We start from the raw sequence: 72,089 nt of genomic DNA on the forward strand, positions 1-72,089 counted from the left end.
TCTGCGACTGAAGCTGAGGGTATATGGGTGTATACAGTGTACACAGGGGTCTGCGACCGAAGCTGGGTGTATACAGCGTACACAGAGGAATTTGTGACCGAAGCTGGGGGTATACGGGTGTATACAGCATACACAGGGGTCTGTGCCCGAAGATGGGGGTATACGGGTATATACAGCGTACACTGAGGGGTCTGCGACCGAAGCTGGGGGTATACGGGTGCATACAGAGGGGTCTGCGACCGAAGCTGGGGGTATACGGGTGTATACAGTGTACACAGAGGGGTCTGTGACAGAAGCTAGGGGTATACGGGTGTATACAGCTTACACACAGGGGTCTGAGACTGAAGCTGTGGGCATACGGGTCTATACAGCGAACACAGAGTGATCTGCGACCGAAGCTGGGGGTATACGGGTGTATACAGTGTACACAGAGGGGTCTGTGACCGAAGCTGTGTGTATACGGGTGTATACAGCATACACACAGGGGTCTGAGACTGAAGCTGGGGATATACAGTGGTATACAGTGTGAGAGATGCGGGGTCTGTGACTGAAGCTGGGGGTATACGGGTGTATACAGTATACACCACAGGGGTCTGCGACTGAAGCTGGGGATGTATGGGTGTATACAGTGTACATAGGGGTCTGCACCCGAAGATTGGGGTATACGGGTGTATACAGCGTACACTTGTAGGAGGAAGAGTTCCCGCTGTGTGTCCGGGCCAGAACCAAGAGGGCCGTCACCAAGGTTCCTAGGGAGACTTTCAGGGGGACACAATTAGGAGACGGACCGCAGAGACTTCTAGAAAGGCTGGGGGAGGAGTTACTATAAAAGGGGCTGAGGACGCCAGCAGGAGTCAGTTGACGCAGCAGGGGAAGAGACGCGAGGAAGCTAGAGGGTGCCAGAGAGCCAGAGCAATAGTCTATACCAGAGACCAGAGGGAAGAGCAGCGACAGGTGAGACAGAAGTGGGACTTACTGTGCACAGAAAGGAGGTGGCACCGAGCCGTCCAGCCGAGGAACACCGACCGCCAGCCCGCAGCTGCGGCCTGTCCGCTGCAGCCTGCGGCCGTCGCCACTTCACTCCTGCCAGCAGCTGCGGCCTACCCGCTGCTGTCCGCAGCCTGTCCGCTGCCGCCCGCAGCTGTCGCCGCTTCACTCCAGCCCGTGGCTGCGGCCTGTCCGCTGCCGCCCGTGGCAGCCGCCGCCTCACTCCGGCCCGCAGCTGCGACCGGCCTGCAGTCACTTGAGGCAGCCACTGCACATTCCCATCTCGAGGCTGTGGCCTCCACTTTCCGGCCCCAGACAACGCCATACTGCCTCCGCCGGGGGGCATAACGCCGGAGAACCCTCCCGGGGCCTGTTGTGCCCCCCCCGTGCCGGGGCGTAGGAATGCCCGAAGTCTATGCCAGATTTACGTCGGCTGGGCCCAGCGGCTGAAACGCCGAAGCATCATCGACCATCGCTCTGCCGGACGACAGAGAGGATAAGTGACACCTTGTAGTCAAGGACCCGTAGTCGGCAATACGGCGGCCCTATAGTCACTGGTCTTTGCCAGATTAGTCGTGTTCGCATTATCAGTGTATTCTTGTGTTGATCCCTGCGAGGATAATTACTGTTAGCTAGTTTGGTTGCTCTAGATAGCCCCTATAGGCATCTTCACATATAAAAGTTACATCTTAAAGTCCAAGCCGTCTCACGCCTCGTCACTGCATCCCGCGTGCCTGCGAGTGCTACACACTGAGGGGTCTGCGACTGAAGCTGGGGGTATACAGCTTACACAGAGGGGTCTGTGACTGAAGATGTGGGTATACAGAGTACACAGAGGGGTCCAAACAAACGCGGCTCCGCTCTGTACACACACGGCTCTGCTCTGTACACCTCGTACACACACGGCTCTGCACCATACACCTCGTAAACACGCGGCTCTGCTCCGTGCACATGCGGCTCTGCTCCGTACACCTCGCACACATGTGGCTCCGCTCCATACACCTCGTACACACACGGCTCCTCTCCGTACACCTCGTACACAGGCGACTCCGCTCCGTACACCTCGTACACATGTGGCTCCGCTCCGTACACCTCGTACACACGCGGCTCCACTCTGTACACCTCGTACACACGCGGATCCTCTCCGTACACCTCGTACACACGTGGCTCCTCTCCGTACACCTCGTACACACGTGGCTCCTCTCCGTACACCTCGTACACACGCGGCTCCACTCTGTACACCTCGTACACACATGTGGGTCCGCTCCGTACACCTCGTACACACGTGGCTCCTCTCCGTACACCTCGCACACATGCGGCTCCACTCCGTACACCTCGTACACACGCGGCTCTACTCCGTACACCTCGTACACACACAGCTCCACGCCGTACACCTTGTACACACATGCGGCTCCGCACTGTACACCTCGTACACACGCGGCTCCGCACCGTACACCTTGTACACACACGCGGCTCCGCACCGTACACCTCGTACACACGCGGCTCCGCACCGTACACCTCGTACACACGCGGCTCCGCTCCGTACACCTTGTACACACACGCGGCTCCGCACCGTACACCTCGTACACACGCGGCTCCGCACCGTACACCTCGTACACACGCGGCTCCGCACCGTACACCTCGTACACACGCGGCTCTGCTCCGTACACCTCGTACACACATGTGGCTCCGCTCCGTACACCTCGTACACACGCGGCTCCACTCTGTACACCTCGTACACACGCGGATCCTCTCCGTACACCTCGTACACACGTGGCTCCTCTCCGTACACCTCGTACACACGTGGCTCCTCTCCGTACACCTCGTACACACGCGGCTCCTCTCCGTACACCTCGTACACACGTGGCTCCTCTCCGTACACCTCGTACACACGTGGCTCCTCTCCGTACACCTCGTACACACGCGGCTCCTCTCCGTACACCTCGTACACACGCGGCTCCACTCTGTACACCTCGTACACACATGTGGCTCCGCTCCGTACACCTCGTACACACGTGGCTCCTCTCCGTACACCTCGCACACACGCGGCTCCACTCCGTACACCTCGTACACACGCGGCTCTACTCCGTACACCTCGTACACACACAGCTCCACGCCGTACACCTTGTACACACATGCGGCTCCGCACCGTACACCTCGTACACACGCGGCTCCGCACCGTACACCTCGTACACACGCGGCTCCGCACCGTACACCTCGTACACACGCGGCTCCGCACCGTACACCTCGTACACACAGGGCTCTGCTCCGTACACCTCGCACACGCGGCCCCGTCCGTACACCTCGTACACACGCGGCTCCGCTCCGTACACCTCGTACACACGCGGCTCCGCTCCGTACACCTCGTACACGCGGCTCCGCTCCGTACACCTCGTACACACATGGCTCCGCTCCAAACACCTCGTATACAAGCGGCTCCGCTCCGTACACCTTGTACACACGCAGCTCCGGTCCGTACACCTCGTACACACACAGCTCTGCTACATCCACCCTGTAACTCCTCCTGACCCCACCCATAAACTTCCCCTCATCCAGCACCATGACAATCAGCACAGCAGAGTCCTGCACACACTGAGGCGCCTGATCATGTGACCCCTGACTCCTCCCCTTCTGTGACCTCATCACAGGTCCTGTGCGCACAGAGCAGCTGTAGAAATCTCCGGCCTCGGGGGTCTCACCAGACTTCGCTCTTTTCTTGCAGGGGCCGCAGTGGATTTCATCCTGGATCCATAGAGCTGAATAGAGGAGCGATGTTCCTTCACTCTGATGGTAATTGATGGTGACGTTTGTCCAACGTCCACGTTACCGAGTAAATCCCCCCAGGACTGCAGCCGGTAAAGACCCCGATATCCACAGGTGTCCCCTCTAATTGGGGGAAAGGGATAGAAAAGCCTCTTATCCAGAGGGAAACCCTGTACATGGAGACATCGGCCTCAGATCTCTCCTGTCCTGTTCTTCCAGAAAAGCCTCAAACTTCTGTGTGTGACTCAGAGCTGAGATCTAACGGGATAGAAGATTCCAGTGCGGGGAAGACGGGAAACCTTCATATAGACGGCCGGTGGGGATGGAGGCAGTGACCGACTCTGGCCACATCTGTCTCTAGAGCCGCAGTAGAAGATGAAGATGTCGTCCTCATCATGAAGGAGTTATTTCTCATGTCGCGTGTAATGAATATCTCCTGCAGTATTGCTAATGCCGATTCCAGTGTCGGTAATGAGACGAGAATTAGCGTTATGGAAGATGAGTCTATGAGGAACGTGTTCAGCTGCCGACTCCGAGGAGGAAACTGCTTGTTGTCTGTGGCCTAAATATATAGGTTTTATTAGTAGATGTAAGAGGAGAAAACTAAACCCTGTAAGATAATAAATCTCCTCATATGTTTCCCGTATTATCTCCAGTAAGTGTATTATTACACAGGATTCTTATGATGTTACATCGGATCATCTTCTTCTCATTCAGGTCTCTACAATATCGGATCCTCTCAGTGAAGATCTTCTACAGAAGAGAATTTTCCTGATTTACCCATCAAGGATGGATATGGACAGAGACAAGATGGCGGAGAGGATGTTACACCTCACCCTAGAGATCCTCTTCCGTCTCACTGGAGAGGTGAGAGATTCTGATGACGTCACATTACATCATTCTTATCTATGGGAATAACAGATGGACAGAACTGGAGAGGTGAGGACTCTGGAAATGTCTGTAGTGAGATTCATTAATGCGTCTCTCCATAACCAGGATTACACAGTGGTGAAGAAGACCTCTAGTGATCGCTGTCAGGACCCTGTGTCTGAGGGATGTGGAAGACCCCTGAGCCCAATCACGGGGCCTCCACCTCACCCCCTGATCCATGAGGACATCAATGACCAGAAGATCCTAGAACTCACCTACAAGATGATTGAGCTGCTGACTGGAGAGGTGACACTGCTGGGAATGCTGGGACATTATACAGTAACACTATGAAGGGATCGGGGGGATGACGGTATCATTGTATGTGTCAGGTTCCTATAAGGTGTCAGGATGTCGCTGTTTATTTCTCCATGGAGGAGTGGGAGTATTTAGAAGGACACAGAGATCTGTACAAGAACATCATAATGGAGGTTCCCCAGCCCCTCACATCTCCAGGTAATAGACAGGACTAAATACACACGGCCTAAAATTATCTGTATGTAGAGAATGAATTCAGTCCCTGTATGTGTTTCCTCCAGATCTATCCAGTAAGAGGACAACACCAGAGAGATGTCCCCGTCCTCTTCTTCCACAGGACTGTAACCAAGAAGATCCCAGTGCTCCTCAGGATCATCAGGTAGATGGAGAGAAGGTGTCAGGAGATCTCCCCTATGATGTGTAGACGGCTGTGAAGGTCTTGTGCTCAGTCTTGTTTTATCCACCAGTATTATATGTTTTATACTTGTGTAATGAGAACGGTGGAGATGGCAGGATTAGAGCTGATTATAGATGGGACTTCTCCATCTGTCGGTGACTTTTAGAATATTTGTTTCAGGGTGAAGATCTGACCCATATTAATACTACAGAGACAGATGTGAGAGATGATGAGCGGTGTAAAGAGGAGATTCCCACATATGACTACCCAGGTGAGTAGTAACCATTAAATACAGAGAAGTCACAGATTCCTCTCAGTCACCGGCTGTGGCTCCTTTATCGGTGGTGTAGTCCGGCCGTATTACCATGTTCACCATTTTGCCTCTAGACCACAACATTCTCCTCCACCCAAAACTGTGCAAATGACTTTGGGCATTGAAAGCCCTTTTCTATAGAACTTACAACCTGGAGGATCCACCTACCCCCTGGGATTAGTGTGAGGGTGATCCCTTAAAGCGAGATCTATATAATTACTTGTACCTGACCAAATATAGGCCGAGTGCGCGCTTAAAGGGTCACACTGGACGCAAAGTTAGGCCAGGATCACACTACTGTGTGTGATGCAAGAAAGTTGCACGAGTCTCTCGCATCAACACCCGTCGCTTCCGCCGCTATTCGGGATTGGAGCTGCGGCTGCTTAGAAATCCTAAAGTTTATTCTCAAGACAAAGAGACAGGACTTAGACAGGTAATGACCAGAGTCTTCTAAACTATAAAGCCAAATGACAGCGTACGTAGAATGTGCTGACAAGTTAGAAAATCACTTGAAGAAAAATCTTATGCTGGGCCTGTAAGAGAAAGCGGAGGGTAATGATGCTGTTGGCTTCCTAGATCCCAGAGATCTTATCGGATGAATCTTCTCTCCCTTCTGTGCTGCTGAATGTCTCATAGTCACTAGGGATGAGCAAGTATACTCGTTAGGATTTGGTACTCGCGGTACTCGAATCCTGGCGAGTATTTCACAACTCACCTCTCTAAGCTGTGCGTAGCTGAGGGCTGTAATATACATTTATTCCCGCCTGCAGGAGATGTGTTGGCTCCAGTCCTGGTGTCATGGATTCACTCCACATCATAAATTAGATTGTTTTTGATCCTAAGGAATTCAGATTACTGCACAATCTCCCCTGAAATGGGGAGCAATATTATTTTCTCTAATCTTCTGCTCAGGATCCATAGTAGCTCCAATGGTCCACCATAAATGAGGGCAACTCTGGTTTACTGTTGTGTAATCTGTATTTGTAGTTTTCAGTTAATGACATTCCCGTGCTCTGAGGCGGGGCTGTGGGTGGGGCTCTGGGGCAGGCTGTGGGCGGGGCTATATGTGGTGCGCTGATTACATATTCATCTGTATTGGCTTATGACAGGTCGCTGACCCCTCACTGACCTGCCCCCATTATTACATAATGCATATAATAGCATTGATATTATTGTTGATAATGCCTATAATATTGTGGCTATTGTGAGGCTCAGAAAAAAATTACATCCAGCAAAATGACACCACCGGCGCCTGTCCAGTAGCCTCTATCTCTTACTTATAGGTGCTACTGCGCAGGCGCCGCCATCACCGGTGACATTTTGCTGGTTGACTCTATCTTCTCTGCTTTCCATATCCCAAGGATTGCCTTGCTCATCGCCCTTTAACACCCTTACATGGATCTGGACTTACACTGGGACCCCTAGGCTTGGACCATGGTGTCACCTGCTATTCTGTAGTATTAGATGGCAAGAAGAATAGTCAGGTAGCTGGGTCAGAACCAGAAGGACAAAATACAGAATCAGAAGATACAAGAGTAGTCAGTAAATGGGCCACGGTCACAGCAGGAAACAAATACACAAGCCGCAAGCTGAGCACAGAGGACTGAACCAGAGGAGAACAGCGCTGTATCTGGCAGATTCCGGCCATGTGCTTTGCGTTTTAGTAGGGTGTGGTACTTTCAAATTGGCTGAAGTAGGGAGCAGATTACTCCAGCTGGACAGCAGGAACAGATCCCAGATGAGATTGGACACACCATATGCAGAAGCCCTAATATAACTAAATGACAGAAAACCAGAATAGTCGAAATCCCCATAAAGTGATTTCATGTTATAAATTAATTCACTGAGGGTTATAATCTATACACACGTGGTCAAAATTGTTGGTACCCCTCGTTTAATGAGAGAAAAACCCACAATGGTCACAGAAATAACTTGAATCTGACAAAAGTAATAATCTATCAAAAATCTATGAAAATGAACAAATGAAAGTCAGACATTGCTTTTCCACCATGCTTCCACAGAATTAAAAAAAAAAATAAAACTCATGAAATAGGCCTGGACAGAAATGATGGTACCCCTGAAAATAATGTGACAAAAGGAACATGATAAATCGCGGAGTGTCCACTAATTAGCATCACAGGAGTCTACAATCCTGGAATCAGTGAGTGGCCTGTATAGAGGCTGCAGATACTCACTGTGCTGTGTGGTGACATGGTGTGTATCACACTCAACATGGACCAGAGGAAGCGAAGGAAAGAGTTGTCTCAGGAGATTAGAAAGAAAGTTATAGACAAACATGTTACAGGTAAAAGTTATAAGACATCTCCAAGCAGCTTGATGTTCCTGTGACTACAGCTGCACACATTATTCAGAAATTTAAGCTCCATGGGACTGTAGCCAACCTCCCTGGACGTGGCCGCAGGAGGAAAATTCATTGCAAATCAAAGAGATGGATAATACGAATGGTAACAAAAGAGTCCAGAAAAACTTCTAAACAAAAGGTGAACTTCAAGCTCAAGGAACATCAGTGTCAGATCCCACCATCACAACAATTTTCCTTTAAACCTCATTTTTTTTTACTTTCGCAAGGGTAATAGGAGAAAATGGACTATAAATTTTGTGTTGCAATTTCTCCTGAGCATGCCGATACCCCATATGTGGGGGAAATCTACTGTTTGGGCACACAGCAGGGCTCGGAAGGGAAGGAGCGCCATTTGATTTTTTGAATGTAAAATATGCTGTAATAATTAGCGGTTGCCATGTCGCGTTTGGAGAGCCCCTGATCTGCCTAAACAGTGGAAACCCCCAATAAGAGACACCATTTTGGAGACTAGACCCCTTTAGGGAACTTATCCAGATGTGTATTGAGCACCTTGATCCCACAGGTGCTTCACAGAAGTTTATAACGTAGAGTTGTCGAAATAAAAAAATAACATTTTTCACAAATAATTCAATTTTAGCTGCATATTTTGCATTTTCATAAGGGTAACAGGAGAAATTGCTCCATACAATTTGTTGTGCAATTTCTCCTGAGCTCGCCGATACCCCACATGTGGGAGAATACTACTGTTTGGGCGCATGGTAGAGCTTGGAAGGGAAGAAGCGCCATATTGGAGAGCAGATTTTGCTGGAATTGTTTGTAGGTGACATGTCAAATTGTCAGAGCCCCTGACATGTCTAAACAGTGAAAACCCCCAACACGTGACCCCATTTTTGAAACTAGACTCCAAGGCGCTTATCTAGATGTGTGGTGGGCTCTTTGAACCCCCAAGTGCGTCACAGAAGTTAATTACGTAGAAACGTAAAAATAAAAAATCTTTTTTTTTTTTTAAAAAAAAAAAAGTTCTTTTCGCCCTCCAATTTTTATCCAAAGGGTAACAGGAGAAATTGGACCGCAAAAGTTGTTGTGCAATTTGTCCTGAGTATTCTGACACCCCTTATGTGGGGGTAAACCACTGTTTGGGCGCATGGCAGAGCTTGGAAGGGAAGGAGCGTCATATTGGAAAGGAGATTTTGCTGGAATTGTTTGTGGGTGACATGTTACATTATCAGAGCCCCTGAGGTGCCAGATAAGCATAAGGCCCCAAAAGTGACTGCATTTTACCAAAAACTTCCCTAAATGAATTCTTCTTGTGGTGCAGTGAGCATACTGACACCACAGCTGTTCCATAGAAAATTATACCATTGGCCAGTGAAGAAAAAATAATTACATTTTTACCACTAAAATGTTGTTTTAACCCCAGATTTTACATTGGAAAATATATAGATAGGTAAATGGTCACTACACCCATAGATGAATTCACAGGGTGGTGTCATTTCCAATTCCCAGAGGGGTGTCATTTCTAAAATGTGGTCACTTCAGGGGGGGTTCTGCTGTTATGACACTTTGGAGAGCCTCTAAGTGCCAGAACAACAGAATCCCCCCTGAAGCGACCCCATTTTGGAAATGACACCCCTCTGATAATTCATCTATGGATATAGTGACCATTTTCACTACATGGATGATTTCCAGAAACACGTAGTGGAAGTTTCAGAGCAAAAATTGCAAAAATGTCATTGTAGTGCCCAATATATTGTGCCCAGCTTGTGTCTCTGGAGACCTCCCCCCACCTACCCCCGGAAATTGTTACGTCAGCTCTACTCAAATGTGTCTGTCACTAAATAAACCAAATGCTTGAATGTCAAAACAGTTCAAAAACGTGGTTCTGTGTGGAAGATTGTAAAGCCGTCATGGAGGCATAAGGCTGGCAGAGATGGGCATTGTGGGTAATAATAGCGGGGATCATGCCTCATTCCTCTCTAGGAACATACACGACATCTTCTCTGGGGGTTCTTTCTTGTTTCAGTTACTGGGATGAGTGTAATAAAATGTCGCTCAGTGAGTCTTCTGACATCTTCAGATTCTAAAGGATTGGCGGGGACAAAATTTTCAAAAACAAGATTTTCAGTGACCTTTTCCTGATAATCAAGGAAAGTATCTGCATTTCCGGCTTTTTTGTATAACACAAAAGAATTCTATGTGGCCACCTGAAACAAATACATGACTAACTTTTTATACCAGATATATGATTTTCTTGATACCTGGTATGGCTGTAGAACCTGATCTGCAAGGTCCACACCCCATATATTTGTTGTAGTCAGTGACAGACCCAGGTTTTGGAGTAGTGGATCCCTGTTGGTCTGCAGTGGCCCTTGTGGCATCTGTGTGGATCGAGCTCAGGATAAAAATATCTAATTCATCCTTATACTTAAGGGCAAGCAGCTTTCCATTGTGTAAAGACCCTGACTGCCACTTTCGGAACTTTTTGCTGACCAATGATTGTGTACTGTAAACCGCTGACTGTTTTTGTGAATGGTCCCACAAGCCCCTATGTTATGTTCAACCAGACTTATAAATAGGGGTATGCTGGTGTAGTAGTTGTCAACATATTGATTGCAGCCTTTTTGTAAAAATGGAGTTATCAGCTCCCAAACGACTTTTCCAGATGTCCCCAGATAAGTAGGGCCTCCTGGTGGGTTTAGTTTGTTGTCTTTCCCCTCATAAATGTGAAAAGCTGATGTGTATCCGGTTGAACTCTCGCACATTTTATAGAGCTTTATTCCGAACCTTGCCCTCTTAGAAGGAATAAATTGCTTGAGGTGCAGTCTTCCTCTGAATTTTACAAGGGACTCATCAATGGAAATGTTTTCTGTTGGGGTGTAAAGCTTTATGAACTTTTCTGTCAAGTCTTCGATGATGTGTCTGATTTTGAATAGTCTGTCATGTTCAGGGACATTTCTGGGCAGGCATTGACTATTGTCGTTAAAATGCCAAAATCTCATGAGCATTTCATAACGGGTCCTAGGAAGAACGGCAGAAAACATAGGGGTGGCTTGAACAGGGCAGTTGGACCAATGGCACCGAATGCTCGTTTCTTTATCAAGCCCCATAGCGAATGTAAGTCCTAAAAATGTTTTCGTTTCTAGGACATTAGTTTGTCCATAAATTTGACCTAGCATAATAGGATGGTGGATTCTGGCTGATGAATTGGGACACATATAAATTTGTAGGACAATATGCTCTAGCAAGCTATCTGTCAGAAACAAATTTAAAAAAATAATTGGTCCAAAATTTTCCACCTCCACATTTATACCAGGAATGGCATTAAAATTAGGGATGAATGGAGAAGCCGAATCCGAAGCCTCCCATCTGGGAAATGCTACATCAAGAGGCAAAGCCCCTTGGACATTGGTGTGCGCCAATTCCCGAGCACTAGGGACAGCGCTAGTACTGGGCATTGTTCCCTGAGTTGGAGACATTTCTCCAGAAGCGCTATTTGTCCTTCTTCTTGTACTGGTCCTTGTGTGTGAGGATGGACCAGAATCACTGCTCATTTCTGAGCTATCACTGTCGCTGCTACTAAAGCCCTCGATATCCACATCGCCATCTGACACTGCACTTTCTTCACTGTCAGAACATAAAAGTGTATAAGCCTCCTCTGTACTATAATACTGACCGGCCATTTTATTCGTTTTTTATTTCTTTTTCCGGAAATAGAAAACTCTGACATTACTGACGTGACCAAATTATTGGGGAGACAATTGAGAAAAGCCTTATTCTTTACCCTACCCCTAACTTTAGAATAAACCCTATCTTTAGCCTAATAATAATAATAATAATAATAAATTTTATTTTTATAGCGCCGACATATTCCGCAGCACTTTACATTTCAGAGAGGATTTGTACAGACAATAGACATTACAGCATAACAATAATCACATACAGTAGATTATAACAAATAACAAGAGGAGTGAGGGCCCTGCTCGCAAGCTTACAGTCTATGAGGAAAGAGGGAGACACGAAAGGTGGGTGGTAACAGTTGCCCTGATTGTATGGACCAGCCATAATGTTAAGTGTGTAACAGTACAGACACAGAGGGCTAATGGATGCATAAAGCATGTGGGAACATGATGCTGGGAACCTGGTTATGGTAAAACTTTTGGCTCTGCCACACAGGGATAGGTTAGGTTAATGTGTTGAGGCGATAGGCCAGTCTGAATAAATGCGTTTTCAGGACACGCTTAAAATTGTGGGGATTGGGGACTAATCGTATTGACCTGGGAAGTGCATTCCAAAGAATTGGCGCGGCACGTGTAAAGTCTTGGAGACGGGAGTGGGAGGTTCTGACTATTGAGGATACTAACCTCAGGTCATCAGCAGAACGGAGGGCGCGGGTAGGGTGGTATACTGAAACAAGGGAGGAGATGTAGGGTGGTGCTGAGCCATGGAGGGCTTTGTGGGTGAGGGTAATAAGTTTATACTGAATTCTGGAGTGGATGGGTAGCCAGTGTAATGACTGGCACAAGGTAGAGGCATCGGTGTAACGATTGGTGAGGAATATGATCCTGGCTGCAGCATTCAAGACAGATTGGAGAGGGGAGAGTTTGGTAAGAGGGAGACCGATTAGAAGAGAGTTACAATAGTCGAGACGAGAATGAATAAGAGAAACAGTAAGAGTTTTTGCAGAGTCAAAAGTAAGAAAAGGTCGAATTCTAGAAATGTTTTTGAGGTGCAGATGACAAGAGCGAGCCAGTGATCGAATGTGGGGGGCAAAGGAAAGCTCGGAATCAAGTATGACCCCAAGACAGCGGGCATGTTGCTGGGGAGTAATAGTGGAACCACACACAGAAATAGCAATGTCGGGTATAGGTACATTAGTAGCGGGAGGAAACACCAGGAGTTCAGTCTTTGACAGGTTCAGTTTCAGATATAGTGAGGACATGATATTAGACACAGCGTTTAGACAATCGCCAGTGTTTTCTAGAAAGGCTGGCGTGATGTCAGGAGAAGAAGCGTATAATTGGGTGTCATCAGCATAGAGATGGTACTGGAAACCAAATCTACTGATTGTTTGACCAATAGGGGCAGTGTACAAGGAGAAGAGGAGGGGGCCTAGAACCGATCCTTGAGGAACCCCAACAGTAAGGGGAAGGTGAGAGGAGGAGGAACCGGCAAAAGAAACAGTAAAGGAGCGGTCAGAGAGATAGGAGGAGAACCAGGAGAGAACGGTGTCCTTGAGGCCAATGGAATGGAGCATAGTGAGGAGGAGCTGATGATCCACAGTGTCGAATGCTGCAGAGAGATCCAAGAGAATTAGCATGGAGTAATGACCATTTGATTTAGCTGTTAGCAGATCATTAGAGACTTTAGTGAGGGCACTTTCGGTGGAGTGTAAAGAGCGGAAACCGGATTGGAGAGGGTCGAGAACAGAGTTTTCTGAGAGATAGCGGATAAGACGGGAGTGGACCAGGCGTTCCAGGAGTTTAGAGATGAAGGGAAGATTAGAGACAGGTCTATAGTTAGCGGCACAGTTTTGGTCGAGGGATGGTTTTTTAAGTAGTGGATGTATGATGGCATGCTTAAATGAGGAGGGAAAAATACCAGAAGAGAGAGAGAGGTTAAATATTTTAGTTAGGTGAGGGGTGACAGCAGGGGAAAGGGACTGGAGGAGATGTGACGGAAATGGGTCACTGGTGCAAGTAGTTGGGCGAGAAGATGCAAGGAGCCTGCTTACTTCTTCTTCTGTGACTGGTTCAAAATCAGAGAGTGAGTTAGATGCAGTGGGGGAGGGAGGACAGTGCATGGTATGAGGGGATTTGGAGATAATTTCCTGTCGGATCTGGTCAATTTTTTCTTTGAAGTAATTGGCCAGATCGTCAGCTCGGAGCTCCGTGGTTGGGGCCTGTACTCTTGGATTGAGTAGAGAATGAAAAGTGTCAAAGAGACGTTTCGGGTTGTTGGACAGTGAGGTGATGAGGGTGTTGAAATAGGTTTGTTTGGAGAGGTGAAGGGCAGTGTTGTATGTTCTAAGCATAAACTTAAAATGGATGAAATCTTCGTGTAGATTGGATTTTCTCCACAGACGTTCGGCGCACCTGGAGCACCGCTGCAGGAAACGTGTTTGCACCGTGTGCCAGGGTTGTCGCCGTCTGTGTTGTGGTGTTCTATTTATAGGGGGTGCAAATTCATCCAGGGCACTTTGAAGTGTTTCATTGTAATGCTTCAATGCAGAATCAAGACATGAGAGGGAGGAGATAGGGGCCAATGAAGACTGCAAGTTCTTCAGAAGTTTCTGGGTGTTAATGGCCTGTATGTTTCTATAAGTCTGGACAGTGGGGGTGACCTGAGCAGCCTGGCAGTTCTTTATAGAGAATGAAAGAAGATTGTGGTCAGAGAGCCTAACACTAACCCTAACTATAGCACTAACTGTAACCTGCCTTATCTGTTTTTCCATTGACAGATGATGGACCTGAGTGGGGACTTGTTTTTTGTGAGATGAGAATTGGTATAATTTTTGCTTACATAAGGCTGGTTTCACACTAGCTTATTTTCCACGCAGCGCTCGGTGCCGCTAAGCCCCGCCCCCTGCCGACTCCCTGCCCGTCCCATCCGGTCATCGCCGCCTACTATCACACATGGCCGCATGCGATCTGCGCACCCTATCTTTAGCATAGGGTGCGCAGGCCGTGCTCTAGTAGGATTTTAACGTGCGCTGCGCACTTTTGAAGGTGCGCCAAGCGCACCAAAATGCAACATGGTGCGTTCGGCGCACACCAGCACATTTTTAAAAGTGCGGAGCGCACGCTAAAATCCTACTAGCACACGGTCTGCGCACCCTATGCTAAAGATAGGGTGCGCAGATCGCATGCAGCCGTTTGTGATAGTAGGCGGCGATGACCGGATGGGGCGGGCAGGGAGTCGGCAGGGGGTGGGGCTTAGCGGCTCCGAGCGCTGTGTGGAAAATAAGCTAGTGTGAAACTATCCTAACATTGATTGGTTTCTTTTTATTGGATATTTGGGAGGCAGAATGAACAAACAGTTGAACACCGCACACTACTGGTTCATCCTACAAGGTTTTCTATTAGACTGTGAACTGTCATTGTCTTGGTAAATAATTAAAGTTTTTTTACATAGCTTGCCATTTTTATTGACAGTTTAAGTAGAAATGTTGAAAAATCTAGAACTCAAGAATATTTTATTAACCCCTTAACGACCACCGATACGCCTTTTAACGGCTTTAATTAAGGGTACTCATACCTCCCAACTTTTGAAGAAGGCAAAGAGGAATAAAGGTGGTGGCGCTAAATTTTAGGCCACGCCCCTAGCCACACCCATTTTAAGCCACACCCATTTACACACACCTTTTCCTCACTCCTCTGTCCACCCCAGACTCTTGTGTCCCCTCTGTACTCCTCTGTCCACCCCAAACTCCTCTGTTCTCCTCTGTCCACCCGACTCCTGTGTCCCCTCTGTACTCCTGTGTCTACCCCAGACTCCTCTGTTTTCCTCTGTCCACCCCAGACTTCTGTGTCCCCTCTGTACTCCTCTGTCCACCCCAGACTCCTGTGTCCCCTCTGTACTCCTCTGTCCACCCCAAACTCCTCTGTTCTCCTCTGTCCACCCCAGACTCCTGTGTCTACCCCAGACTCCTCTGTACTCCTCTGTCCACCCCAGACTACTGTGTCCCCTCTGTACTCCTCTTTCCACCCCAGACGCCTCTCCCTTCTGTCCACCCCAGACTCCTCTGTCCCCTCTAGTTTCCTTTCTCTCCCTCAGACTCCTCAGTCCCCTCTGGACTCATCTGACCCCTCTAGTCCTCTGTCCCTTCTGTTCCCTCTGGACTTCTCTCTTTCCCCCAGACTCCACTTTCCCCTCCGGACTCCTATCTCCCTCAGACTCCACACTGTCCCCTCCGGACTCCTCTCTGTCCCCTCCGGACTCCTCTCTGTCCCCTCCGGACTCCTCTTTGTCCCCTCCAGACCTCTCTGTCCCCGAGACTCCACTGTCCCCCCCAGACTCAGCGTGTTCCGTGTACCTGAGCGCCTGACCGCGTCCTCACAGCACCACAAGCTCTCTGGGCACTTGCTGCAGGATGGGGCGCCTCTCCTTGGTGATATATGGTAGCTGTAGTTCCGGGTTCTTGCTTCCTGGGGCTGGGCTGGAGGTGAGCTCTGTGCACCCTGTGGATGTGACGCGGCGATCCCCACACTGTGTGCGGCCTCTGCTGTATTTTGCGGTCATACACCGCGATCGCGGGATAGAAAGCTTCCCGGCCGAGACGGCAGGATAAGGACCAGAAATCGGGTCTGTCCCGCGGGAATCGGGAGGGTTGGGACCTATGGGTACTGAAACCACAGCGCCGTGAATTCACTGCGCTGTGGAGTAAGTAAATAGCACCCCCAGTGTCGTATTTTCTCTGAGGTCTTGGCTGCAGGGGGTAGCCGAGACCCCAGAGAACATGAATCGGGTTTGTTTTTGCCGACCCCGCTTTTGCAATCGCCGTTATTAACCCTATAACGGCGACTGCAAAAAAAAGCCGCGATTTTGCATTTAATTTCTCTTTCCTCTGATGTGATCGCATATCTGAGGCAAGAGAAATAGGGTCCCCTATCCCCCCCCGGTAACTCTCCGTGGTCCAGGGTCCCCTTCCGGTGGTCTTGCGTCCCGCCGGCGTCCTCCAGTGGGCGCCGCCATCTTGGATCCGGAGAAAATGGGCGCAGGCACAGTGCGCCCGCCGTGAATCTGCAGGCTCCGGCTGGCAGATTCCATTCATTCATTTTGATCACTATGATAAACTATCATAGTGATCAAAATAAAAAAAATAGTAAATAACCCCCTTAGTTAGGCAAACATAATGAAATAAAGAATATTGTTTTTTTTTTTCATTTTTCCGCTAGGGCTAGGGTTAGAACTAGGGTTAGGGCGAATTATAATTAGGGTTGGGGTTAGGGTTGGAGCAAGAATTGAGGGGTTTCCACTATTTACTATTTTGGGGGTCTAAAAATTGGGGGTTAAAAAAATCACTTTTGTGGAAATAAAAAAAACTTTTTATTTTCACGGCTCTGCGTTATAAACTTCTGTGAAGCACTTGGGGGTTCAAAGTGCTCAACACACACCTAGATAAGCTCCTTGTGGGGTCTAGTTTCCAAGATGGGGTCACTTGTGGTGGTTTTCCACTGTTTAGGTACATCAGGGGCTCTGCAAATGCAACATGACGCCCGCAGACCATTCCATCAAAGTCTGCATTCCAAAATGGCACTCCTTCCCTTCCAAGCTCTCCCACATATGGGGTATCCGCGTACTCAGGACAAATTGCACAAAAACTTTTCTGTTCCAATTTCTCCTGTTACCCTTAGGAAAATAAAACATAGAAGGCTAAAAAATCATTTTAGAGGAAAAATGATTTTTAATTTTCTCGGCTCTACGTTATAAACTTCTGTGAAGCACTTGAAGGTTCAAAGTCTAGATAAGTTCCTTAAGGGGTCTAGTTTCCAAAATGGGGTCACTTGTGGGGGTTTCCACTGTTTAGGCACATCAGGGGCTCTCCAAACGCAACATGGCATCCGATCTCAATTCCAGCCAATTCTGCGTTGAAAAAGTCAAGCAGTGCTCCTTCCCTTGCGAGCTCTGCCGTGCGCTGAAAAAGTGGTTTACCCCCACATATGGGGTATCGGCGTATTCAGGAGAAATTGCACAACAAGTTTTGTGGTTCATTTTCTCTTTTAACACTTTTAAAAATAAAAATAATTGGTTCTGAATTAAATTTTTTGCAAAAAAGTTAAATGTTAATTTTTTCCTTCCATATTGCTTTAGTTCCTGTGAAACACGTAAAGGGTTAATAAAGTTCTTGATTGTGGTTTTGAGCAGCGCCTTGAGGGGTCTAGTTTTTAGAACGGTGTCACTTTTGGGTATTTTCTGTCATGTACACCCCTCAAAATGACTTTAAATATGATGTGGTCCCTAAAAAAATGGTTTTGTAAATTTTGTTGTAAAAATGAGAAATCGCTGGTCAACTTTTAACCCTTATAACTTCCTAACAAAAAAAAAAAAATTTGGTTCCAAAATTGTGCTGATGTAAAGTAGACATGTGGGAAATGTTATTTATTAAGATATTTGTCTGACACATATCTCTGATTTAAGGGCATAAAAATTTAAAGTTTTAAAATTGCAAAATTTTTTGCCATATTTCTGTTATTTTCATAAATAAACACAAGACATATTGAAGAAATGTTACCACTAACATGAAGTACAATATGTCATGAAAAAACATTCTCAGGATCAGTGGGATCCATTAAAGCGTTCCAGAGTTATAACCTCATAAAATGACAGTGGTCAGAATTGTAAAAATTGGCCTGGTCATTAAGCTGCAAACTAGCTCTGTCACTAAGGGGTTAAAAAAATTGTTTTTTATCTTAGCAGATGACTGTACCAGGAGATCAGAGGGACAGCTGACATCTTCAATGTTTAAATCTGATGATCTTGAGATCCTACAAGATACAACTGAAGTGATTGCTATTACTCCAGATATACCATCATCCATTCACAGCAAAGATCTGTCATCTGATCCTATGAAACAGGTCCCATCTTCTGATTCATTACTGACTACTAAGGAAAATCAAAGTCACAAAAGAGGCAATAAAAAACAAACTGCTCCTAAAGCAAAGAAGTCATTTTCATGTTCAGAATGTGGGAAATGTTCTAAAAAGAAATCTCATTTTGTTACCCACCAGAGAACTCACACAGGGGAGAAGCCTTTTTCATGTTCAGAATGTGGGAAATGTTTTACACGTAAATCACTGCTTGTTACTCACCATAGAACTCACACAGGGTTCGAGAAGCCTTTTTCATGTTCAGAATGTGGGAAATGTTTTAACCTGAAAGGAAATCTTGTTAGACACCAAAGAACTCACAGAAGAGAGAAGCCATATTCATGTTCAGAATGTGAGAAATATTTTACCAAGAAACAGAATCTTGATGAACACCAAAGAACTCACTCAGGAGAGAAGCCTTTTTGATGTTCAGAATGTGGGAAATGTTTTACTCAGAATTCAAATCTTGTTACATATGAGAGAATTCACACAGCAGAGAAGCCATATTCATGTTCAGAATGTGGGAAATGTTTTAAATGGGAAAATAAACCTTGATTGCCATCAAAGAACCCACACAGGGGAGAAGCCTTTTTCCTGTTCATAATGTGGGAAATATTTTAACCGGAAAGCGCTTCTTGTTAGACATCAGAGCAGTCACAAAGAGGAGAAGATTTTTTCATTTTCTTAATGTGGGAAATATTTTACTTGGAAATCAGCTGTTAATAAACATCAGAGACGTCACATAGGGGAGAAGCCTTTTTTATGTTCATAGTGTTGGAATAGTTTTAACCAAAATTGAATCTTCTTAAATGGGTTGTCTCTTGTCATTCCTCATGTTTGCGGACAAAAGGATAAAACTAAACCTTATTCATTCCAAATGTAAAACTATACCCATAATTCACCCCCTGAAGGTTAGTCAGTAGGTGACTAATAGAAAAACATGTACCCCACATCTCAGTATATAGAGTGAGGTGACGTATACACACTCACTCTCCAAGCCTCTCATTTCTCCGGGCTTCATCATCCTCACCAAAGGCGACTCATCAGGAGACTCTTTAATATTGAACTATATTCAAGCGAGGCTAGACAAAAAAAAACTAAAATCATATTATCCGAAACAGTCAGAAAACTAGCCCCATATTGGCAGATCCCAGACCTCAGACTATATACTGTGTAAGTTTATAAGCCCCTCCAGTATCAGGAATAGATAGTATGTGACAATACAGTATAATTCTTGTGTTTTTCTCCTATAGGGACTGCCCTAGTTTGGTAATGTAACTGCTGTTAATTAGTAGTGCAGACAAATTGTCCTAGACTAAACTCAGTCTTCAGACGGCCCAATATGTACCACTCAGGGAAAACTCACCTGCTCCAAAGATCATTAGCAGCTTCTAACTAATGGCCATGCTGCGGTCTGTCAGGGAATGAGTGCAATATCGTTATAAAGACTAGGGATATGTGCAGTCATAATGTCTGGGAGATCTGTGCCATTATTTAGTATGAATATGGAAATTATCTCTGAAAGGTAAGTGTTCCCTGAGTGGTATATACGGGATTATCACATACTATCTATTCCTGACACTGGAGGGGCTTATAAACTTACACAGTATATAGTTTAGATATATATATTGGGGGTGCTAGTACTACAAGAGGAATATCCGCTGCACGACAAACAACACACCTCCAAGTTGTTGATTAAAGTGCAAATAAAATTAAAAATGTCTGTGCTGAATAATCCTCACAAATCCAGAAAATACCCTAATTTTAGGGCTATAGAATGACAAAATATAACAATAGCTTGCAAATAAGTGAGAAAATAATCAATAAATGAGATAAGAAGCAAAAAAAAAAAAAAAAAAACCCCTCTTTGAAAAAAAATTTTTTGAAAAAATTTTTTTTTAAAGAGGGTTTTTTTTTTTGTGTTTCTTATCTCATTTATTATTTTCTCACTTATTTGCAAGCTATTGTTATATTTTGTCACTTTATAGCCCTAAAATAAGGCCAGGGTTACACTAACCAATGCAAAATACGGTCCGTAGTTTACAGGCGTAATACGGATGAATGACACCTAAATAGTGCTCCGTAGGTCATCCGTAAGCAAGGTGTGGTCGCGTATTTTGCGCATGTCAGCATCCGTATGGAATCCGTATGCTGAGATTTTCTCGCAGCCTTGCAAAATGGACATTTAACGGTTTTGAGGCCTGCTAATTATTTAAATCATTAGCCTGCACTCTATTTATTGGCTCAGGAACAGGTGGCAGCCTTCATTCTGTCCATTTGTCACCTTGCCTTCACTAGGTGTGTTGGTGTTGTATGTGCAACATGGCAGACAGTCTGACTTTCAACACAACTGAGCAGGTTCTCTTCAACTGGCCTTTGTCACGCCGCTTTGGCCAACCATACCCAGTGATAGTGGATCCGCGGAGGAGACGCATGTGGATACATCCACTTTTGAGGCAACGACTCACAAGAGTTAATTTTCACCGCCTCTATTCTCTGCGGGAGCATCCTGTCAAATTCTACCAATACTGTCGCATGAGCCTTGCAACATTTGATCGACTCTTGGAGACAGTGCGCCCTGGGAAAACCTTTCAGGACACAAGGATGCGCAAAGCTATATCTGCAGAGGAGCGACTTGTACTCACAATACGGTATGTACTACAGAACCACATTCTCTAGGTTCATAATGTGTTGGGCAAAGTTTGAATTTTTGCATTCTTGTAGTAAGTTTTAGGCCCTCATCTTAGTCCACATATGTTTCAACTTACAGACCAGAATGTTATGTGGAATATGTACTGAATATCACTTACTCATTGTGCAAAGCAAGATGTGTGTTATTTGCTCTGAAATCTTACCAAGTTTGGTATGTATGGACCTGTTTGTTTTGTAAATATGTGCATTCGACAATCATCCTTTTCTGTTGTTCTTCAGCTTCCTGGCCACTGGCCTGTCTTATGCTGTCCTCCACCATGAGTTTATGATTGGAAGATCAACCATATCTGGCATAGTCAGGTCAACATGTAGTGAAATATGGACAAGACTATATCAAGTCGTCATGCCCGAGCCCAGGATGGAAGACTGGTTGAGGATATCAAGGTACTTTGAGGAGGAATGCCAGTTTCCAAATTGTATTGGGGCCCTTGATGGCAAACATATCCGGGTGCGTAAGCCGCCGAACTCTGGCTCCCAATTCTTCAATTCTAAACAATACTTTTCTGTTGTATTGTTGGCTGTGACCGATCCTCAATACAAGTTTATAATTGTTGACATTGGGGCCTATGGAAGGACGGGAGACTCTAGAGTCTTCAATACTTCCATTATGGCTCGGCGGCTACGCAACAACCAGTTGGATCTGACAGCTACCAGGCTCCACTCAAGAATGTGTCCCTTATGTCCTTGTGGCAGATGAGGCCTTTCAGTTAACACGCAATGTCATGAGGCCATATCCCTGGCGCAACCTTCACCACAGGCGCAGGATATTTAACTTGCGCCTATCACGTGCTCGGCAACTGGTGGAGTGTTCTTTTGGCATTCTTTGTGCCAAATGGCGGGTACTCCAGTCTGCCATTCAGCTGAGAGAACAAAATGTTAATGAAGTAGTGAAAGCCTGTGTGGTTCTTCATAACTTCACCAGGATACATGATTGTTCCTCCTCTGCTGGTGTGCGTAGGCCGGACAATGTGCGTAGGGTGAGACTACCTATGAACCATCAACGTAGACCGATCTCTGGCCTCAAAGTGCATGATATTTTCACTAATTACTTTATGGCACCTCAGGGGGAACCTTCTTGGCAAGAGCATGCTGTATCTATGTTGGCAATGTTGGTTTGATGTGTGTCAAAATAAATATATTTCTACCCCTTCTGAATCTATGACTGTTGATTTGATTTGGTAAGCGTATTTTGATAGGGGGTTTGGACAATTAAGACAGAGACGTAAAGTGTAGTTGCCAAATTTTTACTTTTGCTTTTTTTTTTTTTTTAGTTTGTAAGGCAAACATATTCTTGCCCTATGAAAAACTTGGGCAATGGCCCAAATTGGGCTTTTGGCATATTTCAACATTGTTGTTAAAACAAAATTACAAACATATCCAACAACATACAAAGTGCAATAACAACATTGCAACTGTACACATTTTTTAATCCAAAGTAAAAAAAGAGGAGTTTATCCATCATCAAAATGAGCTACAAAAGATAATACTAACATTTATTATGAAGGTTTTAAAATCATTTTAATAAGCCACCATGATAGGCAAGGCTACCTTACGCGTATCTGACACATATTACATGTCTGTAATAAACACAATATTTCACCGCACTATACTGGGAAAGTCAAAGGATCAAATTAGAAGACTGACTTGATAATACATAGAGAGAGCGTGATGGGCTTGAGGCTGTTTGCCTTGATTTTGGAATATAGTTAGCTGGCCTAAATTTTGCTAAGTGAATATGGACAGCACGCCTTTTCTAGGCATTATCAAGTGAGTAGTCTATTTTGATCCTTTGACTTTGCCAGTATAGCGCTGTGAAATATTGTCTTTTTTACAGACATGTAATATGTCTCAGAAACGCATAAGGTAGCTTTGCCTGTCATGGTGTCTTAATCATATGATTTGAAAACCGTCATAAGAAATGTTAGTATTACCTATTTTAGCTCATTTTGCTGCTGGAGAAAACCTCTTTTTTACTTTGCCTTGGGATTTTAACCACCAGTTCAAACACACTGGACATCTCCTGCCATCAGACCGCTTAAGAACACTCATGTACAGTATGGGTTTACAATTTCCATGTTTTTAGCCACTTATAAATTGTGGAATGTTGGGGAAGGAGAAGGCAGAGGAGCAGCCTGTGGTTGCTGCTGACTACTTTGAGCAACATCGCCCTGTGTGGGTGCATACTGTTGCCCATGGTGTTGGTACTGACTTTCCTCCTGTGCTTGTTGGGGGTAGTGGCCATAGTAATACTGCTGAGGGGCATCTTGTTGGGGCGGGTAGGCCCGTGTCTCATACCCACCAATATAGCCATGTCGTTCCCAACCAGGTTGGGACCAGCCTCCAACACTGGGTGGGAAAAAGTGGCCATATTGGTGGGGTTGGCTAGAGCCAGAAATCTGTTGCTGCTGTTGGGAAGGTTGGGTAGGGGGAGGAAGGGGGTGAGGTGTAGGCCCACGTATTTGAGGATGTTCAGACCCTGCTTGACCAAGCATCTGTGTGGGTGGTCTCATGCGCATTAGATTTCTGTGGGAAAGCTTGCCACCTCTCCAGATATTCAAAAAGCTCATATGGGGTATTGGGGGGGGGGTGCTTGCATCAAGCAGGATCTGAAAACATCCCCGAATACGGAGCCTGACCTCACGGGAAAGGGCACGGAGATAAAGGGCCAGGCTACATGAGTAGGTCTCCTCCCCATCATCTGTAGTGACTCGAGATAAATAATTTAGGACCCCTGTGTCCACATTGGTCCTGCTCTCTTGAACAGCGACCTGGCGCCTTCTTCGGCATAGCCGGGATGTAACAGCAGCCTGTGGGGAGCCCCGGATCAGGCCATTCTGGCTGCTGCTCAAGTTGCCCTGTTCCTCCAGGATGGGTGATGGGGCAGCAGCAGACGGTCCTGGTGGTGTGGTTTGTTGGGCAGCCAATGGGTTCTCCTGTGATGACTCATCTTCACCCATGCTTCTTGTAGGGGGAGAAGATGGGCCAGCCACCTCATCCCCTACAGGATCAATTATGGGCTCTGTCTCTGAGCCCGTTCCTCAATCCGTAAGGTTGGATTGAGTTCTGTTAGGCTCCTTTCACACATCAGGTTTTCGGCGTCAGGCGCGTTCCGGCGTCGTGCCGGAGCGCCGGATCCGGCAAATGTTTAGTAAAACCGGATGTGACGGATCTGGTTTTCTGCCGGATCCGTCTTGCTCTTGACAGCCAAAACCGGATCCGTTTTTCGACGGATTACGCCGAATCCGGTTTTTAATATCGCCCCTTGTGGCCTTCCGAAAGGGATTGGCTACTGAAAAACTATATATAGCGTGTTCCTACAGCCCTTCTTTGACAGGTTGTAAAGGAGAAAGTGCAGGTTGGAGAGAAGAGCAAGTTACTGGCGAAGATGGATGTTGTGATTGGAAATATTTTGAAGAATTTGGCGGATTTTACAGCGGAGGCAAATCGTTTGAGGGTGATTGTTCTGGAGAAGGAGAGAGTGAGACAGCAGCGCATCAGGCATCGTAGACGACGTTTGTGGATCCACCCCATCACAGCCAAGAGAATGACGCGTGGGGTCTATTCTACACTCTGCATGGACCTTATATGAAACCCGGATAAATTTTTTGGATATGTTCGGATGAAAATGGAGAATTTTGATAACTTGGTGGAGCGCATTGCACACCTCATAAGAAAATCGGACACCTATTGCCGCTTCTCTGTTTCACCCGCAGAGCGTCTGATGGTGACTTTAAGGTAAGCCACATTTATTGTATATGCCTCGCATCAGAGCACACTTTCACTGCAATCTTGTTGGTGGTAGTTTGTATCTCCAAATGTTATAGCTGACTTTTGGTATGTAATGCTGTGATTTTAAACTAATTGATTGTTTTTTAATTCCCCACAGATTTCTTGCAACTGGAGAATCCCTTTCGTCACTGCATTTCCAGTACAGACTCGGGATTTCCACCATATCTGGAATAGTGAAGTACACATGCCGTGCACTGTGGGACTCCTTAGCTGAAGAGTTTTTACCAGAGCCCACAACAGAGAGGTGGATTGAAATTTCAGAAAAGTTTCAACAGATATGTCAGTTTCCGAACTGCTTGGGCGCTGTGGACGGGAAACATATCCTCATTGTAAAGCCAGCCGGATCGGGATCGGAATATTTCAATTACAAGAAATATTTTTCAATTGTCCTCATGGCCATCGCTGACGCGGAATACAAATTTATTGCTGTTGATATTGGGGCCTATGGCCGCTCCAATGACTCTCAAGTTTTCAAACTGTCTGCCATGGGGCGTAAACTGTATGGAAACACCTTCCAGTTCCCACCACCTAGACCGCTGCCGCAAACATCTGGTCCACCTATGCCATTTGTCTGTGTAGGGGATGAAGCCTTCCAGCTGTCAGAACACCTTTTGAAACCGTACGGTAGCAGAGGATTGTCAAGAACAAAACGCATTTTTAATTACCGCCTCACAAGAGCAAGAAGAATGGTTGAATGTACCTTTGGTATTCTGACAGCCAAATGGTGGGTCCTATTGACTGCGATCAACCTCAAGACAGAAACTGTGGACGAGGTGATCAAAGCTTGCGTGGTACTCCACAATTTTGTTATCTGCAAGGAACCCATTTCCATTGAGGACACCTCTGAAGAAACCACCTTGCAAGATTACCATGACATTACCACTAGAAGTTCTGTGACAGTTTCAGTAATGAGGGACAATTTTGCACTATACTTTGTCACCTCAAGGCAGAGTACACTGGCAGGATGACAGAGTGTGAAAGATTTGTGCCCTTAACCAAACTTGTGTACCTTCTGTACCAACAGTATATACCTTTGCCAACCAAAGTTGGCTATCTTGTCCTGGTCTTACTATTTTTACCTTTAGGCCACAGGTGTGTACCTGGTTGTGTTTTATGCAAAGTATTTCACCTTTTAACAAAAGTCGTGTACATTGTTAGGAAATCACCAACAATAAACACAACTTTTTAGGTGAAATACTTTGCTTCAAACACAACCAGGAACACAACTGTGGCAAAAAGCTAAAATTTACCCACAGTTATATACCTGGTTTTGAATACCTTTTTACCTTTGAAATACCCTGTATTTAACCTTTTTTTTAAACATATTTCGCCGCAGAAAGAAATGACAGACAACCATTGTGAAACGATAATTTAACTTTTATTTAAAATATTTTTTTTTTGTAAAATGTTTTTAAAGTGCAAAAAACTTTTTTAATAAAGGTTTTAAACCAAATGACCATTTTTATTAAAAAACACATTATAAATCTGTGTAGTGTGGGGTGGAAATACTGCTGGAGGGGCTGCGGGACACTTCGACACTGGGAGTGTGGAGAGAGGACTGGGATCGTGGTGGGGAAGGAACAGTTAGAGGTGAAGGTGTGGAAAAAGCTACAGAATGGGTGGACATGTGGGAGGCAGAAGAGGTGGTGGGCGGTGGAGTGGAGGGTTGGGCAGGGACTGTAGGAGCAGATGATGTTGATGGAAAGTTGTATGGGGAAGGAGTATGGTACGGGGAAGGAGTTTGGTACGGGGCAGGTTGCTGGAAATGGGGAGATGTCTGGTACTGGGGAGGTTGCTGGTACTGGGGAGGTTGCTGGTACTGGGGAGGTTGCTGGTACTGGGGAGGTGGCTGGTATGTAATAGGAGGGGGAGGATGGAAAGTGGCTGGAGGGGGTGCAGGTGGAGGAACTACTTGGGTGGGAGGAGGAGGTTGGGAGGTAACGTGCTGGAGAGCACCATGGCATGAATGCATTACATGCATCTGCTGGGTAGGAGAGAGCGTTTCCATGCGCTCCACAACAGACCTGAAAAAGGTGTGGTTTGACGAAGATCTTGCTTCTGAATGCATGGTTTGCAGAAGTGTCTTCACCTCCAGAATGCTGGAGTTGATCTGCTGAAAGCCTGCGGAGATTTGCTCTGACAAGACTTTTAGACAGTTCTGGAAAGATGCATTCAGATGCAAGAACTCTGGCGCATAAGTCTTTTCCTGACCCCTCTGCCGCTGCCGCCCAGTACCCGCAGGTGTACTAGAGGTGGCAGGGGCAGAAGGGTGGGGTAAAGGGAAAGCGATCTCCTCACCAGCAGCTTCATGTAATGTAGGCGGCCACGATGCTCCTGTGCTGGTGGATGGGACAGATGGGTCGAATGTGTGGGAAGGCTGGGAAGGTGCAGATGTACCGGGGCGGTCGAAGTGTCCCTCGGTGCCGGTCTCCTCAGGGATCGCCTCAGAAGGGTCCAATCGTGCAGGCTCCCGAGTGCTGCTCACCGTGCTGTGGAATAAAGAGAAAAAAAAAACAATTAATATAGTGACATGGCATGGCCCTGGCTGAAAAAAAATTGTTACATCTAAACATTTTTTTTTCACATGTGGTGTGTAATATTTACCTTCTGGTGACCATTGTATCCCGGAGGAACGACAGGGCTTGTGCGTACTTGTACTTGCTCCTGCGTCCTCCAGATCCACTCGGGGCCCGCATCTCTTTATTGAACTCCTTCTTGAAACGATCCCTCACAGACCGCCACCGCTTCACAATTCTGTCCCCTGAAACGAGAAAGGACAAAGTGGTTAGTATACAACATCAGTGTTTCCCAAACTCCAGTCCTCATGGTCCCCAGGGGTCATGTTTTCAGGATTTCCATAGTAAATAGAAATCCTGAACACATGATCCGTGGGGACCACGAGGACTGGAGTTCGGGAAACACTGGTTTACATCAAGCAACCGGTACTGTATATACTTCCGCTCTTTAATCTGGACCCGAGCATCGAGGTCCTCCCAGCGGCCCACAAGGAGCGAACAGATTTCCTCCCAGAGTCGTCGGGTAACGATCAGGTCAGCATGGCGGCGGTCAGCCATATTCCATAGCGGCTTCCTTTCTCTGACGAGATCGATGAGGTTGTCAACATCAATTTCTCCATCCTCACCGTCTGAGTCGGGAGCACCCTGTGAAGGCTGTTAAAGTAAAAGAGAAAAATAGCAAAATTAGTCACCACACTTAAGACATGAAATAAAAAGTGTACCAAAATTTCACTTAAATATTATACTTACACGCTGATGACCGCCGCGTTGCTGTCGCCGACGACCCTGGGAGGCACTGTGAGGACCTCTTGGCCGAGCACCAGATTGGGAAGACTAGAGAAGAAAAGAAAAAAATTTATGTGTTTGGATGTTGGCATTTGTTTACTGTGTGTCGTCTGCAGAACATTGTTTTCTATGTGTTGTGTGTAGTGTGATGTTGTGTTTCTGCGTTTGATGCAAAAAACTTACCAATTGTGAGCCCACTACAGGTGTCTGTCCACCCCTTCCTTCTTCTTCTGAGAGCTCCTCTTCAGCTTGTGATTCCTGTTTTGAAATAAAAGGCAATGAATAGACATATATTACAGAGATGATTGATTTTGGAAATAAAAACACCGTCAAACGCTGACGATGCGAGGGAGGGCTCCCAGAAGAAGATGTGCTGTCCTCTTGCTGGCCAGACTCCATGGCTGTGGGTGGTGCTGTTGCTGCTGCCAGTGCTGCCACTGCTGCTGCTGCATCTCTTGGGCGGCTGTTGAATAAAGAAAAACAAAGGGCCAATGAATATCTTGATATTCCATGGCCCTAGTTTTGAGGAATGGGGGATTTGATAATTACCGTCTCTCATCTGCTGCTGGACTCCCCTCCCGCTGTTCAGCATGTTCCCTTTGCTGCTCCATTTGGGGTGGTGGTGGTGCTGATGGTGCTGCAGTGGTCTCCTGCCATCTCCTGCGCCTGGTTGCTGTCTTGGGTGGCATGTTGGGTGTGGCTGAGGGTCCCACTGTCATGCTTTTATATATGTGTCTTGTGGGCAGAGCTACTGAGCATGCTCAGACCCAAAAAACCGGATCCGGCTATCGCCGGATCCGGCGCATTGCGGCGCTCATAGGCTTTCATTGTGTGAAAAAGACAAAAAACGTTACAGTAGCCGTTTTTTACAGACGCCGGATTGCGACACATTGCCGGATCCAGCGAAAACCGGATGAAACGCATGGCCATCCGGCCCGATCCGGCGCTAATGCAAGTCAATGGGGGGAAAACCGGACCCGGCATTGCAGTCAGAAGTAAAATTCCACAGTGCACTTATAATATCTGAGTGCTTACTTTATGATTCATAGCTGTTCATCTGTTCCCCCAACAAATGATTTCAGTGATAAAAACTGACATCCTGCCAAGTTTGAACAAGGTCTACTACTTCCCGGATGCCTCTTCTGCACAGTACAAACATAAGAAAACTTTATAAATGCCTGCCATCACAAGAAAGATTTTGGAGTGGAAGCTGAATTGCCCTTTTTTGCCACAGGTCATGACAAATGTGTATGTGATGATTTAGGATGCCCCGTGAAACGTTTTGTAGCTCGGGCTAGCCACCAGACGTCATATTCAGACCAAATCTTATCTCCCTTGCAGCTTATCAACTGGAGGGAGAAAATTATTCCTAACATCCAGATCATGTAGTGTACAAACCAGGACTATGAAGAAGAGGAGAGTTTGTTAAAAGATTGATTTCTGTAAGCAGAGCCCATCAGAGAGACCCAGCAATACTGGACTGTCATCCCAGGTAAGTGAAAAAGAAAAAATAACAATGAATTTATCATTCAACAGTGACGTCCATGAAGGGATTGAAGGTGGCTGTCACGGCCCCGGGTTCCACTTACCTTGTTGCACGCGCTTCCTGACATGTCCCCACGCCCGGCCTCCGGCTCCCTCGGCGTCGGGCGCCTGCGCACTGCCTCCCTCCTGGTGCGCAGCCCCCTGGGTAGTATGACACGCTGGCCCCGCCTCCAACATGGTGGCACCCAGTGCTACTTATGCCCGGCGTCTGGACAGGTAAGACGCCTGTTCTACTAATGCGGTGACGCTGTCTCATAGCAGCGTTCTCTGTGTTACAGGCCCCTTCTACCCTGCCTCTGTCTGTGCAGTGTCCCTGGTCTTAAGTACCTCTATTCTTGCCTCTGCCTTCGCTGTGTGCTGTATCTTCAGTTCCCTCTCCCTTTGCCTCCACCTGCGCTGCCTCCGACAGCTCTCCCTCTGCACTCTTGCTATACGGTACCCTCTGTTGGTCCTTACTCCTTCCCTGTCCTGCTCCTTCCATCCTCCCGTTTTGTGTTTTATCAGTACTTCTGCTTTTGCAGCCTCCAGCTATTGCCACCCGCTGTGCTCCGGTCCTGCGCTCTGCCTGTTCTCCACGGCCTCTGTGTTCCCCTGGGCTCCCTGTACGGATTTGCCTGTGCCTCCTCTCCTGTCTAAGCCCAGTCGTCCCTTTGGTTCCGGCTGTCGCGGTTCTATCCCCTGGGGGTCTACCCCTAACACTCCCTGTATAGGGGGTGGTTCTCACCTGGACGCTCGCCCTTAGGGGCTCTGTAGCCGTGACCCAGAGGGTCCACTTCCGGGTTGTCTCTGCATTCCTCTTGCTACAGCAACCGTAACAGGTTGCTGATCCCGCTGGAGCCACGGCTGCCCAAAAAGATTTGGTTTTCCTTCAGGAAAACCAGATGCGTTGATGTCCTTTATGAAAACTATGGACTCGCGTCTTTCCGCTCTCCAATCCTCTGACCATGGTAACGCTGCCCAGTTGGCTGGCTTACAGCAAGAATTGGCGCAGCAGCGTGATACCCAGTCACATATCCTCAGCTATATGGCTTCAGTAGATGGTCGGTTGCTTGCCTTGCAGTCGGCCGCCTCTGCTCCTCCTGCTGCGGGTTCCCATCCTCCTCCGCAGTTGGCCAAACCACCCCGGTATAGCGGTGACGCCAAATTATGCCGGGGTTTTCTAAATCAGTGCAGTCTTCATTTTGAATTACTGCCCCAGCAGTACCCCACAGACCGAGCCAAAGTGGCCTTCATCATCTCTCACCTAGAGGGGGACGCTCTGGCTTGGGTCAATCCCCTCTGGGAGCGTGATGACCCTGTGGTTTCCCAGTTATCTGTATTTATGGACACTTTCCGTCGGGTTTTTGACGAATTGGGTCGATTAGCCTCCACCACTGAGGCTTTGTTTAGCCTCTGCCAAGGTTCCCTAACCGTGGGCCAGTACGCCATACAGTTCAGGACCCTGTCCGCCGACTTAGGTTGGAATAGCGAGGCGTTGGTGGACGCTTTCTGGCGAGGTCTCTCGAGTCATATTAAAGATGAGCTCGCTGGTCGTGATACCCCTACAGCTCTGGAGGATTTGATTTCCCTGGCCACACGGATAGATCTCCAGTTTCAGGAACGGGCCAGGGAGAGAAGGGTTTCTTGTCCTTTATCTTCTCTTTGCAGACCACCCAGTTCCCGACCCAGGATCCTCTTCTCTGCCTCTGCTCCCTAACCTATGCAGGTGGACTGCCTGAAGCTCTCTGACCAGCGTTGTAGGGAGAGAACCCTCCAGGGTCTTTGTTTCTACTGCGGTAGCGGCTCCCATTTGCTCCAAACTTGTCCTGACCGTCCAGAAAACTCCTCCGCCTAGGCCAGGTGAGAGAGGCCTTCCTGGGTGTTTGTGATACCTCTCTACCCCTCACTTTGTCTGTCCTCTTGCATGTTGATGGGAAGCGGGCTTCTCTGGTGGCCTATGTGGACTCGGGTGCCGCCGGAAATTTTATTAGGCTTGAGGAGGTCAACAAATTTTCTGTTCCTGTGAGGCCCTTAGAGAACCCTCAAAGTCTCACTTCCGTAGATGGTCGACCCCTGCTAGAGACAGTTACCCCTGTCACTCATGAGGTAGAGTTGCAGGTAGGAGCCCTGCACAAGGAGAAAATTATGTTTTATGTCTTGGCAGGTCTTTCCCATCCAATCCTACTCGGTCTCCCTTGGCTGGGCTCCACGAGCCCACCTTAGATTGGCATAGCGGCAACGTCTTGCGCTGGGGGGGTCTTTTCAGGCTCAGTGCCTGCTGCCGCTGCATCCCGTGGGTACCCCTCTTCCTTCTCCTGTTCTCTTCGGATTACCGTCGGCTTATAGTGCCTTTGTGGATGTTTTTGATAAGAAACATCTAGTCAGTATAGTCTAGATTATAGTCTAGAGATTATACAGTCTAGTGTGCATGGGGAGTGTGTCATCACAGACACTTGGATGAGTAAGCATGGCCAAGGGGGTTACATCTCGCTGACTGGGCACTGGGTGACTCTACTGGCTGTGGGGACAGGTACTGCTCCACAAGTCTTGGAATCCCCAAAGCTTGCAGGACAAACCTCTACATTTAACACTTCCTCCACTGCTTTTGCCTCCTCTATCACTTTTAGGGCCTCCACCTGTGCCCTCAACCTCTGCCTTAATGAGACACGCGTTCCAAGTGCGGAGCAGATCCCCACCACCTCCGTACTGCACAGCCAGGGCTCTCTGCAATCAGGCAGTCTTAAAATTGATATGTCTTGGAGATTGCAGTCATACAGCTGAAGAGTTGTGGACAGTTCTCCAGGCTCAGTTTGATCAATGGCTGTCTCCGCTGAACCTGCATGCAGGGAAGGTGATAAGGGTGCAAACTTGGTGGCGGCCCTACGGCAAGGCAAGCCCACACACGTGCCTTGCATGGCTCATGTCCTCAACTTGGTGGTATAGCGTATTCTCCACCACTATTCTGGCCTGGGTGAACTGCTCAAGAAGGCACGTAAGCTGTGTTCTCATTTCTGCCATTCACACCCCTCTCCTCATCGACTTGCAGTGGAATTCCACTCTGCACGATGGAGCGACTGTGGCAGCAGCAACAAGTCCTGACGCAGTATGTCATGTCATATAGCCTGGGCCAACGCCGTATGGACCTGGCGCATGTCACATTTACAGAGTGCGCACAGATTAAGTACTTCTGCACCCTTCTGCACAGTTTAAAAATGGCTACTGAGATAGTTATCACTGATGCCTCCATCATCAGCATCACTATTCTGGTCATCTATATGCTGGAGAAGACATTGAATAGCCTGCGGGAAGAGATGGTGGTCCCAGAAGAAGAGGAGGAAGCAGAGGAGGATGCAGAAGGGATAATACTGTCTCTAAGTTCAAGACTGTCGCAACACAAGTGGGTGCCAAGGGAGGGTGGATTACTGTGATCGAGGGGGGGGTGATAACAGACAAGCTGTTATGGAAGGTGCAAGATCCGAGGAACAAATGGAGGAGAAAGAGGTGATGGGCGAGTAACTGTCAGATGAAGAGGATAATACTCCCCTCTCTGTTATTCGTATTTGGTGGGATGGGACGGAGGAAACGAGCCTCATTGTTACCCAGTCACCAACACAGCATGGGCTTGGACCTCATGGTAGAGCCCTACATATGAGAGCCTTCTTGCTGCACTATATGCAACATGATGCCTGTATAGTTATGATTAGGAATAATGCTGACTACTGGGTTGCCACTTTATTAGATCCACGTTATAAAACCAAATTTTGCCACATGATCCCTGCCCTAGAAAGGGAACAGCGAATGCTGGAGTATTGAAACACGCTTTTACACAACCTTAAGAGAGCTTTTCCCTAAGACAGGAGTGAAGCACACAGTTCGAATCGCGGTTGTTGACTTCCAACCTCCGGACCATCAATTCTTCAACGCCAAAATATTAGCAGCAGCAGCGGTGGAAGTAGAAGAAGCAATTTTTGTGAGTCCTTTGACACTTTTTTAGGCCAACGCATGACGTGGGTTACTTGCTTACATATTTTGGCCAAAATATTAACTAATACCTCTCATATTTTTTATATGTGTTTTTTGCACTTTATTTTTCAGGGTGCAGTTGGGCCCATTCAGTCTTGTAAACTGTGGTGTCTGTTCACATGGGATGCATTTGGATGGCGCTAGGCAGCCCGCCTGATCTAATAGTATGGGTGTAACTAATAGGCTGTTAGCCTGGATGATGTGCATTCCCATTGTGTGAACAGCGGAGCATACAAGTCTTCATTGTGCATTAATATACCAAGCAACCGCCCCTCCATACATTGGTAGGTTGTGAGCGGTTGTCTCATCGGTATTCTTGCACCTGTGTTGCCGCCATCTTAACTATATGGGCTCACTCACCCTGATAGTGCATTTGTTTGGAGGTCTGGGCAGGTCGGCATCTCTGCTTTTTGCTGTTTTTGAACATTTGACATTTGCCTGAATTTTTATATCTACACATGATTTACACAAATTATATTTTCTTGTGGTAACTCTATACTATTTAACATTAGAATCTGTGTATTTCTGTAATTATTTGTATGTATACATGATTGATTACCACTTCTGTCTCTGTAAAAACAATCCCCTTTAACCCCTTTCTGACATCGGGTGTAACTGTATGCTGATGTCGGACTCCCTCCTTTTGATGCGGGATCTGGCGCTGAGCCCACATCTTTTCTCGCACATGATGGGCCAGAAATCCCGCACATCGGTGACCCTGTCACGTGATCACGAGTCACCGATAGGTTGGCATGACAACCAGAGGTCTCCAGCAGACCTCTATGGTTGTCACTGCCGGATCCTATGAGCTCTGCCCAGTGGTTGGCGCTCATAGCAAGTGAGCAACTCTGCTACATGCAGGTGATCTGATCATTGCCTGCATGTAGCAGAGCTGATCGGGTTATAGCAGCTTCTAGCCTCCCATTGAGACTATTGAAGCATGCCTGTGGAGACATGGGGTGGTCAGCGCGCACCCCGGTCCGCTGGCCGAAACAACATGGATCAGGGATCATCCCACCGAACGCAGGCTCTCCCTTTAACATGGGCATAACGCTACTCAGACAACACACACACAGTGAGGGTAATGCAGTGTGGCAATGCTTTATTGTACCACAAAACAGGCAGATAACACATAGAACAGTCCCAGCAAAATACCCAACAGAGTGCACATTGCAGAGTCTCATCCTTCCGCTGATTTGCTCCAGGGGTTGCTACCCCACCTGTGGCACGCACAAAGAGGAGGTAACAACAAGTGTAGGAAGATGACAATCCATTCAGTCCATACAAGCTAAAAAAAGGCCAGTTGATCCGAGGATCACAACCTGGCTTCTCCAAACGTATCCATGGTTCAGCGATGGTCAGTGGAGCAGCTCTGTATTCTTCCAACCAAGGCTGAAAACCCCTAGGTTGTTTCCTGTAGAATGATAGATCCATGTCCCTCGTGATGTAAAAACTATACGAAGTATAAAGTTTGAAGTCTGGGATCTGCCGATATGTGGCTAGTTTTTTGTTTCAGATAACATGATTTTAATTTTTTTTTGTCCAGTCGCGCTTGAATATAGATCAATATTAAATAGTCACCTGATGACGCCTTTGGTGAGGACAATGAAACCCATAGAAATAAGAGGCTTGGAGAGTGAGTGTGTATACATCACCTCACCCTATATACTGAGATGTTGGGTATATGTTTTTTTCTATTAGTCACCTTCTGACTAACCTGCAGGGGGTGAATTATGGGTATAGTTTTACATTTGGAATTAATAAAGTTTAGTTTTATCCTATTTTCAGCATACAGGAGGAATGACAAGAGACAACCCATGTAAGAAAGTTCAATTTTGGTTAAAACTATTCCAACATTATGAACATAAAAAAGGCTTCTCCCCTATGTGACATCTCTGATGTTTATTAACAGCTGATTTCCAAGTAAAATATTGACTATATTAAGAAAATCAAAAAGGCTTCTCCCCTGTGTAACTGCTCTGATGTCTAACAAGAAGCGCTTTCCGGTTAAAATATTTCCCACATTCTGAACAGGATAAAGGCTTCTCCCCTGTGTAAGTTCTCTGTTGAGGTGGCTCAGTCGCTAGCACTGCAGCCTTGTAGTGCTGTAGTCCTGGGTTCAACTCCCATCTAGGACAACATCTGCAAGGAGTTTGTATGTTCTCCCCGTGTTTGCGTGGGTTTCCTCCCACATTCAAAAGACATACTGATAGGGAATTTACATTGTGAGCCCCATTGGGGCCAGTGATGATAATGTGTGCAAACTGTAAAGGGCTGCGGAATAGGTTAGTGCTATATAAAAAGAAAGATTATTATTAGTAGTAAGATTCCATTTCTGTTAAAACATTTCCCACATTATGAACAGGAAAAATGGCTTCTCTGATGTGATCAAGATTTATTTTCAATTAAACAAGAAAGAAGTTTCTCCCCTGTGTGAGTTATTTGGTGTGGAACAAGACTCCCTTTCTGGTTAAAAATTATTCCACATCCTGAACATGAAAAAGGCTTCTCCCCTGGTGAGTTCTCTGGTGCCTAACACAATCTGATTTATTGCAAAAACATTTCCCACATTCTGAACATGAAAAAGGCTTCTCCCCTGTGTGAGTTCTCTGGTGGGTAACAAAATTTGATTTGTACGGAAAATATTTCCCGCATTCTGAACATGAAAAAGGTTTCTCCCCTGTGTGTGTTCTCTGGTGATTAACAAAATGTGATTTATGTGCAAAATATTTCCCACATTCTGAACAGGAAAAAGGCTTCTCCCCTGTGTGAGTTTTATGGTGATTAACCAAATCTGATTTATGGTTAAAACATTTCCCACATTCTGAACAGGAAAAAGGATTCTCCCCTGTGTGAGTTCTATGGTGATAAACCAATTGTGATTTCCAGTTAAAACATTTCCCACATTCTGAACAGGAAAAAGGCTTCTCCCCTGTGTGAGTTCTTTGGTGTCTAACAAATTGTGATTTAAGTGCAAAACATTTCCCACATTCTGAACAGGAAAAAGGCTTTTCCCCTGTGTGAGTTCTATGGTGATTAACCAAATCTGATTTCTGGTTAAAACATTTCCCACATTCTGAACAGGAAAAAGGCTTCTCCCCTGTGTGAGCTCTACGGTGATTAACCAAATCTGATTTCTGGTTAAAACATTTCCCACATTCAGAACAGGAAAAAGGCTTCTCCCCTGTGTGAGTTCTATGGTGATTAACCAAATTTGATTTCCGGTTAAAACATTTCCCACATTCTGAACAGGAAAAAGGCTTCTCCCCTGTGTGAGTTCTTTGGTGTCTAACAAATTGTGATTTAAGTGCAAAACATTTCCCACATTCTGAACAGGAAAAAGGCTTTTCCCCTGTGTGAGTTCTATGGTGATTAACCAAATCTGATTTCTGGTTAAAACATTTCCCACATTCTGAACAGGAAAAAGGCTTTTCCCCTGTGTGAGTTCTATGGTGATTAACCAAATCTGATTTCTGGTTAAAACATTTCCCACATTCAGAACAGGAAAAAGGCTTCTCCTCTGTGTGAGTTCTATGGTGATTAACCAAATTTGATTTCCGGTTAAAACATTTCCCACATTCAGAACAGGAAAAAGGCTTCTCCCCTGTGTGAGTTCTCTGGTGAGTAACAAAATGTGATTTCTGTATAAAACATTTCCCACATTCTGAACAGGAAAAAGGCTTCTCCCCTGTGTGAGTTCTATGGTGATTAACAAAATTTGATTTCCGGTTAAAACATTTCCCACATTCTGAACAGGAAAAAGGCTTCTCTCCTGTGTGAGTTCTCTGGTGAGTAACAAAATGTGATCTCTGTATAAAACATTTCCCACATTCTGAACAGGAAAAAGGCTTCTCCCCTGTGTGAGTTCTATGGTGATTAACCAAATCTGATTTCTGTATAAAACATTTCCCACATTCTGAACAGGAAAAAGGCTTCTCCCCTGTGTGAGTTCTATGGTGATAAACCAAATCTGATTTCCATGTAAAACACTTCCCACATTCTGAACATGAGAATGACTTCTCTGCTTTAGTAGCAGTTTGTTTTTTATTGCCTTTTTTGTGACATTGCTTTCCCTTATTACTCAGTAATGAATCAGAAGATGGGACCTGTTTCATAAGATCAGATGACAAATCTTTGCTATGAATGGATGATGATATATCTGGAGTAATAGCAATCACTTCAGTTGTATCTTGTAGGATCTCAAGATCATCAGATTTAAAAATTGAAGATGTCAACTGTCCCTCTGATCTCCTGGTACAGTCATCTGCTAAGATAAAAAAACAATTATTATTTATTACTAAAATATCCTTTAGTTTTATATTTTTGAACATTTCTACTTAAATTGTCCATAAAAATGGCAAGCTATGTAAAAGCTTTAATTATTTACCAAGACAATGACAGTTCACAGTGTAATAGAAAACCTTGTTGGATGAGCCAGTAGTGTGCGGTGTTCAACTGTTTGTTCATTCTGCCTCCCAAATATCGAATACAAAGAAACCAATCAATGTTATGTAGGCGAAAATAATACCAATTCTCATCTCACAAAAAACAAGTCCCCACTCAGGTCCATCATCTGTCATTGGAAAAACAGAGGTTCCCACACTAATAGTGGCTCAAAGGCTGTTGAAAAGCAACAGAGTTTCTATAAACCAATCCAGCAAAATCCGCTCTCACTTCGGAGTCTTGCAGTGTGCGCAAACAACATTTAGGATCCCTGTATTTAGCAATATTATAGTGAGAAGAATCCACTTAATTTGCGGTGTCTCCTGGAGCACAATCTGGGCACTATGTGCTGGGTAATAAAATGGCAAATGTGTAATTTTCACTCCAACGTCCACTGCATGTTAATTTCCGGAAAGTTGCTGTGGAGTCAAATTATTCACTCCTCCTACACACATGGTCAAAATTGTTGGTACCCGTTGTTTAATGAAACCCACAATGGTCACAGAAATAACTTTAATCTTACAAAAGTAATAATAATTAAAAAATCTATGAAAATGAACAACTGAAAGTCAGACATTGCTTTTCAGCCATGCTTCCACAAAATTAAAAAAAAAATAAAACTCATGAAATAGGCCTGGACAGAAATGATTGTACCCTTAACTAAAATATTTTATTGCACAACCTTTGGAGGCAATTGTTGAAATAAAATGATTCCTGTAGCTGTCAATGAGACTTCTGCTCCTCTCGACAGGTATTTTGGCCCACTCTTCAAGAGAAACTACTTCAGTTGTCTCATGTTTGAAGGTTGCCTTTTCCAGACGGCATGTTTCAGCTCTTTCCAAAGATGCTCATTAGGATTTAGGTCAGGGCTCATAGAAGGCCACTTCAGAATAGTCCAATATTTTCCTCTCAGCCATTCTTGCCTGTTTTTAGCTGTGTATTGTGTGTCATTATCCTGTTGCAAGACCCATGACCTGCGACTGAGACCAAGCTTTCTGACATTGGGCAGCACATTTCTCTCTAGAATCCCTTGATAGTCTTGAGATTTCATTGTACGATGGAGATTCTAGACACCCTGTGCCAGATGCAGCAAAGCAGCCCCAGAACGTAACAGAGTCTCCTCCATGTTTCACAGTAGGGACAGTGTTCTTTTTGTGATATGCCTCATTTTTCCATCTGAGAACATAGAGCTGACGTGCCTTGCCAGAAAGTTCCATTTTTGTCTCATCTGTCCATAGGACATTCTCCCAGAGGCTTTGCAGCTTGTCAACATGTAGTTTAGCAAATTCCAGTCTGATTTTTTTTCAACAATGGTGTCCTCCTTGGTCGTCTCCCATGAAGTCCACTTTGGCTCATAGAACGACGGATGGTGTGATCTGACACTGATGTTCCTTGAGCTTCAAGTTCACCTTTAATCTGTTTACAAGTTTTTCTGGGCTCTTTTGTTACTATTCATATTATCCGTCTCTTTGATTTGTCATCAATTTTCCTCCTGCGGCCACGTCCAGGGAGGTTGGGTACAGTCCTATGGATATTAAATTTCTGAATAATATGTGCAACTTTAGTCACAAGAACATGAAGCTGCTTGGAGATGGTCTTATAACTTTTACCTGTAACATGTTTGTCTATAATTTTCTTTCTAATCTCCTGAGACAACTCTTTCCTTCGCTTCCTCTGGTCCATGTTGAGTGTGATACACACCATGTCACCACACAGCACAGTGAGTATCTGTAGCCTCTATACAGGCCACTCACTGATTCCAGGATTGTAGACACCTGTGATGCTAATTAGTGGACACACCGCGATTTACACATTCTGTGGAAGCCTGGTTGAAAAGCAATGTCTGACTTTCATTTGTTCATTTTCATAGATTTTTTATTTATTATTACTTTTGTGAGATTCAAGTTATTTCTGTGACCATTGTGGATTTTTCTGTCATTAAACGAGGGGTAACAACAATTTTGACCCCGTGTGTATAGATTACAACCCTCAGGGAATTAATTTATAAAATGGAATCACTTTATGGGGATTTCGACTATTCTGGTTTTCTGTCATTTAGTTATATTAGGGCTTCTGCATATGGTGTGTCCAATCTCATCTGGGATCTGTTCCTGCTGTCCAGCTGGAGTAATCTGCTTCCTACTTCAGCCAATTGGATAGTACCACACCCTACTAAAGCGCAAAGCACATGGCCGGAATCTGCCAGATACAGCGCTGTTCTCCTCTGGTTCAGTCCTCTGTGCTCAGCTTGCGGATTGTGTATTTATCCCCTGTTGTGACCGTGGCCCGTTTACTGACTACTCTTGTGTCTTCTGGTTCTGTATTCTGTCCTTCTGGTTCTGACCCAGCTACCTGACTATTCTTCTTGCCATCTAACACTACAGAATAGCAAGTCCAAGCCTAGGGGTCCCAGTGTAAGTCCAGATCCATGTAAGGGTGTTAAAAGGGCGATGAGCAAGGCAATCCCTGGGATATGGAAAGCAGAGAAGATAGAGCCAAGAAAGCTCAAAAGATGTCCACCATGAACAGCCAGGTGACCATGAACAGTGCTCCCAATACATTGTGTCTGCAAACTATTCCAGCTAGATCTGCATTCAAATAGCTAAATGGCGCTCCTTCCCTTCTGAACACTGCCATGTGCCCAGACAGTAGTGTACAACCGTATGTAGGGTATAGTGCGAAGCTGGAAAATAATTTGTAAGATCCATCTGTTTTCTATTATCCTTTGTGAAGAATTCCAAACTTACCACCACATAAAGTGACACACGTCAGATATTAATAATGGGGCCTGATTAAGAACACAAAACTGGCTGCGGGAAGAGGTTAAATCAGAGGATTTTGGACACTACTGTAATCAAACACTGTGACTATAGACAATAACATCTACTGAAATGATCAAACTCCTCAGTCTCCATCAGTAATAAATGAGCAGCTAGTGGTGAAACCTCTCTGGGGTAATTAGAGTATGGGGCTCGGTGACGTCACAATCTAAACCATTGTAAGCTCCAATATTTTCTGTCAGATGAGTTTCATGAAGAAATATTACACATTTATAGAGAACTGTGTATAATAGTACAGAGCTGAGATGTCTTAAAGGGAACCTGTCAGCAGGATTGTGCTCAGTAACCTACAGACACTGTCAGGTCGGCGCCGTTATACTGATTACAATGATACCTGGTGATGAAATCCGTCTTGTGGTTGTTGTGTAATCTGTATTTGTAGTTTTCAGTTAATGATATTCTCGTGCTCGGGGGCGGGGCTGTGGGCGGGGCTTTGTTGTGCTCTGATTACATATTCATCTGTATTAGCTTATGACAGGTCGCTGACCCCTCACTGTGAAAATGAGGGGCAATACCCCGAAACAGCTGTCTGTGGATGGATACCATGTTTTGGCATAGGTGGTTTCCTTCATTGGAGACTGCCCTTCCCGTGGTTGTTCCTTCCCAGGGAAAGACCTGGCTAGTCATTGCTTGCGTTGAGAAACATGTGATGGTGTCTCCGCGGCTTCTGTTTTGCATGTTTTGCATATTTCCCATAAGGGATGGGGGCAGTGCTCTAGAATCACTGCGTTGAGAAACACGTGATGGTGTCTCTGCAGTGTCGGATGTTGATCTCCATGAGTTCATTCATCCTCATTTTCACAGTCTTTTACTAGGCATTGCTCCTACCAGCCAGTTTCCTACTCCACACTGATGAGGGGCAATACCCCGAAACAGCTGTCTGTGGATGGATACCATGTTTTGGCATAGGTGGTTTCCTTCATTGGAGACTGCCCTTCCCGTGGTTGTTCCTTCCGGGGAAAGACCTGGCTGGTCATTGCTGACCCCTCACTGACCTGCCCCGCATTATTACATAATGCATATAATAGCATTGATATTATTGTTGATAATGCCTATAATATTGTGGCTATTGTGAGGCTTAGAAAAATTACATCCAGCAAAATGACACCAGTGGCGCCTGCGCAGTAGCCTCTATCTCTTACGTATAGATACTACTGCGCAGGCGCCGACATCGCCAGTGACATTTTGCTAGATGTAATACAGATGAATATGTAATTAGAGCACCACATAAAGCACATATTTTTCTAAAAGTGATTTTCTATCTTGTCAGCACATTCTATGTATGCTGTCAGTTGGCTTTATAGTTACAGATCTGGGCAGGTAACGGTTAGCGTCTCCTAATGTGAAGGAGAGAATGGCTACTGAAATCAATTATTAAACCTTATATAAGTCAGTTCGGATATGGTGTACCAAGATGGCGTCTGTGTCTTTCAGACAACACCCTGGAAGGAATCCTTGGAATGCAGAAGCTGAGATACTGGATACCATATATGGAAGTGAAGCTGAAATGGACCTATCATAGACTGACACTGGCTACTCAGAAGATTGTGTGACACCCATCGCCTGTCTCTTTGTCTTGAGAATAAACTTCAGTTGTGTGCAAGCCTTTGCTGAGAAAGGAGTAGACATCTAACTCTGCGTTCGGTATGACTCTTTAAGCGTGCACTCGGCCTATGTTGGGTCAGTACAAGCAATCATATTGATCATGCCTTAAGGGATCACCCTCACACTAATCCCAGGGGGGGTGGATCCTCCAGGTCGTAAGTTCTATAGAAAAGGGCTTTCAATGCCCAAAGTCATTTGAACAGTTTTGGGTGGATGATAATGTTGTGGTCTAGACGCAAAATGGTGATCATGGTAATACGGCCGGACTACACCACCGATAAAGCAGCCACAGCCGGTGACTGAGAGGAATCTGTGACTTCTCTGCATTCGGTGGTTACTACTCACCTGGGTAGTCATATGTGGGAATCTCCTCTTTACACCACTCATCACCCCTCACATATGTCTCTGTAGTATTAATATGGGTCAGATCTTCACCCTGAAACAAATATTGTAAAAGTCACCGACAGATGGAGAAGTCCCATCTATGACCAGCTCTAATCCTGCCATCTCCACCGCTCTCATTACACAAGTATTAAACATATAATACTGGTGGATAAAACAAGACTGAGCACAAGACCTTCACAGCCGTCTACACATCATAGGGGAGATCTCCTGACACCTTCTCTCCATCTACCTGATGATCCTGAGGAGCACTGGGATCTTCTTGGTTATAGTCCTGTGGAAGAAGAGGACGGGGACATCTCTCTGGTGTTGTCCTCTTACTGGATAGATCTGGAGGAAACACATACAGGGACTGAATTCATTCTCTACATACAGATAATTATAGGCCATGTGTATTTAGTCCTGTCTATTACCTGGAGATGTGAGGTGCTGGGGAACCTCCATTATGACGTCCTTGTATAGATCTCTGTGTCCTTCTAAATACTCCCACTCCTCCATGGAGAAATAGACAGCGACATCCTGACACCTTATAGGAACCTGACACATACAATGATACCGTCATCCCCCCGATCCCTTCATAGCGTTATTGTATAATGTCCCAGCATTCCCAGCAGTGTCACCTCTCCAGCCAGCAGCTCAATCATCTTGTAGATGAGTTCTAGGATCTTCTGGTCATTGATGTCCTCATGGATCAGGGGGTGAGGTGGAGACCCCGTGATTGGGCTCAGGGGTCTTCCACATCCCTCAGACACAGGGTCCTGACAGCGATCACTAGAGGTCTTCTTCACCACTGTGTAATCCTGGTTATGGAGAGACACATTAATAAATCTCACTACAGACATTTTCAGAGTCCTCACCTCTCCAGTTCTGTCCATCTGTTATTCCCATAGATAAGAATGATGTAATTTGACGTCATCAGACTCTCTCACCTCTCCAGTGAGATGGAAGAGGATCTCTAGGGTGAGGTGTAACATCCTCTCCGCCATCTTTTCTCTGTCCATATCCATCCTTGATGGGTAAATCAGGAAAATTCTCTTCTGTAGAAGATCTTCACTGAGAGGATCCGATATTGTAGAGACCTGAATGAGAAGAAGATGATCCGATGTAACATCATAAGAATTCTGTGTAATAATACACTTACTGGAGATAATAAGGGAAACATATGAGGAGATTTATTATCTTACAGGGTTTAGTTTTCTTCCCTGACATCTACTAATAAAACCTATATATTTAGGCCACAGACAACAAGCAGTTTCCTCCTCGGAGTCGGCAGCTGAACACGTTCCTCATAGACTCATCTTCCATAACGCTAATTCTCGTCTCATTACCGACACTGGAATCGGCATTAGCAATACTGCAGGAGATATTCATTACACGTGACATGAGAAATAACTCCTTCATGATGAGGACGACATCTTCATCTTCTACTGCGGCTCTAGAGACAGATTTGGCCAGAGTCGGTCACTGCCTCCATCCCCGCCGGCCGTCTATATGAATGTTTCCCGTCTTCCCCGCACTGGAATCTTCTCGTTAGATCTCAGCTCTGAGTCACACACAGAAGTTTGAGGCTTTTAGAAAAGGTTTTTTGTTTCCAAAATCACAACGGACAGAAATGATCTGATCCCAAAGTCTCCATGTACAGTGATTTATGGGGATTATTTCTGGCCTTAGGCTTTCCTATATTACAAGAAAAACTCCAGAAAAAGCCGACATTAAAATGTTTCTAAAGAAAAAGTGGCTCCAACAATTCTTGTAAGAAGAAAAAAATATGCAAAAAGCAGAAGACACATTTTATAATTTTTAACATGTTAAACATTTATTAAAAAGAAATGAATCTTTTTGGTCCCCAGAACATAGATGTACACCGCAGGGACGGCACAGATGAGGCTGCAACAAATCCCTGACAGTTTAACCACTTGCTGCTGTGAAAAGCAAACATGGCATCTAAGAAGGTGTGACAGAGTTCGGCTGAATGCCCCCCGCCTCCAAGTACTCGATAGTATGGGGCGGCCTAGTTACTCCGATACTTACATGCCTAATAGCATGACCGGTTTGGCAGAGGTCAGTAATGGTGCGGGGGTGCATATCTTTGGAGGCCACACGATGTTGGGCTGTGAGCACAACCCCCATGGAGACACAATTGTGCCTTTACCTGGAGATAAATTCCCAGTGGGGGCAATTTCCGAAATGCAATAACTTAAGTGGGGAATTCAGCTCTTTTCGCACTTAAGGGATCTGTATATGGAGTCTACAAACTACAGTGGGGGAATAAGGATTTGTTACGCTGACAATTTTGGGGCTAAAGTCACATTTTTGTGAGGAAAAAAAGTACAATTGTCATTTTTTCCTTCCACATTGCTTAAATGCCTGTCACACTGTCCGAATTCAGATATTGTCCTGTCAGAAAGGAGAATACAGGGAGCGAAAGGGTTAATAGGACTCACAGGAGGAACCTGCCCAGAAAGCAGAAGATCCAGGAGTGTCTGCCACATATATGACTGCTCTGTGCTCACAGGACCTGTGATGAGGTCACAGGAGGGGAGGAGTCAGGGGTCACATGATCAGGGGCCTCAGTGTGTGCAGGACTCAGTGTGCTGGAGCGCTCCCGATAATCAGCTGTGTGTGTCGCGCTGTGTGATAGTCACAGCACCTGCATGGAGAGCGACACATGCAGCTGATTATCGGGAGCGCTCCAGGGATCCGGGCCTTCACTAGACCCCTGTACAGCTGTATAATGAGGCCCAGGCTTTATAGTGAAGGGATAGGAGTGAGGGCCTGTTCCCAGGAGCTACAGTCTGAGGAAAGGGCTAAAAAGCCTTCACTAGACCCCTGTACAGCTGTATAATGAGGCCCAGGCTTTATAGTGAAGGGAAAGGAGTGAGGATCTGTTCCCAGGAGCTACAGACTGAGGAAAGAGCTAAAAAACCTTCACTAGACCCCTGTACAGCTGTATAGTGAGGCCCAGGCTTTATAGTGAAGGGACAGGAGTGAGGGCCCGTTCCCAGGAGCTACAGACTGAGGAAAGAGCTAAAAAGCCTTCACTAGACCCCTGTACAGCTGTATAATGAGGCCCAGGCTTTATAGTGAAGGGACAGGAGTGAGGGCCTGTTCCCAGGAGCTACAGTCTGAGGAAAGGGCTAAAAAGCCTTCACTAGACCCCTGTACAGCTGTATAATCAGGACCAGGCTTTATAGTGAAGGGACAGGAGTGAGGGCATGTGCCCAGAAGCTACAGTCTGAGGAAAGGGCTAAAAAGCCTTCACTAGACCCCTGTACAGCTGTATAATGAGGCCCAGGCTTTATAGTGAAGGGAAGGAGTGAGGACCTGTTCCCAGGAGCTACAGACTGAGGAAAGAGCTAAAAAAAACCTTCACTAGACCTCTGTACAGCTGTATAGTGAGGCCCAGGCTTTATAGTGAAGGGACAGGAGTGAGGGCCTGATCCCAGGAGCTACAGATTGAGGAAAGAGCTAAAAAACCTTCACTAGACCCCTGTACAGCTGTATAATGAGGCCCAGGCTTTATAGTGAAGGGACAGGAGTGAGGACCTGTTCCCAGGAGCTACAGACTGAGGAAAGGGCTAAAAAGCCTTCACTAGACCCCTGTACAGCTGTATAACGAGGCCCAGGCTTTATAGTGAAGGGACAGGAGTGAGGACCTGTTCCCAGGAGCTACAGTCTGAGGAAAGGGCTAAAAAGCCTTCACTAGACCACTGTACAGCTGTATAATGAGGCCCAGGATTTATAGTGAAGGGACAGGAGTGAGGGCCTGTGCCCAGGAGCTACAGTCTGAGGAAAGAGCTAAAAAGCCTTCACTAGACCCCTGTACAGCTGTATAATGAGGCAAAGGTTTTATAGTGAAGGGACAGGAGTGAGGGCCTGTGCCCAGGAGCTACAGTCTGAGGAAAGGGCTAAAAAGCCTTCACTAGACCCCTGTACAGCTGTATAATGAGGCAAAGGCTTTATAGTGAAGGGACAGGAGTGAGGGCCTGTTCCCAGGAGCTACTGTCTGAGGAAAGGGCTAAAAAGCCTTCACTAGACTCCTGTACAGCTGCATAATGAGGCCCAGGCTTTATAGTGAAGGGACAGGAGTGAGGGCCTGTGCCCAGGAGCTACAGACCGAGGAAAGGGCTAAAAAGCCTTCACTAGACCCCTGTACAGCTGTAAAATGAGGCCCAGGCTTTATAGTGAAGGGACAGGAGTGAGGGCCTGTGCCCAGGAGCTACAGTCTGAGGAAAGGGCTAAAAAGCCTTCACTAGACCCCTGTACAGCTGTATAATGAGGCCCAGGCTTTATAGTGAAGGGACAGGAGTGAGGGCCTGTGCCCAGGAGCTAGTCTGAGGAAAGAGCTAAAAAGCCTTCACTAGACCCCTGTACAGCTGTATAATGAGGCCCATGCCTTATAGTGAAGGGACAGGAGTGAGGGCCTGTTCCCAGGAGCTACGGACTGAGGAAAGGGCTAAAAAGCCTTCACTAGACCCCTGTACAGCTGTATAATGAGGACCAGGCTTTATAGTGAAGGGACAGGAGTGAGGATCTGTTCCCAGGAGCTACAGTCTGAGGAAAGGGCTAAAAAGCCTTCACTAGACCCCTGTACAGCTGTATAATGAGGACCAGGCTTTATAGTGAAGGGACAGGAGTGAGGGCCTGTGCCCAGGAGCTACAGTCTGAGGAAAGGGCTAAAAAGCCTTCACTAGACCCCTGTACAGCTGTATAATGAGGCCCAGGCTTTATAGTGAAGGGACAGGAGTGAGGACCTGTTCCCAGGAGCTACAGTCTGAGGAATGGGCTAAAAAGCCTTCACTAGACCCCTGTACAGCTGTATAATGAGGCCCAGGCTTTATAGTGAAGGGACAGGAGTGAGGGCCTGTTCCCAGGAGCTACAGACTGAGGAAAGAGCTAAAAAACCTTCACTAGACCCCTGTACAGCTGTATAATGAGGCTCAGGCTTTATAGTGAAGGGACAGGAGTGAGGACCTGTTCCCAGGAGCTACAGTCTGAGGAATGGGCTAAAAAGCCTTCACTAGACCCCTGTACAGCTGTATAACGAGGCCCAGGCTTTATAGTGAAGGGACAGGAGTGAGGACCTGTTCCCAGGAGCTACAGTCTGAGGAAAGGGCTAAAAAGCCTTCACTAGACCCCTGTACAGCTGTATAATGAGGCCCAGGATTTATAGTGAAGGGACAGGAGTGAGGGCCTGTGCCCAGGAGCTACAGTCTGAGGAAAGAGCTAAAAAGCCTTCACTAGACCCCTGTACAGCTGTATAATGAGGCAAAGGCTTTATAGTGAAGGGACAGGAGTGAGGGCCTGTGCCCAGGAGCTACAGTCTGAGGAAAGGGCTAAAATGCCTTCACTAGACCCCTGTACAGCTGTATAATGAGGCAAAGGCTTTATAGTAAAGGGACAGGAGTGAGGGCCTGTTCCCAGGAGCTACTGTCTGAGGAAAGGGCTAAAAAGCCTTCACTAGACCCCTGTACAGCTGTATAATGAGGCCCAGGCTTTATAGTGAAGGGACAGGAGTGAGGGCCTGTGCCCAGGAGCTACAGTCTGAGGAAAGGGCTAAAAAGCCTTAACTAGACCCCAGTACAGCTGTATAATGAGGCCCAGGCTCTATAGTGAGGGGACAGGAGTGAGGGCCTGTTCCCAGGAGCTACAGTCTGAGGAAAGGGCTAAAAAGCCTTCACTAGACCCCTGTACAGCTGTATAATGAGGCCCAAGCTTTATAGTGAAGGGACAAGAGTGAGGGCCTGTTCCCAGGAGCTACAGTCTGAGGAAAGGGCTAAAAAGCCTTCACTAGACCCCTGTACAGCTGTATAATGAGGCCCAGGCTTTATAGTGAAGGGATAGGAGTGAGGGCCTGTTCCCAGGAGCTACAGTCTGAGGAAAGGGCTAAAAAGCCTTCACTAGACCCCTGTACAGCTGTATAATGAGGCCCAGGCTTTATAGTGAAGGGAAAGGAGTGAGGATCTGTTCCCAGGAGCTACAGACTGAGGAAAGAGCTAAAAAACCTTCACTAGACCCCTGTACAGCTGTATAGTGAGGCCCAGGCTTTATAGTGAAGGGACAGGAGTGAGGGCCCGTTCCCAGGAGCTACAGACTGAGGAAAGAGCTAAAAAGCCTTCACTAGACCCCTGTACAGCTGTATAATGAGGCCCAGGCTTTATAGTGAAGGGACAGGAGTGAGGGCCTGTTCCCAGGAGCTACAGTCTGAGGAAAGGGCTAAAAAGCCTTCACTAGACCCCTGTACAGCTGTATAATCAGGACCAGGCTTTATAGTGAAGGGACAGGAGTGAGGGCCTGTGCCCAGAAGCTACAGTCTGAGGAAAGGGCTAAAAAGCCTTCACTAGACCCCTGTACAGCTGTATAATGAGGCCCAGGCTTTATAGTGAAGGGAAGGAGTGAGGACCTGTTCCCAGGAGCTACAGACTGAGGAAAGAGCTAAAAAAAACCTTCACTAGACCTCTGTACAGCTGTATAGTGAGGCCCAGGCTTTATAGTGAAGGGACAGGAGTGAGGGCCTGATCCCAGGAGCTACAGATTGAGGAAAGAGCTAAAAAACCTTCACTAGACCCCTGTACAGCTGTATAATGAGGCCCAGGCTTTATAGTGAAGGGACAGGAGTGAGGACCTGTTCCCAGGAGCTACAGACTGAGGAAAGGGCTAAAAAGCCTTCACTAGACCCCTGTACAGCTGTATAACGAGGCCCAGGCTTTATAGTGAAGGGACAGGAGTGAGGACCTGTTCCCAGGAGCTACAGTCTGAGGAAAGGGCTAAAAAGCCTTCACTAGACCACTGTACAGCTGTATAATGAGGCCCAGGATTTATAGTGAAGGGACAGGAGTGAGGGCCTGTGCCCAGGAGCTACAGTCTGAGGAAAGAGCTAAAAAGCCTTCACTAGACCCCTGTACAGCTGTATAATGAGGCAAAGGTTTTATAGTGAAGGGACAGGAGTGAGGGCCTGTGCCCAGGAGCTACAGTCTGAGGAAAGGGCTAAAAAGCCTTCACTAGACCCCTGTACAGCTGTATAATGAGGCAAAGGCTTTATAGTGAAGGGACAGGAGTGAGGGCCTGTTCCCAGGAGCTACTGTCTGAGGAAAGGGCTAAAAAGCCTTCACTAGACTCCTGTACAGCTGCATAATGAGGCCCAGGCTTTATAGTGAAGGGACAGGAGTGAGGGCCTGTGCCCAGGAGCTACAGACCGAGGAAAGGGCTAAAAAGCCTTCACTAGACCCCTGTACAGCTGTAAAATGAGGCCCAGGCTTTATAGTGAAGGGACAGGAGTGAGGGCCTGTGCCCAGGAGCTACAGTCTGAGGAAAGGGCTAAAAAGCCTTCACTAGACCCCTGTACAGCTGTATAATGAGGCCCAGGCTTTATAGTGAAGGGACAGGAGTGAGGGCCTGTGCCCAGGAGCTAGTCTGAGGAAAGAGCTAAAAAGCCTTCACTAGACCCCTGTACAGCTGTATAATGAGGCCCATGCCTTATAGTGAAGGGACAGGAGTGAGGGCCTGTTCCCAGGAGCTACGGACTGAGGAAAGGGCTAAAAAGCCTTCACTAGACCCCTGTACAGCTGTATAATGAGGACCAGGCTTTATAGTGAAGGGACAGGAGTGAGGATCTGTTCCCAGGAGCTACAGTCTGAGGAAAGGGCTAAAAAGCCTTCACTAGACCCCTGTACAGCTGTATAATGAGGACCAGGCTTTATAGTGAAGGGACAGGAGTGAGGGCCTGTGCCCAGGAGCTACAGTCTGAGGAAAGGGCTAAAAAGCCTTCACTAGACCCCTGTACAGCTGTATAATGAGGCCCAGGCTTTATAGTGAAGGGACAGGAGTGAGGACCTGTTCCCAGGAGCTACAGTCTGAGGAATGGGCTAAAAAGCCTTCACTAGACCCCTGTACAGCTGTATAATGAGGCCCAGGCTTTATAGTGAAGGGACAGGAGTGAGGGCCTGTTCCCAGGAGCTACAGACTGAGGAAAGAGCTAAAAAACCTTCACTAGACCCCTGTACAGCTGTATAATGAGGCTCAGGCTTTATAGTGAAGGGACAGGAGTGAGGACCTGTTCCCAGGAGCTACAGTCTGAGGAATGGGCTAAAAAGCCTTCACTAGACCCCTGTACAGCTGTATAACGAGGCCCAGGCTTTATAGTGAAGGGACAGGAGTGAGGACCTGTTCCCAGGAGCTACAGTCTGAGGAAAGGGCTAAAAAGCCTTCACTAGACCCCTGTACAGCTGTATAATGAGGCCCAGGATTTATAGTGAAGGGACAGGAGTGAGGGCCTGTGCCCAGGAGCTACAGTCTGAGGAAAGAGCTAAAAAGCCTTCACTAGACCCCTGTACAGCTGTATAATGAGGCAAAGGCTTTATAGTGAAGGGACAGGAGTGAGGGCCTGTGCCCAGGAGCTACAGTCTGAGGAAAGGGCTAAAATGCCTTCACTAGACCCCTGTACAGCTGTATAATGAGGCAAAGGCTTTATAGTAAAGGGACAGGAGTGAGGGCCTGTTCCCAGGAGCTACTGTCTGAGGAAAGGGCTAAAAAGCCTTCACTAGACCCCTGTACAGCTGTATAATGAGGCCCAGGCTTTATAGTGAAGGGACAGGAGTGAGGGCCTGTGCCCAGGAGCTACAGTCTGAGGAAAGGGCTAAAAAGCCTTAACTAGACCCCAGTACAGCTGTATAATGAGGCCCAGGCTCTATAGTGAGGGGACAGGAGTGAGGGCCTGTTCCCAGGAGCTACAGTCTGAGGAAAGGGCTAAAAAGCCTTCACTAGACCCCTGTACAGCTGTATAATGAGGCCCAAGCTTTATAGTGAAGGGACAAGAGTGAGGGCCTGTTCCCAGGAGCTACAGTCTGAGGAAAGGGCTAAAAAGCCTTCACTAGACCCCTGTACAGCTGTATAATGAGGCCCAGGCTTTATAGTGAAGGGACAGGAGTGAGGGCCTGTGCCCAGGAGCTCCAGTCTGAGGAAAGGGCTAAAAAGCCTTCAGTAGACCCCTGTACAGCTGTATAATGAGGCCCAAGCTTTATAGTGAAGGGACAGGAGTGAGGGCCTGTGCCCAGGAGCTACAGTCTGAGGAAAGGGCTAAAAAGCCTTCACTAGACCCCTGTACAGCTGTATAATGAGGCCCAGGCTTTATAGTGAAGGGATAGGAGTGAGGGCCTGATCCCAGAAGCTACAGTCTGAGGAAAGGGCTAAAAAGCTTTCACTAGACCCCTATACAGCTGTATAATGAGGCCCAGGCTTTATAGTTAAGAGACAGGAGTGAGGGCCTGTGCCCAGGAGCTACAGTCTGAGGAAAGGGCTAAAAAGCCTTCACTAGACCCCTGTACAGCTGTATAACGAGGCCCAGGCTTTATAGTGAAGGGACAGGAGTGAGGACCTGTTCCCAGGAGCTACAGTCTGAGGAAAGGGCTAAAAAGCCTTCACTAGACCCCTGTACAGCTGTATAATGAGGCCCAGGATTTATAGTGAAGGGACAGGAGTGAGGGCCTGTGCCCAGGAGCTACAGTCTGAGGAAAGAGCTAAAAAGCCTTCACTAGACCCCTGCACAGCTGTATAATGAGGCAAAGGCTTTATAGTGAAGGGACAGGAGTGAGGGCCTGTTCCCAGGAGCTACAGTCTGAGGAAAGGGCTAAAAAGCCTTCACTAGACCCCTGTACAGCTGTATAATGAGGCAAAGGCTTTATAGTGAAGGGACAGGAGTGAGGGCCTGTTCCCAGGAGCTACTGTCTGAGGAAAGGGCTAAAAAGCCTTCACTAGACTCCTGTACAGCTGCATAATGAGGCCCAGGCTTTATAGTGAAGGGACAGGAGTGAGGGCCTGTGCCCAGGAGCTACAGACCGAGGAAAGAGCTAAAAAGCCTTCACTAGACCCCTGTACAGCTGTATAATGAGGCAAAGGCTTTATAGTGAAGGGACAGGAGTGAGGGCCTGTTCCCAGGAGCTACAGTCTGAGGAAAGGGCTAAAAAGCCTTCACTAGACCCCTGTACAGCTGTATAATGAGGCAAAGGCTTTATAGTGAAGGGACAGGAGTGAGGGCCTGTTCCCAGGAGCTACTGTCTGAGGAAAGGGCTAAAAAGCCTTCACTAGACTCCTGTACAGCTGCATAATGAGGCCCAGGCTTTATAGTGAAAGGACAGAAGTGAGGGCCTGTGCCCAGGAGCTACAGACCGAGGAAAGGGCTAAAAAGCCTTCACTAGACCCCTGTACAGCTGTAAAATGAGGCCCAGGCTTTATAGTGAAGGGACAGGAGTGAGGGCCTGTGCCCAGTAGCTACAGTCTGAGGAAAGGGCTAAAAAGCCTTCACTAGACCCCTGTACAGCTGTATAATGAGGCCCAGGCTTTATAGTTAAGGGACAGGAGTGAGGGCCTGTGCCCAGGAGCTACAGTCTGAGGAAAGGGCTAAAAAGCCTTCACTAGACCCCTGTACAGCTGTATAATGAGGCCCAGGCTTTATAGTGAAGGGACAGGAGTGAGGGCCTGTGCCCAGGAGCTACAGTCTGAGGAAAGGGCTAAAAAGCCTTCACTAGACCCCTGTACAGCTGTATAATGAGGCCCAGGCTTTATAGTGAAGGGACAGGAGGGAGGGCCTGTTCTCAGGAGCTACAGTCTGAGGAAAGGGCTAAAAAGCCTTCACTAGACCCCTGTACAGCTGTATAATGAGGCCCAGGCTCTATAGTGAGGGGACAGGAGTGAGGGCCTGTTCCCAGGAGCTACAGACTGAGGAAAGGGCTAAAAAGTCTTCACTAGACCCCTGTACAGCTGTATAATGAGGCCCAAGCTTTATAGTGAAGGGACAAGAGTGAGGGCCTGTTCCCAGGAGCTACAGTCTGAGGAAAGGGCTAAAAAGCCTTCACTACACCCCTGTACAGCTGTATAATGAGGCCCAAGCTTTATAGTGAAGGGACAAGAGTGAGGGCCTGTTCCCAGGAGCTACAGTCTGAGGAAAGGGCTAAAAAGTAGAGTTGAGCGAAACGGGTCGAAAAAATTCAAAAGTCGCCTACTTTTGGCAAAGTCGGGTTTCATGAAACGAAACCCGACCCTAGGATGAGGTCGGCCACGAGGTCTGAGACTTACGCGCCAAAGTCGCGTTTCAAAAGTTTGTTTTGCGCTCTTTTTCAGCCAATCAGGATCCACGGACACTGTGGGCAACGTGATGACATAGGCACGGGTCACCACCATCTTTCAGAAGGGCATGCAAGTGATTGGCTTGCTTTGGTGGGCGTCACAGGGGGTATAAAAGGGCGTGCACGCCGACCGCCATCTTACTTCTGCCGATCTCAGTATAGGGAGAGGTTGCTGCTGATTCTGTAGGGAGAGCGTTAGGCAGGTAAGAAGACCAAAAAGCTGCTTCTGCTGCTAGCGATTTGGCCTGCACAACACACCAGTCACTGTGTGTGCAGTGCAAGGGGAGGCTATATAGTGGTGTATCAGTGGTGTTGGTTGTTGGGCTGCCTTCTAAGGCTTCCTGACAGGCTGGCATTGCTGTTTACCCACTGCTCCGCAAACTGCTTTTTTAAAAGCAATCCAATCTCCCTTATCCTCTAGTCACTTTGGTCACAGCTGTGCCATCGAGCCTGTCACATAGCGCTCAGATATTCATTGGGCCTCAAACTGCTTTTTTAAAAGCAATCCCAATTTTTTTTTTTGTCCTGCCGAGAAGAAAAAAAAACTGCTTCTGCTGCTGATAGCTATTTGGCCTGCACAACACACCAGTCACTGTGTGCAGTGCAAGGGGAGGCTATATAGTGGTGTATCAGTGGTGTTGGTTGTTGGGCTGCCTTTTAAGGCTTCCTGACAGGCTGGCATTGCTGTTTACCCACTGCTCCGCAAACTGCTTTTTTAAAAGCAATCCAATCTCCCTTATCCTCTAGTCACTTAGGTCACAGCTGTGCCATCGAGCTTGTCACATAGCGCTCAGATATTCATTGGACCTCACACAATCCAAAAGTGTCCAGTGTCCAAAAGTGTGTGCAGAGATTCAAACTCTCACTTATCCTCTAGTCACTTAGGTCACAGCTGTGCCATCGAGCTTGTCACATAGCGCTCAGATATTCATTGGGCCTCACACAATCCAAAAGTGTCCAGTGTCCAAAAGTGTGTGCAGAGATTCAAACTCTCACTTATCCTCTAGTCACTTAGGTCACAGCTGTGCCATCGAGCTTGTCACATAGCGCTCAGATATTCATTGGGCCTCACACAATCCAAAAGTGTCCAGTGTCCAAAAGTGTGTGCAGAGATTCAAACTCTCACTTATCCTCTAGTCACTTAGGTCACAGCTGTGCCATCGAGCTTGTCACATAGCGCTCAGATATTCATTGGGCCTCACACAATCCAAAAGTGTCCAGTGTCCAAAAGTGTGTGCAGAGATTCAAAATCTCACTTATTCTCTAGTCACTTAGGTCACAGCTGTGCCATCGAGCTTGTCACATAGCGCTCAGATATTCATTGGGCCTCACACAATCCAAAAGTGTCCAGTGTCCAAAAGTGTGTGCAGAGATTCAAACTCTCACTTATCCTCTAGTCACTTAGGTCACAGCTGTGCCATCGAGCTTGTCACATAGCGCTCAGATATTCATTGGGCCTCACACAATCCAAAAGTGTCCAGTGTCCAAAGGTGTGTGCAGAGATTCAAACTCTCACTTATCCTCTAGTCACTTAGGTCACAGCTGTGCCATCGAGCTTGTCACATAGCGCTCAGATATTCATTGGGCCTCACACAATCCAAAAGTGTCCAGTGTCCAAAAGTGTGTGCAGAGATTCAAACTCTCACTTATCCTCTAGTCACTTAGGTCACAGCTGTGCCATCGAGCTTGTCACATAGCGCTCAGATATTCATTGGGCCTCACACAATCCAAAAGTGTCCAGTGTCCAAAAGTGTGTGCAGAGATTCAAACTCTCACTTATCCTCTAGTCACTTAGGTCACAGCTGTGCCATCGAGCTTGTCACATAGCGCTCAGATATTCATTGGGCCTCACACAATCCAAAAGTGTCCAGTGTCCAAAAGTGTGTGCAGAGATTCAAACTCTCACTTATCCTCTAGTCACTTAGGTCACAGCTGTGCCATCGAGCTTGTCACATAGCGCTCAGATATTCATTGGGCCTCACACAACCCAAAAGTGTCCAGTGTCCAAAAGTGTGTGCAGAGATTCAAACTCTCACTTATCCTCTAGTCACTTAGGTCACAGCTGTGCCATCGAGCTTGTCACATAGCGCTCAGATATTCATTGGGCCTCACACAATCCAAAAGTGTCCAGTGTCCAAAAGTGTGTGCAGAGATTCAAAATGTCACTTATTCTCTAGTCACTTAGGTCACAGCTGTGCCATCGAGCCTGTCACATAGCGCTCAGATATCAGTGGGCCTCACACAATCCAAAAGTGTCCAGTGTCCAAAAGTGTGTGCAGAGATTCAAAATCTCACTTATTCTCTAGTCACTTAGGTCACAGCTGTGCCATCGAGCCTGTCACATAGCGCTCAGATATCAGTGGGCCTCACACAATCCAAAAGTGTCCAGTGTCCAAAAGTGTGTGCAGAAATTCAAAATCTCCCCTGTCCTATAGACACCTTGTTTTACATACTATATAGTTTGCTGGATTTTGTCTACATTTCTACCAAAAATGAGGAAGGCTGGTGGAAGAGGCCGTGGAATTGGGCGGGGGTTGGCAGCTGGTAATGATGGTGTTGGTGGTGGATCTGATGGTAGTGGCAAGAGCAAAATAGGACCGAATGCAGGAGGTGTTGAGCCTGCGTCATCGTCTGGCTACATAAGGCCTCGAACGCTTAGTTTTCTAGGAGTTGGCAAACCGCTTTTAAAGCCAGAGCATCAGGAAAAAGTTTTGTCTTACATTGCTGACTCAGCCTCCAGCTCTATCGCCTCCTCTTCTTCAGTTGTAAAAAGTAAAAGCACTGAGTCGTCATTGGAGGCTCATGTTCATGAACCACACCTTTCCTTGTGTCCTTCACCCCAACCAAGATTGAAGGATGACGCAGGCCATACTACTGATTACTCCATGGAGCTGTTTTCACATACCATGCCTGGATTATCAAGTGAAATGGTGAATCACCCAGGCCAAGATGAATCTGACATGGAGTGCACTGATGCACAGCCGCTGATGGATGATTCTGCTGGTACATTCACTCAGAGCACTACATTGTCCTCGCAGTGTACAGAGCCAGATTCTGACCCTGATGAGACTCAGGTGTCCCTTGCCGCACACTATACCACCATACACGGTGACACAGAGGAAGGTGCACATGACATAGAAGAGGAGGTGATGGATGACCCAGTTGTTGACCCAGATTGGCATCCATTGGGGGAAGAGGGTGCTGCTTCCAATAGCTCAGATGAGGAGCATCCACAGCAGACATCGACATCGCAACAGCTGTTATCTGGCAGGCCCGGAGCACTCCAAAGACAGGTTCCAAATATCAAAAGAGTTGCTGGACAGCTTGTCCAGAGGGTCAAAAGATCACAGCGTGCTAGGCCGCAAAATGTCTGCCAAAGTAGGAAGAGTGCAGTGTGGCACTTTTTTGAACAAAATCCTCATGATCAGGCCAAGGTTATCTGTAAGAAGTGCGCAAAGACCTTTAGCCGAGGGAAAAATCTGAAAAATTTGAATACCAGTTGCATGCTTAGACATTTAACCAGCATGCACTTGCAAGCGTGGACACAACACCAAACCTCAAGTGCCACATGTGCAACTGATCACAACGAAGGTAGTCAGCAACGCTACATTGTTTCCCCCACTGTAAGCCCACCGGTTAGCACAGCAGCAAATGTTGAGGTGTCGTTGCAAGGCCACAGCAGTCAGGGAATCCCACTGTTATATCAACGAAAGACTGATTCTAGGCCATCAGAAAGAACACCAACTCCATCACCATCATCAACCCTCTCTCAGTCCGCCCTGTCCACCGCTACTTCCACCATATGCAGCTCTCAAGTCCAGCTCACCCTCCCAGACACTATGAGTAGGTCAAGAAAGTACTCAGTCTCTCATCCGCGTACACTGGGTTTGAACGCCCACATTGCCAAACTAATCTCGTTTGAGATGATGCCCTTTCGGTTGGTGGAAAGCACAGCTTTCCGCGAACTCATGGCCTATGCAGTACCACGCTATGACCTACCCAGTCGCCACTTCTTCTCTCGCAAAGCCATCCCAGCCCTCCACCATCATGTGAAAGACCGCATTGTCCATGCACTCAAGCAGTCAGTGAGCGGAAAGGTGCACCTCACAACTGATGCATGGTCCAGTCGGCATGGCCAGGGCCGTTACATGTCCATCACTGCGCACTGGGTTAATGTGGTGGATGCAGGGTCCACAGGGGACAGCGGTGGTGGGACAGTGCTGCCTAGCCCACGGTATAGGAAACAGTTGGCTGTAGGCGATCGACCCTCCTCCTCCTCCACCTCCTCCAGAAGCGAAAGCTCGTCCACAGAGCGCAGTCGTACGAGCACTCCATCTGCAGCTGCCACTGTTGCACACGATGTGTCCCCCTATCGAGCAGCTAGTGGAAAGCGTCAGCAGGCTGTGTTGCAGATGATGTGTTTGGGCGACAGACACACCGCCGAGGTACTGGCCGAGTACTTGAAGCGACAAACTGAGTCATGGCTGGGCAGTGTACATCTTGAGGCAGGCAAGGTAGTTAGTGATAACGGCCGTAATTTTGTGGCAGCCATAGCCCTTTCAAAACTCAGCCACATACCTTGCTTGGCTCACACCTTGAACCTGGTGGTGCAGTGCTTCCTCAAAAATTATCCGGAGTTAACAGCCCTGCTCCAGAAGGTGCGAAGACTGTGCGCGCACATCCGCCGGTCGCCTGTACACTCCGTTCGTATGCAGAAGCTGCAGCGATTGCTCCACCTTCCCAACCACCGCCTCATTATCGACATTGCAACAAGGTGGAACTCCACCCTGCACATGGTGGAGCGGCTGTGCGAGCAGAGGCAGGCCATAATGCATTTGTGGGAGGATACACGGCCAGGCACTTTGAGAGCAGACATGGAGTTGACAGGTGTGCAGTGGTCGAAGCTGAAAGACCTTTGTAAAGTCCTTCAGTGTTTTGAGGAATGCACACGGCTGGTAAGCGCAGACGACGCCATCCTAAGCATGAGCATCCCACTTATGCGTCTGCTCATGCAAACTTTGACGCACCTTAAAGAGCAGGCGTCTGCAGCCAATGTTGATGAGGAGGAAGAGGAGGAGGGAATCCTTGATGACATTCAGCCATTGTCTGCTCAGGGACCTCTCCTGGATGAGGTGAAGGAAGAAGAGGAGGAGGATGATGGGGATGATTACTTAGGGGAGGAGGATGCATCTCGTGGGGCAAGTGAAAATGTTGGCGTGGCAAGGTCTGGTACAGGGTTTGTGCGTGACTGGAGGGATGTGGATTTGCCAGAAAGTGCTCCTCCACCCAGCACTCGCAGTGCATCATTGACACCGGGAAAATTGGCCCACATGTCAGATTATGCCTTGCAGATCCTAAAAAGGGACCCCCGCATTGCCAAAATGATGAACGATGACGACTACTGGTTGGCCAGCATCCTGGATCCACGCTATAAAGGCAAATTACAAAACATCATGCCACAGGAGAACCTTGACCTAATATTGGCTAATAAACAAGCAACTCTGGTAAATCGGTTGCTTGAGGCATTCCCAGCACACAGCAGCGGTGATGGTTCTCACACGAGCCGTACGGGCCGGGGGCAGCTTGGCAGAGGTGTTCGTGGTGCACACAGCAGAAGTGGCGTTGGAGACAGGGGTTTCATGACAATGTTGTGGACTGATTTTTCAAATACCGCTCACACAAGTGGTAATACTGCATCGATGGAAAGTGACAGGAGACAGCAGTTGTCAACTATGGTAACAAACTACTTTTCCTCCCATATCGATGTTCTCCCACACAGGTCATTCCCCTTTGACTATTGGGCCGCTAAACTGGACACCTGGCCTGAATTGGCCCAATATGCCTTACAGGAGCTCGCTTGCCCAGCTGCAAGTGTGCTATCGGAAAGAGTCTTCAGTGCAGCTGGATCAATCCTGACAGAAAAAAGGACCCGTCTGTCAACCCAAAATGTGGATGATCTAACCTTCATTAAAATGAACCACGAATGGGTTTCCAAGGATTTTGTCCCACCTTCCCCTGATGACACATAGGGTGACAGAAAAATGGCTTGCTTTGGTCCACCTCTTCCTGGTACTTCACCTATTTCGCCTTTTGCATCAGCTGAATGTCCAACATCAACATATGCCACTTTTTTGAATGTGTACGCTATCCATACATGTTATCCAGGGATACGGTACCCTTTCTAACCTTTGTGCAATCACGTGCAATCCATACTGGGCCTAACACCGTCTGAGCCTGCCTCCTGAGACATATATTTTGAATGTGTACGCTATCCATACATGTTATCCAGGGATACGGTACCCTTTCTAACCTTTGTGCAATCACGTGCAATCCATACTGGGCCTAACACCGTCTGAGCCTGCCTACTGAGACATATATTTTGAATGTGTACGCTATCCATACATGTTATCCAGGGATACGGTACCCTTTCTAACCTTTGTGCAATCACGTGCAATCCATACTGGGCCTAACACCGTCTGAGCCTGCCTCCTGAGACATATATTTTGAATGTGTACGCTATCCATACATGTTATCCAGGGATACGGTACCCTTTCTAACCTTTGTGCAATCACGTGCAATCCATACTGGGCCTAACACCGTCTGAGCCTGCCTCATGCTGTATAGACATATATTTTGAATGTGTACGCTATCCATACATGTTATCCAGGGATACGGTACCCTTTCTAACCTTTGTGCAATCACGTGCAATCCATACTGGGTCTAACACCGTCTGAGCCTGCCTTCTGAGACATATATTTTGAATGTGTACGCTATCCATACATGTTATCCAGGGATACGGTACCCTTTCTAACCTTTGTGCAATCACGTGCAATCCATACTGGGCCTAACACCGTCTGAGCCTGCCTCCTGAGACATATATTTTGAATGTGTACGCTATCCATACTTGTTATCCAGGGATACGGTACCCTTTCTAACCTTTGTGCAATCACGTGCGATCCATACTGGGCCTAACACCGTCTGAGCCTGCCTCCTGAGACATATATTTTGAATGTGTACGCTATCCATACATGTTATCCAGGGATACGGTACCCTTTCTAACCTTTGTGCAATCACGTGCAATCCATACTGGGCCTAACACCGTCTGAGCCTGCCTCATGCTGTATAGACATATATTTTGAATGTGTACGCTATCCATACATGTTATTCAGGGATACGGTACCCTTTCTAACCTTTGTGCAATCACGTGCAATCCATACTGGGCCTAACACCGTCTGAGCCTGCCTCATGCTGTATAGACATATATTTTGAATGTGTACGCTATCCATACATGTTATCCGGGGATACGGTACCCTTTCTAACCTTTGTGCAATCACGTGCAATCCATACTGGGCCTAACACCGTCTGAGCCTGCCTCCTGAGACATATATTTTGAATGTGTACGCTATCCATACATGTTATCCAGGGATACGGTACCCTTTCTAACCTTTGTGCAATCACGTGCAATCCATACTGGGCCTAACACCGTCTGAGCCTGCCTCATGCTGTATAGACATATATTTTGAATGTGTACGCTATCCATACATGTTATCCGGGGATACGGTACCCTTTCTAACCTTTGTGCAATCACGTGCAATCCATACTGGGCCTAACACCGTCTGAGCCTGCCTCCTGAGACATATATTTTGAATGTGTACGCTATCCATACATGTTATCCAGTGATACGGTACCCTTTCTAACCTTTGTGCAATCACGTGCAATCCATACTGGGCCTAACACCGTCTGAGCCTGCCTCATGCTGTATAGACATATATTTTGAATGTGTACGCTATCCATACATGTTATCCGGGGATACGGTACCCTTTCTAACCTTTGTGCAATCACGTGCAATCCATACTGGGCCTAACACCGTCTGAGCCTGCCTCATGCTGTATAGACATATATTTTGAATGTGTACGCTATCCATACATGTTATCCGGGGATACGGTACCCTTTCTAACCTTTGTGCAATCACGTGCAATCCATACTGGGCCTAACACCGTCTGAGCCTGCCTCCTGAGACATATATTTTGAATGTGTACGCTATCCATACATGTTATCCAGGGATACGGTACCCTTTCTAACCTTTGTGCAATCACGTGCAATCCATACTGGGCCTAACACCGTCTGAGCCTGCCTCATGCTGTATAGACATATATTTTGAATGTGTACACTATCCATACATGTTATCCGGGGATACGGTACCCTTTCTAACCTTTGTGCAATCACGTGCAATCCATACTGGGCCTAACACCGTCTGAGCCTGCCTCCTGAGACATATATTTTGAATGTGTACGCTATCCATACATGTTATCCAGGGATACGGTACCCTTTCTAACCTTTGTGCAATCACGTGCAATCCATACTGGGCCTAACACCGTCTGAGCCTGCCTCCTGAGACATATATTTTGAATGTGTACGCTATCCATACATGTTATCCAGGGATAAGGTACCCTTTCTAACCTTTGTGCAATCACGTGCAATCCTTACTGGGCCTAACACCGTCTGAGCCTGCCTCATGCTGTATAGACATATATTTTGAATGTGTACGCTATCCATACATGTTATCCGGGGATACGGTACCCTTTCTAACCTTTGTGCAATCACGTGCAATCCATACTGGGCCTAACACCGTCTGAGCCTGCCTCCTGAGACATATATTTTGAATGTGTACGCTATCCATACATGTTATCCAGTGATACGGTACCCTTTCTAACCTTTGTGCAATCACGTGCAATCCATACTGGGCCTAATACCGTCTGAGCCTGCCTCATGCTGTATAGACATATACAGTGGGGAAAAAAAGTATTTAGTCAGTCAGCAATAGTGCAAGTTCCACCACTTAAAAAGATGAGAGGCGTCTGTAATTTACATCATAGGTAGACCTCAACTATGGGAGACAAACTGAGAAAAAAAAATCCAGAAAATCACATTGTCTGTTTTTTTTTCATTTTATTTGCATATTATGGTGGAAAATAAGTATTTGGTCAGAAACAAGCAATCAAGATTTCTGGCTCTCACAGACCTGTAACTTCTTCTTTAAGAGTCTCCTCTTTCCTCCACTCATTACCTGTAGTAATGGCACCTGTTTAAACTTGTTATCAGTATAAAAAGACACCTGTGCACACCCTCAAACAGTCTGACTCCAAACTCCACTATGGTGAAGACCAAAGAGCTGTCAAAGGACACCAGAAACAAAATTGTAGCCCTGCACCAGGCTGGGAAGACTGAATCTGCAATAGCCAACCAGCTTGGAGTGAAGAAATCAACTGTGGGAGCAATAATTAGAAAATGGAAGACATACAAGACCACTGATAATCTCCCTCGATCTGGTGCTCCATGCAAAATCCCACCCCGTGGGGTCAGAATGATCACAAGAACATTGAGCAAAAATCCCAGAACCACGCGGGGGGACCTAGTGAATGAACTGCAGAGAGCTGGGACCAATGTAACAAGGCCTACCATAAGTAACACACTACGCCACCATGGACTCAGATCCTGCAGTGCCAGACGTGTCCCACTGCTTAAGCCTGTACATGTCCGGGCCCGTCTGAAGTTTGCTAGAGAGCATTTGGATGATCCAGAGGAGTTTTGGGAGAATGTCCTATGGTCTGATGAAACCAAACTGGAACTGTTTGGTAGAAACACAACTTGTCGTGTTTGGAGGAAAAAGAATACTGAGTTGCTGTCACGGGGGCTTAGTTCAACTAAGGCTGAAATACCCGGGGCCCCTGTGGTGTCCCTTTTACTAGGGGAAACCCTGTCTGACCCTCAACCCAGGGTTTTTGCTGAAGGTGCAAATGCCTGAGCCTCCGACCTTTCCTTATCTCCTGCTCAGCCCTAAGCTTAACCCTCCACCCTCCACCCAGTGAGGAGACACACCACCAAAGCCCCAAACAATAAAGACAAACAGGGAGAACTTAAACTGCACTGCGCCGCACACACACAGGAATAAACAGTAATGTGAACAGGGCACAACTAAACACAAATATGGGAAGGAGAAAGGATAACGACGGATCATACGACACCAGATACGAATCTCTCTCTGCAACACCTCCACTCCAGACCGGAACCACTTGGTATGAAACACAAGCTATAATCGGCGACGCCCATATGCCAGTATGACTATTTAAAGACCGTGGGCGTGACTAACCTTCCAACCTGGTCTCCAGCAGGATTAACCCAGGAGAGCCTGAAGATCAAACCGGCGCCACTGAGGCTATAGTGGCTGGAGGTGGAACTACCTCTGCCTGCCGGATGCTGTGGTGTGAACAGCGTCCTACATGACAGTACCCCGTCTTCTACGAGGGACCCCAGGGCCCTCAAGACTCATAGGACCTGGCTTGTCCGGATGACGATGGTGAAAAGAACTGACCAGCCGATCCGCATGTATGTCTGAGGCTGGAACCCAAGACCTCTCCTCTGGACCATACCCCCGCCAGTGCACCAAATACTGAAGAGTACGGCGTACTACTCGAGAGTCCACTACCTTGGTGACCTCGAACTCTAACTCGCCATCCACCATGACTGGAGGTGGCATCGGCGTCGTGTCCACCAAGCCTACCACCTTTTTCAATAAAGCCCTGTGAAAAACGTTATGTATTCTGTACACCGCAGGAAGTTCCAACCGATAAGCCACTGGGTTAATGATGGCAGAAATCCTAAAAGGCCCAATAAACCTTGGACCCAGTTTTAAAGATGGGATTTTGAGTTTTATGTTCTTCGTAGCTAACCACACCCATTCACCCACACACAGGTCCGGACCTGGCACGCGTCTACTGTCAGCCACCCGTTTGTACCTGGCACTCATGCTCAACAAACGCTGTTTCACCCGCCTCCAGACTGATGACAATTGGGCTCCTAGCTGATCCTCCTCCGGGACACCCCCGGAGTCACCCTGACGTAAGGTACAAAACTGAGGATGTTGACCGTACACACAAAAGAATGGAGACTCTCCTGATGACTCTTGGCGGTGATTATTTAATGCGAATTCGGCCAGAGGAAGGAAAGTAGACCACTCCTCCTGGTTGTCGGACACAAAGCATCGTAAATACTGTTCTAGATTTTGGTTCATGCGCTCAGTTTGTCCATTAGACTGTGGATGAAACGCCGATGAATGTGACAACTTGATCCCCAGCCTTGAGCAAAAAGCTTTCCAAAACCTCGCCACAAATTGCGTACCCCTATCAGATACTATGTCAGACGGTACTCCATGGAGTCTGACCACCTCCTTCACAAATACCTGAGCCAACGTCTTAGCATTGGGCAAAGAGGACAACGCCACAAAATGCGCCATCTTTGAAAAACGGTCAACCACCACCAGGATGACCGTGTTCCCTGCCGAGGCTGGCAAGTCAGTGATAAAATCCATGGAGATTTCTGTCCATGGCCTATTGGGTACCCCCAGAGGCTGTAGCGTGCCAGCAGGACGGGTTCGGGGTGACTTAGCCCTAGCGCACGTGATGCAAGCTGCCACGTACGAGACCACGTCCTGCCGGATTTTGGGCCACCAGAAACGACGCGATACCAGCTCTAAGGTGCCCTTCACCCCTGGGTGACCAGCCAGTACCGAATCGTGGTGTTCCTTCAACACCTTAGGCCGAAGATGCAGGGGTACAAATGATTTGTTGGCGGGAAGTCCTGGTGGTACCTCCTCTTGGGCCTCGGCAATCTCCGCCTCTACCTCAGTCGTGAGAGCCGAGACCACTACCCCTTTCTGGAGGATGGGTACCGGCTCTTCCCGCGGTTCTCCCCCCGGAAAACACCTAGACAAAGCATCCGCCTTGGTGTTTTTAGCCCCGGGACGGTACGTCACAAGAAAATTGAAACGAGTAAAAAACAATGCCCAGCGAGCCTGCCTAGGAGACAGACTCTTGGCCGACTCCAGGTAGAGCAGATTCTTATGGTCGGTGATAACTGTGACCTGGTGAGCCGCCCCCTCCAAGAAGTGTCGCCATTCCTCAAAAGCCAGTTTGATGGCCAACAACTCCCTGTTGCCGATATCATAATTCCGTTCGGCCGGTGACAGCTTCTTGGAGAAGTAGGCGCATGGATGCATCTCGCTCAAGGACGAGCCTTGAGACAGTACTGCCCCCACTCCCACCTCCGACGCATCAACCTCTACCACAAAAGGTTTAGACACGTCTGGTTGCACCAGAATGGGGGCTGAAGCAAAACTATTCTTCAGACGCTCAAATGCACGTATAGCCACCTCAGGCCAGTTCGCCAGATCGGCACCCTTTTTTGTCATGTCCGTGAGCGGTTTGGCGACAGTCGAAAAGTGTTTTATAAATTTCCTATAATAATTCGCAAACCCAAGGAACCGCTGGAGTGCTTTCAGACTCTCCGGCCTCTCCCATTGCAACACCGCTTGCACCTTAGCGGTGTCCATTTTAAAACCGGCTGCGGACACAATATATCCCAAAAAGGGCAACTCCTGGACAAAAAATAAACATTTTTCCAGCTTAGCATAGAGCTGGTTCTCCCGGAGCAACTGTAACACCAGCCTAACATGCTCCAAATGAGTGTCCCCATCGCTAGAATAAATGAGGATATCATCCAGGTATACAATCACAAATCTCCCCAGGACATGAGCAAATACATCATTAATAAAATGTTGGAAAACGGCAGGCGCGGTGGTCAACCCAAACGGCATAACCAGACTCTCAAAATGACCCTCAGGAGTGTTAAACGCCGTCTTCCACTCATCCCCCTGACGGACCCTTATGAGGTTATACGCCCCCCTGAGGTCCAGCTTGGAAAACCATTTCGCCCCCGCTACCTGGTTGAACAAATCCGGGATCAACGGCATTGGGTAGGGATCACGGATCGTAATCTGGTTTAACTCTCGGAAATCCAGACACGGGCGTAACCCCCCATCTTTCTTCTTAATGAAGAAAAACCCCGCGGCTACCGGCAAGGACGAAGGCCGGATGTGACCTTTGCTCAGACTCTCCGCGATGTAGTCTTTCAGAGCTTGTCTCTCAGGACCAGAAATATTAAACATCCTGGCCTTAGGTAATTTGGCCCCGGGTTTTAACCTAATAGCACAGTCATAGGCTCTATGTGGAGGCAGTTCTGAGCAACCCTTCTCAGAGAAAACATCCGCGAAATCCTGCAAAGCCTCCGGCAGGCTGGGCGTCACGGCGGACACACATGTGGCCAAGCAATTGTCTTGGCAGAAACCACTCCATTGTACTATGTCCTGAGTTTTCCAATCAATTACCGGGTTGTGCCTGGACAGCCATGGAAAACCTAGGACCATTTGAGCTGGGAGATTACGGAGGACCCTACATGTAACCGACTCAGAATGTAGGACCCCAATGTGGAGTCTCACCTCTGCCACAAACTCCGTAATCTCCCCTTGAGGGAGGGGAACAGCATTAATGGTCACCACCTGTATGGGGTGAGGAAGTTTTTCGATCTTAAACCCGGCGGTGTGTGCAAACTCCTCATCTATGAGATTGGTGGCGGAACCGCTATCCACAAACACTGATATTGGTAGCTCTCTGCCGGCGATAATAACCTTGGCAGGGAGCATACATTGAGATACCATCATGGAGGATATGCATACGCTCAGTTGGGTCTCCTCCATACCCTCTGAGCTTAACAGTTTTCCGCCGGTGTGACCCTCTTAGGTAGTACCGGGCAAACGTTAACATAATGACCTCCTTTACCACAGTAGAAACATGCTCCGGGTTTCCGGAATCCCGGAGCGCGAGGCTGAACCTGTGCCACGCCGGCAATCTGCATAGGTTCAGGGGACTCATCTACTTCAACCACACCTGCACCTCTGTTTTCCCCCAGAGGTAGCGTCTCCTGTGCCCCCTGACGAAAACGGCGATCAATACGTATAACCAAACTCATGGCAGACTCCAATGATGCCGGAGTCTCATACATCAGGAGGGCTTGTTTCACCCTCCCTGATACCCCATGAATAAACTGGCTCCGCAGTGCTGGGTCATTCCACTGTGTGTCTACTGCCCAGCGGCGAAATTCCGAACAATAGTCCTCTGCCAAGCGCTCCCCCTGGCGGAGGGCGCGGATTTTAGATTCTGCTAAAGCCAGTCGGTCAGGGTCATCGTAAATGAGCCCGAGGGCAGAAAAAACATTATCGACCGAATGAAATGTAGCAGAGTCAGCTGGTAAGGAAAATGCCCATGCTTGGGGGTCACCACTCAGTAATGACAACACCAGCCCTACCCGCTGGGCCTCATTACCTGAGGAGATTGGCCGCATGCGGAAGTATAATTTGCAGGCCTCCCGAAATACGACAAATTTGCTGCGATCGCCTGAAAATCGTTCTGGCAGCGGAAACTTCGGCTCTGCACCGATACCTGCAGATGCCGTTTGCACCCTTGCTACTACCAGGCCCTGCTGCTGAACTGCCCCTTTCAACTCGGAGACCTGTATGGACAGCGCCGCCAACTGGCGGGTTATGGAATCTAATGGATCCATGGACTCCTGAAAAAATGTGGGCCGATTATAATGTCACGGGGGCTTAGTTCAACTAAGGCTGAAATACCCGGGGCCCCTGTGGTGTCCCTTTTACTAGGGGAAACCCTGTCTGACCCTCAACCCAGGGTTTTTGCTGAAGGTGCAAATGCCTGAGCCTCCGACCTTTCCTTATCTCCTGCTCAGCCCTAAGCTTAACCCTCCACCCTCCACCCAGTGAGGAGACACACCACCAAAGCCCCAAACAATAAAGACAGACAGGGAGAACTTAAACTGCACTGCGCCGCACACACACAGGAATAAACAGTAATGTGAACAGGGCACAACTAAACACAAATATGGGAAGGAGAAAGGATAACGACGGATCATACGACACCAGATACGAATCTCTCTCTGCAACACCTCCACTCCAGACCGGAACCACTTGGTATGAAACACAAGCTATAATCGGCGACGCCCATATGCCAGTATGACTATTTAAAGACCGTGGGCGTGACTAACCTTCCAACCTGGTCTCCAGCAGGATTAACCCCCGAGAGCCTGAAGATCAAACCGGCGCCACTGAGGCTATAGTGGCTGGAGGTGGAACTAGCTCTGCCTGCCGGATGCTGTGGTGTGAACAGCGTCCTACATGACAGTTGCATCCATCAAACACCATACCTACTGTAAAGCATGGTGGTGGAAACATCATGCTTTGGGGCTGTTTCTCTGCAAAGGGGCCAGGACGACTGATCCGGGTACATGAAAGAATGAATGGGACCATGTATCGTGAGATTTTGAGTGCAAACCTCCTTCCATCAGCAAGGGCATTGAAGATGAAACGTGGCTGGGTCTTTCAACATGACAATGATCCAAAGCACACCGCCAGGGCAACGAAGGAGTGGCTTCGTAAGAAGCATTTCAAGGTCCTGGAGTGGCCTAGCCAGTCTCCAGATCTCAACCCTATAGAAAACCTTTGTAGGGAGTTGAAAGTCCGTGTTGCCAAGCGAAAAGCCAAAAACATCACTGCTCTAGAGGAGATCTGCATGGAGGAATGGGCAAACATACCAACAACAGTGTGTGGCAACCTTGTGAAGACTTACAGAAAACGTTTGACCTCTGTCATTGCCAACAAAGGATATATCACAAAGTATTGAGATGAAATTTTGTTTCTGACCAAATACTTATTTTCCACCATAATATGCAAATAAAATGAAAAAAAAAACAGACAATGTGATTTTCTGGATTTTTTTTTTCTCAGTTTGTCTCCCATAGTTGAGGTCTACCTATGATGTAAATTACAGACGCCTCTCATCTTTTTAAGTGGTGGAACTTGCACTATTGCTGACTGACTAAATACTTTTTTTCCCCACTGTATTTTGAATGTGTACGCTATCCATACATGTTATCCAGGGATACGGTACCCTTTCTAACCTTTGTGCAATCACGTGCAATCCATACTGGGCCTAACACCGTCTGAGCCTGCCTCATGCTGTATAGACATATATTTTGAATGTGTACGCTATCCATACATGTTATCCAGGGATACGGTACCCTTTCTAACCTTTGTGCAATCACGTGCAATCCATACTGGGCGTGAGAACGGCTGGCGAGCTGTTAAGCAAGCTACAGCACCTGTCCAGACAAGTACAGGGATTCCCTAGCGAGGAGACTTATTTGATTGTTTTCAATGTTGGGACAGCAATTTTTGGGGAGCACTATACTCTGGAGAATGATAGATGGGGCCCACCATACACTGGAACATTCCAAAGGTGGACATCAGACACTGGAGCAGCATTTACAGGGCCCATTATACACTAGAGCATTAGAAATGGGGCCCATTATGTTTGGAGCATTATTTGGGCCCATAAGACAGTGGAGCTTCATCCATGGGGACCAACATATACTGTAGCATTATGTGGAGCTCATCATATACTGTTTCAAACATTATATGGGACCAATGATTCTGTATGGAGAAATAGATGGGCCTCGTCATGAGATGTAAAAAGTGAGGTATTTTTCATTGTACTATACCGCTATTTCTCTGCCGTATCGGAGCATGATGAGTTGTGGTATGTGTTAAAGGGGCGCTCTTTCGCCCAGGGCACATGAAAACCTGGAGCCAGCCCTCCCCCCCCACAGTTTGTAGCCAAATAACCCCCATTTTTCAGTGCCTAACTTGTATTATGAAGTTAATTAAGGTTGACAAGCTTAAGAAAGAAGAATTGATGCTTTTGGCATTCAAATGGGCACTGTAGGTGTGTTTCCTGTCCTCCTCTCACTGCCGACTTTTATTCCCCATTGACTTACATTGGGTTTCGTGTTTCGGGACGACCCCGACTTTTCCCTATAATCGGACGATCTTGCTCGACCCGACTTTTGGAAAAGTCGGGTTTCACGAAACGAAACGTGACCCTAAAAAACCAAAAGTCGCTCAACTCTACTAAAAAGCCTTCACTAGACCCCTGTACAGCTGTATAATGAGGCCCAGGCTTTATAGTGAAGGGACAGGAGTGAGGGCCTGTTCCCAGGAGCTACAGTCTGAGGAAAGGGCTAAAAAGCCTTCACTAGACCCCTGTACAGCTGTATAAAGAGGCCCAGGCTTTATAGTGAAGGGACAGGAGGGAGAAAAGTGGGGAAAGGAGCCAGAAGAGCCGGACTGCCCGTCACTAACCTGCAGAGCCGCACTCCACATATATGGCTGCTCTGTGCACAGGACCTGTGATGAGGTCACAGGAGGGGAGGAGTCAGGGGTCACATGATCAGGGGCCTCAGAGTGTGTCGGATGAGGGGAAGTTTATGTGTGGGGTCAGGAGGGGTTTACAGGGTGGATGTAGCAGAGCCCTGTGTGTACGAGGTGTACAGAGCGGAGCCGTGTGTACGAGGTGTACGGAGCGGAGCCGTGTGTGTACGAGGTGTACGGAGCGGAGCCGTGTGTGTACGAGGTGTACGGAGCGGAGCCGTGTGTGTACGAGGTGTACGGAGCGGAGCCGTGTGTGTACGAGGTGTACGGAGCGGAGCCGTGTGTGTACGAGGTGTACGGAGCGGAGCCGTGTGTGTACGAGGTGTACGGAGCGGAGCCGTGTGTGTATGAGGTGTACGGAGCGGAGCCGTGTGTGTACGAGGTGTACGGAGCGGAGCCGTGTGTGTATGAGGTGTACGGAGCGGAGCTGTGTGTGTACGAGGTGTACGGAGCGGAGCCGCGTGTGTACGAGGTGTACGGAGCGGAGCCGTGTGTGTATGAGGTGTACGGAGCGGAGCCGTGTGTGTATGAGGTGTACGGAGCGGAGCCGCGTGTGTACGAGGTGTACGGAGCGGAGCCGTGTGTGTGCGAGGTGTATGGAG

General features: G+C 47.2%; 2 protein-coding genes and 2 long non-coding RNA genes across 4 annotated transcripts; 3 read left to right on the forward strand and 1 right to left on the reverse strand.

Moving 5' to 3' along the window:
- Positions 1-3,653: 3,653 nt before the first annotated feature.
- LOC141072518 (uncharacterized) lies at positions 3,654-4,612 on the forward strand. Its single transcript, XR_012226696.1, has 3 exons — positions 3,654-3,842; positions 3,970-4,362; positions 4,468-4,612. It is a non-coding gene; the product is annotated as an uncharacterized lncRNA (long non-coding RNA).
- Positions 4,613-4,704: 92 nt separating this feature from the next.
- LOC141072541 (gastrula zinc finger protein XlCGF66.1-like) lies at positions 4,705-19,300 on the forward strand. Its single transcript, XM_073559809.1, has 5 exons — positions 4,705-4,713; positions 5,010-5,133; positions 5,217-5,314; positions 5,513-5,603; positions 18,382-19,300. Exons 1-5 carry the CDS (start codon positions 4,705-4,707, stop codon positions 18,978-18,980), a joined length of 921 nt encoding a protein of 306 aa, XP_073415910.1. The 3' UTR covers positions 18,981-19,300.
- Positions 19,301-20,530: 1,230 nt separating this feature from the next.
- Positions 20,531-22,421, forward strand: LOC141072513 (uncharacterized). Its single transcript, XR_012226694.1, has 2 exons — positions 20,531-21,205; positions 21,486-22,421. It is a non-coding gene; the product is annotated as an uncharacterized lncRNA (long non-coding RNA).
- A 12,568-nt stretch (positions 22,422-34,989) lies between these two features.
- On the reverse strand, positions 34,990-38,309 carry LOC141072508 (uncharacterized). Its single transcript, XM_073559783.1, has one exon. It carries the CDS (start codon positions 38,233-38,235, stop codon positions 36,382-36,384), a length of 1,854 nt encoding a protein of 617 aa, XP_073415884.1. The 5' UTR covers positions 38,236-38,309; the 3' UTR covers positions 34,990-36,381.
- Between the last annotated feature and the right edge of the window lie 33,780 nt (positions 38,310-72,089).

The sequence above is a fragment of the Dendrobates tinctorius genome, unplaced genomic scaffold (genome assembly GCF_039654945.1).
Source record: "Dendrobates tinctorius isolate UK_male_01 unplaced genomic scaffold, ASM3965494v1 ptg000274l, whole genome shotgun sequence".
NCBI classification, from domain to species: Eukaryota; Metazoa; Chordata; class Amphibia; order Anura; family Dendrobatidae; genus Dendrobates; species Dendrobates tinctorius.

Excerpts from the sequence above, each read along its gene's own strand:
- LOC141072541 (XM_073559809.1), top strand. Across the intron at positions 5,134-5,216 it reads CCAGCCCCTCACATCTCCAG|ATCTATCCAGTAAGAGGACA; the intron begins GTAATAGACAGG and ends TGTTTCCTCCAG. Across the intron at positions 5,604-18,381 it reads TCCCACATATGACTACCCAG|CAGATGACTGTACCAGGAGA; the intron begins GTGAGTAGTAAC and ends TTTTTATCTTAG.
- LOC141072508 (XM_073559783.1), bottom strand. The coding sequence starts at position 38,235 with ATGTTCAAAAATATAAAACTAAAGGATATTTTAGTAATAAATAATAAT.